This window comes from Euphorbia lathyris, chromosome 9, assembly GCF_963576675.1.
Source record: "Euphorbia lathyris chromosome 9, ddEupLath1.1, whole genome shotgun sequence".
Taxonomy (NCBI): Eukaryota; Viridiplantae; Streptophyta; class Magnoliopsida; order Malpighiales; family Euphorbiaceae; genus Euphorbia; species Euphorbia lathyris.
Window position 1 is genome coordinate 63,016,024 of NC_088918.1, and position 72,089 is coordinate 63,088,112.

Below are 72,089 nucleotides of genomic sequence, written 5' to 3' on the forward strand. Positions count from 1 at the left end.
AGATTTGTCCTAAACAACAATTGCTAGAACACCTTAGATGATTGAGGATCAATCACTCTAGACTTTTACACAAATGAATAAGCTTGTAGTGTAAGAATTTGCTTTGCTTTTGATGGAGAACTTTTATACACGTTTGGTCAGCGTAACGGATTTTGCTCAAAGTTCTCTATTGAATGTGGATTCTGAATGCTCTATTTATAGAGAGTTGTGAGAGCTTCTGGTTATTTCGAATTTCGAAATAACCGTTGGAGGGAAACGGCTACAGGTCGTTTTCACTCAGTCTGTCAGCAGTTCTCTTGGCCAATCAGATTCCAGCATCTTCTATTCTTCGGTCAGTGTGACAGTATGTTCCTCCATTTTAGGTAACGTCAACCAGACAGCTTGCTGCGTCTTCTGATCTTTACTAAAAGAGGAAATACTTTGTCTGGAAGCTGTCTTGTGGTCAGCGGCTGTCTTGTACGTTTTGTCGAGACAGCTCAGCAGCTTCTAGCCGAAGTTGTCTACGTGGATCTTCTGGATCCTTCTTTGCTCAGCATGCGTTTCATCACTTCAACGGCAACGTTTTGAAATACGCGGGCTGAGTGATCTTGGGCTTGTTTGACTTGGGCCTTGACTTCCATATAGGGCTTGAGCCTTATGATCTTTATGTCTTATAATAAATTATAAACTCAACATTGAACAAACACATTAGTAACAATAAATCAAAGCATTTAAACTTAGTGTGTTGTAGAATATTTAATTTCACTTAATTAATTTTGTCAAATCAAAATCCTGTGGAAAGGTGTTTCAACAGACGTATCCGCGAAAGTGACTAAGAAAATAAAAGCAAAATAAAAATAAAAAAACGACCAAAATCATTCCATATCTACGATATATGTCAATCCCGAGAGTAGTTAAAGAAGATAAACCAATATCGTTATATACGTGCCTCAAACTGGTATATACGCCGTTTAAAATCACAAAGCCGAATTAAGCTAAGAAACCGCATGATTGCACCATATGGACGAGACTGTGGGTTTGACTAATGGCTCGATCATTTCGACCGTTACCAAAATTACAAGAAATATGGCCCGACATGCGTGTTTGCTTAACTCGTGTCTAAATGAAAAGAACGGTAATATCCCTGCTTCAAATAAGCATGCAATTCAACGAAACGTTGATTTTCTATAACCACGCTAGGATGGTATATCCCGTAAATTGGAAGAAATAAAAATTTGTTGCTAGCTGAAAGATTACCGTGCGCTCAAATAAGACTCACCATCTTTTCACGTAGCCAAAAACGAGCAAACAGATTCTTGATGCTTAAAAACAAACACATTACGCGATGAGTTTGTTCCCTAAAATAAAGTGATATCATCACTAAACACACACGTGGTTACGTCTCTCGATAGATCCAAAAGATCCCGTCGTAATCCAAAAATCGAGACACGAACCCACGCGACTAAAGGGGAACGAGTCATTGTCAATAACGAACGATTGAACTGGAAAAAATAACTCGTACCACGTCTAAATCCGAGATACGCTCAAAAGGGAGTCAAAACCCGAACTAATGCATCTCGCGAAATAACAAAGGACGAGTTATTCGAAAGGACAATCCTATTTGGTCGATATCTTAGTCACTGAACGCTGATACATCAGAACGAACTGTATTCTCTGATGGATGATTTACTTTTTCCGTAATAATCGACGGCGTCACGCGCCCCCTGGACTGTAATGTGAGCCCCAAACCAAAATCTTAGGAAAGAGACTTGGACCATCGAGTGTGTGGAGGAATAAGGGTGGAAGAGAGATGTTTTGATACGTGTATTTAGACTAACGTTTGCTCGTCTTATCTTATATATCCGAAAATAATAAACGCACACACCACGACTCATTCATATAAATCATGCATACATACTGAAACGAGTGTTGCTTACGCAGACGTCACCATTAAGAGGTCTTGGTACCGCGAGGGTAACCAGCTAGTCAGGCAGTTTGATCAGCTACAGATTGTCAGTTCCGAATCAGCAGTTGTGGCTTCTGAATCATCTTCATCCGAGTCATCTCAGTCATCGATCAGTATGTCTATAACAGAGGAGAAAATAGCTAGTCTAGAGATATGGGTGGACAACATCAAGGGTGAACTAGCTGCAATTTCGGTCCAGCTGGCTGAGCTTACAATGAAGGGTAACAAAAGTGGCAGTGAACCAGCTGGGAACGTTGCGAACACCGGTCCCCGTTTTGGAGGTAACTATCAAGATTGCGTAACAAGCAGTTTGGGAAAGAGAAAGCAAAGGGAGGTGAATGGAAGTCACACACCTCACCGGAAGTGTGAAACCCACGTGGAGTTCAGACTCCCTGACATAAAGAAGTTTGATGGAACTGGGGATCCTACCGCCCATGTGAACTAATATGTGGCAGCAATGAAGCACATAATTCTGACTGAGGAACAGATCCTAGGGCTGTTTAGTGCCTATCTGGAAGGAGTTGCCCTTGTGTGGTTTCATGTATTGCCGCTGGGAACGAAGAGCGATTGGAAAGAACTGGCAAAGGCATTCATCACCCAATATAGCTTCAACACTATGTTTGAGGTTACTTTGAGGGAGCTAGAGAGCACCAAGCAGCAGGCTGGGGAATCTTTGTCCGACTTTGTGAGTAGGTGGAGAGCTAAGGCGGCAGTTATGAAACAGAAGCCATCAGAGCAGGATCAGATCCGGGTGGTAATCGGCAATACTTTGCCATATGTTAGGAATGAGCTGCGGTGTATGCCTTTCACCAATTTTAATCAGATGTATAGCTACGATTTGACAATTGAGGGGGATGGAGAGCCGAAAAGAGCTTATACTAAATGGACGAAGTCGGGGTATAGTGTCGGAAGGCCAAGTGCTAATGTAGAACCCGTCGCGGTAAAGGTACGTGAACTCAATACTATCAAGAAAAGGCAGTTCACCCAGTTTGATCAGACTTATGCAAAAGTTTTCAAACGATTACAGAAAAAGGAGTTGCTGAAAGCTCTTACTCCTAAGAATAAGACAGGACCCACACCACAGATGATAACCAAGGGGTATTGCAAGTTCCATAGTAACTACGGGCACACCATTGAAAATTGTGAGAGGCTAAAGCATGAGATCCAGGATCTGATTGATAAAAAGAAAATAGTCGACCCATCGTCAGCAAGCTCTCCCCCTAAGCGCAATCCATCGCCTAGTCATAGGGTGAGCGTAATTGGATCTGGGTTGGAGGAGAGCTTTGTGGTGGAATCATTCTGTGAATTTAAGGAAGAGCTTTTGAGTTCTGAAGACAAGTTAAACGTGGGAAATGGATTGCATGTATCCGTCTTAGGAGAAGGACTAATAGAGGAAGTCATAAATGACGAAGGAAAATCCGAAGAGGTGTCATCTCAGAGGGTTAGGCCCGTGTTGAGTTTGTTCAGTGGGGTAGAAGATCCCGAAGCCCATTTGTTCGGATATGTGTGCGCTATGTTTAGAGAGCCATATGAGGTGGAAGATGTCGCTCTGTGGTTCTATCTATCGCTAGTGGGCGAACCTTTGAGGTGGTTTCAGTTGCTACCTGAATCGACTAAGCATGATTGGTCACTGATGTCAAGCTTGTTTTTGATGAAGTATAGAAAAGCCAACGCACAGGTGGTGAAATATAGCGCGATGCAAATTGGGCCTATCAAACGCCCGTTGCCAACTGTCAGCAAGTATAATGAAGGTAAGGACCCCATGGAACACCTGCATTTTTATCTGTCCGCTATGGGTCCCCTCGGCTTTAAGAGGAAGAAATTATGAGTTTGTTTTGCAACTCGTTGGCAGGAGGGTCACTAGTATGGTACATGTCTCTTCCGATGTACGTAAAAGTGAATTGGGCAGAAATGACTAAGAGGTTCATCAAGAAATACACCGCATGTGGACATCCAGAGGAAATGCCTGAGTCACCCGAGGAGGAGACACCTGAGGCGGTATTAACCATGGCTAAGTACAAGGGAAATAAGAACCCCATTAATCACATAAACCGTTTCCGTGCTCATATGTATGATGCAGGACTCTATCGAAGTAAGTTGATTCAGCATTTCCCAAAGACACTCACGGGGGAAGCTTTGATGTGGCATCGAATGCTCTCGGGGAAGACAAAAGGGGATTGGGGATCCCTCATGGAAGCCTTTGTGCAGAAATATAAGACATACATTCCGTGGACAGGGTCGTTGGAAGATTTAAAAGGGATCAAGCAGTTTCCCGAGGAAGCATTCGTGGATTACGCAAGAAGGTGGAGGTTTAAGTATGCTTCATGTCAGGTCGCTCTGAGCAATCAAGAGCAACTTATATGCAATCGAAAGGGTGATATCCCACTTGTGGCAAAGAGGTTGAGCAGGGTGTTCTTGAAGGACTATGACGAGCTTGTAGGCTGGGCTCGGTATGGATCATCGGACCCTTCCTACGTAAATCTGAACGTCCCTCACATAATGGATCTGATGGTCGTGGACATTTGAGGAAGTTCCTCCGATGAGGAAGGTATCAACCAGAGAGTTCCGATCAACATCTGGGATGAGTCTGATGATGAGTTGGAAATGGCTGTAGGCATCGAAGGAAAAATTCTGCCCGGCTTTGAAATTTTCAACGATGTCACTAGCTGGGGCAAAGGAGAGGCAAGCTGCTTCGTCGAGGAAATCATGATGTTAGATCTGAATGCCGAGGAGCAGGTCGTCACAATGGAAGCCACTGTGGGAGCGGTGGACGAGCCCGGTACCTCCAAGGCCTATGAGAAACCCGAGAACCCCGATGATGATAATTGTATTACTGATTTATTCGAATATGATGATGTACTCGCCAATACTATCAATGAAATGAATTCTAATTTTGCTTACTTGTTTGATGTTGATTCTGATCATTCCATGCATTCTCATTCATATAACATGCCTACATTTGAAATCAATACAATAGAAATGTCAACTTTCAATCTTGGCACGGATGAAAATCCTAAACTTATACAAATTGCTCAAGAACTAACTACTGAAGAGAGGAAAGAATTTGAGAGAATAATTAAAAAATACGAAATAGTGTTTGCTTGGACATACGAAGACATGTCGGGAATCGACCAATCAATCGTAACTCATCGTATTCCGACATACTCCGATGTTAAGCCTGTGAAACAGAAACTCCGACGCATGAGGCCGGAATGGGCAGATAAGATCAGAGAAGAAGTGAAGAAACAGTTAGAAGAAGGTTTCATCGAAGTAATCGACTATCCCCCTTGGGTCGCAAATGTAGTGCCAATCGTGAAGAAGGACGGCAAAGTGAGAATGTGCGTCGATTATAGAGATCTCAACAAGGCGTGCCCCAAACATGAGTTTGCATTGCCTCACATCGATGTATTGATCGACAGTGCAGCATCGAGCGTCTTGCACACGAATGTGGATGGCTTCATGGGCTACATGCAAGTTCAGATGGCCGAAAAGCACAAAGCAAAGACCTCGTTCACAACTGAGTGGGGAACTTACTACTATAGAGTGATGCCGTTTGGATTGAAAAATGCCAGGGCAACTTATCAGCGAATGGCTATGGCACTGTTCCACGATATGATACACAAGGAAGTGGAAGTCTATGTGGACGACATGATGGTCAAGTCGGAGACAAGAGAGGGGCATTTCGCTGCACTTGAGAAGTTTTTGGCCCGAATTGCAGAATTCAAGCTAAGGTTGAACCCGAAGAAGTGCTTCATTGGCGTTTCATCGGGGAAAATCTTAGGCTACGTGATCAGTAACAAGGGGATCGAGGTGGATCCCGACAAGGTAAAGGCCATACAGGAAATACCGGCACCAAAAAATGAGAAAGAAGTGAGAGGATTTCTGGGGCAGGTTCAGTATATCAGTCGGTTCATAGCATGACTCACTGCGATCTGCGAGCCGATCTTTAAGCTGCTACGGAAAGATTAACCCACGGTTTGGAATGATAAGTGCCAGTAAGCATTGGAGAGTGTCCGGAACTATTTGTCTAATCCACCGGTTTTGAGACCGCCTAAACTTGGAAAACCACTTCTCCTATACGTAGCGATCGAGGAGCGATCAATTGGGGCAATGCTGGCCCAGGAAGGGGACACCGGTGTGGAGCATGCGGTGTATTATCTGAGTAAGAAGTTCCTGGAATACGAACTTAAGTATAACATGATCGAAAAGATATGCGTGGCAATGGTATGGCTAATAAAGAAGCTGCAGCACTATTTTCAATCTTACAAAGTAATCATTATTTCCCGGATGGATCCCGTGAAGTATCTGTACCGAACTCCATCTCTAACAGGGAAGCTAGCCCGATGGTTGTTGCTCTTGTACGAATTCGACATCGAATATGTAACGAAAAAGGTTATTAAGGGGAGAGCCGTAGCGGAATTTCTGGCCAATCAGCCTCTAAATATGGAAGAGGAGGAGATAAACTATGATTTCCCATATGAGCACTTGAACGCAATAGAAGTTATACCATGGAAAATGTTTTTCGATGGAGCAGTTAACTCGAATGGAGCCTGGGAAGGAGTGCTACTTATCTCACCGGAAGGAGAAAGGATCCCTATGGTGAAGAAGTTATCCTTCCCTCTCACCAATAATATGGCCGAGTACGAAGCGTGCATCTACGGGTTAGAGTCTTTAGCAGCGCTGGGAGCATCATATGTTGAAATCTGGGGCGACTCAAAACTGATTATCGAGTAGGCACAGGGAAACTGGGAAGTAAGGGAAGAAAGGTTGCGTCCATACCTAGACCAGCTGGAGGGGTTAGCGCAGAGATTAAGCGAGTGCTGCTTTTATCACATTCCTCGAGCACAGAACCAAGCAGCGGATGCTTTGGCCACGTTGGTGTCGGTGTGGGATAATCCGCGGAACCTTGCCTCGAAGCCTTTGGTGTTGAGGAGGTCCCACAAACTGTGCTATGAAGACATAATATTGTTGGGAGCGGATGAGAAACCTTGGTATTTCGATATGGTAAACTTCATGAAAAGTGGAACATACCCGGCAGAATCAGAACTTAGGGATCAGGTTGTGATCAGAAGGTTAGCTCAGTAGTTCGTCATCCACAATGACTTGCTTTACAAAAGACATGCCGATGGATTACAATTGAGGTGCCTGGATGAGGGAGAAGCCCGTGAGGCAATGGAGTCAGTACACTCGGGAATTTGTGGAGCCCATATGGGAGGAACAGCGCTAGCAAAGAAAATCGTAAGGCAAGACTTCTATTGGCTCACCATGGAAAGAGATTGTAACGAATATGCGAAGAAATGCCATGATTGTCAAATCCACAGAGATTATAATCACTTTCCAGCTATGGAACTGCATGTGTTAGCACCCATTTGGCTGTTTGCAGCTTGGGGCATTGATATCATCGGAGAAGTGAGACCTAATGCATCGAATGGGCACAAATTCACTGATGTTGCCATTGATTACGTCACCAAGTGGGTAGAGGCGGAGTCGTTTAGCAGGTTGGGATCTAAGCAGATGAGGAAGTTCATTGAAAAGCATCTAATCACCAGGTTCGGAGTGCCTCATCACATGATCACGGATAATGGGGTCCAGTTTCAGGGAGAGGTGAGAAGTCTCTTCCAGGAGTACAGAATTGAGCATCATAGGTCTTCTCCATATCGTCCGCAAGCTAACGGGGCAGTGGAGGCGGCTAATAAGAACCTTAAAAGGATTCTCGTTAAGACAGTGGAGTCGCACCGGAATTGGCACGAGCAGATTCCACTTGCTTTGTGGGCCTATCGCACGACTGTTAGAGCATCTACTGGGGTAACACTGTTCTCCTTAGTGTATGGGGAAGAAGTAGTTCTGCCAATCGAGATTGAAAAGCGATCGCTGAGAATCGCGGTAGAAGCAGAGATTCCCGAAGCGGAATGGGTGAAAAAGCGGTATGAGCAGTTGGCATTGGTCGACGAGAAAACGATGAATGCCCTCTACCATGTACAGTTATATCAGAGGAGGATGGCTCGAGCCTTCAACAAAGAGGTTAAGGTTAGTCCTATCAGAGAGGGAGACATGGTGCTGAAACAGATCCGGATGACGCACACTGACCCTAGGGGCAAGTTTAGGCCAAACTGGGAAGGGCTCTTTCTCGTGAAGAAGATTCTAAGCAAAGGAGCGGTTAAGCTTGTTGGAAATAGGGCTAAGGTATAGCAGCGGAAATATAAAAATTTTAGCCTACTTCCTTTTAACAATAGGATCCGTTAATCGTTATTTCATATAAAGAGGGATAAGAAGAAATACCTTTCGATTATCAATCTACCGTTGCAAACGAAGTGCCCACAACTTCAAAGGAGATGTAAACTGTTTACCAATCTGCCCCTATCCGAAACCGACCTTCCAGACCTCCGAACGACAATCCCTTCGGTGGAAACGTGGAAGAATATGTCTAGAAGCTACTGTCCAAAACTCGCCACGATCCGACGGTTAAATCTTCGGGAATCCTCGAAATAGTGAACTGACCTGATGTAGGCGAAGAAAAACGAATTTCTCCCTTTTGATTGTTTTTCCTTCTTTCGTGAACACGGTGAGATTAAGTTAGAATCAACCCTTATGAGATGCAACCAAAATAGATTGCCTCTAATAAATCAACACAAGATCAAAGAGAAAAGAGATGGAAGAGATTAATCGATTGACGGAAGCCGTATGAATTCTTGTCCACGAACTTGGGGATGGGAATTCACTTTCTCTCTCTAAATGCAATTTTCGAAAAACTCAAGTAGGGGAGGAAGAAGCATGGGACGAAATTCTAGTGAAGGAGGGGTATATATATTAGCTTGTCTCTAAACCCTAGTTAGATAGGAATAGGTTACTTAATAGGAATCCAATTCGGAATAGGATTTCTAATTGTTATCTTACTATATATCTAATATAATTAGGATAATAATAAATAATCTATTTAGATAATAATAGGAGTATATTAATCTAATTAAAACTCCTAACTTGATTATCTCTTAATTAATTTAATCTCACAATCCTAATCAAATTAGGATGAATGGAATAAATTAATTCCTTGCTTAATACATATAAATTTCGGCCCCCATCCCTCCATATGGGCCTTATTGGGCTCAATTGGGCTTCCATCTATTAATCATATCCATCTCTCTTTTGTTTCCAAGTCTTATGTGTGATCCATTAGGTTCTTACTACTTCTGGCCGTATGCAACTATTAAATTAATTTCTTCAAGAATTATATTTAATCCTTGCATAACGGAATGATGAACAGAGCATGTTATCGGCATGTCCGTAATCATTCCCCCAGAGTCCGTTAAGAAGACAGGTTGATTCTGCCGTTAACCCTTCCGTATTAGTTACAGTATAATTCGATCCTTTATCAACTACATCCTTGAACTGAATCTTATGACTATGGATGATGTCAAGTCACATATAGCGAGACGTTCGTTTTACTTGTACAGGCCGAGTCAACTCAAATAGATAGGTTAAGTGAAATCTGTATTTCTACTCTTAAGCTATCACCTTGCAAGGATTTAGAGTCGAGTCTTCCACAAGCGATCCTTGGACGTATCTCCCATTCGTCGGGAGTGATAAATGCTCAATCCAATGTATAACTACCCTGACATTACCTCCTGTGACACCCAACCTTTGCAGTTCACACCCCAGAGTCATCTCTGTTAAGGATCGTGGGACCACAGGATCAAAGTCTCACATTCAGTAATTCAGGATGACCAATTAACATTCCTTTGAGTCTGAGGATTATTTATACCTATTAATACCAATGAGATGAACAGGTGATAAGGACGAATCTACCCATCCTGTTATCTCAAGTCGGATCCCCAATCCTAATGAACGACGTTTCATCGGATCTATGTAACTGTCCAGATATCTATATATATGAAGCTTGTGAGATCAGCTTTCTGTCGGACAGAAGACATTGTTACATACAAGTCTCAATAGTGATATATCAATCCTAAACATATCACTTGACTTGGGGTGGTTTTAAGTTTATTAGTTTATTATAAAGTTTTGTCTCACTTCATGCTTGTATGAACACTTTATAATCACTTTAAACAAACTTACAGATTTCCTTTTATTAGACTTTATTTAGTGCTTTAAAAGGGATTGCCTTTATATAGTTATAAAACATATATCTTATTAAAACAAATGATATAAAGAACAATTCATTTACAATAAGTTTGTATCCTGCAACAATTGTCTATAGGACACTAAACCCCAACATACTCCCACTTGGACTAAAGCCAATTGTTTCTAAAACTTATCCCAGTAGAAGTTAAATGACGATCATGTACTTTCTGGGCTAATGGCTTTGCCAATGGATCTGCAACGTTGTCCTCGGTAGGTACTCTTTCTATTCTCACATCTCCTCTAGCCACAATCTCTCTAATGATGTGGTATCGCTTTAGGTAGTGCTTGGATGCATTATGAGACCGTGGTTCCTTTGCTTGCGCAATGGCTCCATTGTTATCACAGTACAGAGTAATGGGATTGACAATGTCAGGCACCACTCCTAGTTCTGTAATGAACTTTCTAATCCAAACTGCTTCCTTTGCTGCTTCCGCAGCAGCGATGTACTCTGACTCGGTCGTAGAGAAAGCTACGCTTCCCTGCTTGGAACTTTTCCAATTGACCGCGCCCCCATTCAAGATAAACAGGTATCCTGATTGGGATTTAAAATCATTCTCATCTATGAGATGACTAGCGTCTGAAAATCCTTCAATTTTCAGATCTCCTTCTCCGTACACTAGGAACATATCTTTAGTCCTTCTCAAGTACTTAAGAATGTTCTTGACGGCAATCCAATGCTCGTCTCCCAGATTCCCTTGGTAGCGACTCGTTACAGATAACGCGAACGCTACGTCAGGTCTAGTGCATAGCATAGCATACATAATCGAACCGATCACGCTGGCGTACGGGACAACAGCCATGCGTCGTTTGTCATCATCAGTTTTAGGACATTGATGATTGTTTAACTTTACTCCATGTACCATGGGTAAGTTACCTCATTTCGATTCAAGCATGCTAAACCGATTTAGCACCTTTTCAATGTATGTAGGCCTGTGAAAGACCAAGCAGTCTACGCGATCTATCTCTATAGATCTTTATAGCAAGTATATAGGCTGCTTCACCAAGGTCTTTCATTGAGAAGTTACCGGATAACCATACTTTCACCGATTGTAATAGAGCAATGTCATTTCCCATTAACAGTATATCGTCCACATATAGTATGAGAAATGCTATAGAGCTCCCACTTGCTTTCTTGTAAATGCAAGCTTCTTCGCAATTTTGTTCGAAACCAAATTGTTTTATGGTTTTGTCAAAACGCTTATTCCAGCTTCTAGATGCTTACTTGAGTCCATAAATGGATCTCTGAAGTTTGCAAACTTTATTTGCATCCTTTGATATGAAACCTTCAGGTTGCATCATGTATACATCCTCAAGCAGGTTTCCGTTTAGGAAAGCTGTTTTCACATCCATTTGCCAAATCTCATAATCAAAATGAGCGGCAATTGCAAGCATGATTCTGATTGATTTGGACATAGCAACGGGAGAGAAGGTTTCGTCATAATCAACGCCTTGTTTTTGACGATATCCTTTCGCTACCAACCTAGCCTTGTAGGTGCTAACCTTTCCATCCATGTCAGTCTTCTTTTTGAAGATCCACCTGCACCCAATGGGTTTTATCCCCTCGGGTGGATCAACCAAAGTCCACACTTGGTTAGTATACATGGAATCCATTTCAGAATCCATGGCCTCAAGCCATGCTTTAGAATCTGGACTAGTAAGAGCCTCTTCGTAGTTTTCGGGTTCGTCGTCTAACACGGGAACCTCGTCATCATCTCCCACTAGAAAACCATATCTAACTGGGAGTTCACGAACTCTTCGTGATCTACGAATAGGTGCCACTGGAGTCTCATCTAATGGGACTTCTTTGGGTACCTCAACCGCTTCTGTTGTTTCATCCGGTGTCTCTTCCCTTTGAACTTCGTCGAGTTCAATCACGCTTCCCTTTTGCGTTTCTTCGAGAAACTCTTTCTCTAAGAAGGTTGCGTATCTGGATACTATTACTTTCTGATCATCTGGATGATAGAAGTAATACCCTATGGTCTCTTTGGGATATCCAATGAAGAAACATTTATCAGATTTAGAATCCAATTTGTCGGACGCAATGTGTTTGACATATGCTGAACAACCCCATACTCTCATAAATGAGAATACAGGTTTCCTACCAACGAACAATTCATATGGTGTGGAACTGGCGGATTTAGTTGGTACTCGATTTAGGGTGAAGAGGGCAGTTTCTAAGGCATAGCCCTAGAACGTCTTTGGAAGTAAGGCCATGCTCATCATGGACCGTACCATATCTAATAGGGTATGGTTTCTCCTCTCGGATACACCATTATGTTGTGGTGTATAGGGAGGTGTCCATTGCGAGCATATCCCACATTCAGTTAGATAATTCAGAAAATCATCTGAAAGATATTCGCCACCTCGATCGGATCGAAGCGTCTTTATTTTCTTTCCTAATTGATTTTCCACTTCATTCTTGAAGCATTTGAACTTGTCAGAAGCTTCTGATTTGTGCTTCATCAAGTAGATGTAACCATATCGAGTATGGTCATCTATGAAGCTAATGAAGTATCTGAATCCTCCTCTTGCTTGGATTGACATAGGACCACATACATCTGAATGAATGAGTCCTAGAGTGTCTGATACACGCTCACCTTTATTGCTAAAGGGTGTCTTTGTCATTTTACCTTTTAAACATGATTCGCATGTTTCCAATGATTCCGAATCAATTGAATCTATAAGCCCATCTGAATGAAGCTTTAGCATGCGTCTCTTGTTTATATGGCCTAAACGACAATGCCACAAGTAGGTTGAATTATCTAGTTTATGTCTTTTGGTATCAATTGCAAAAACAGGAGTTTTATCATCTAACACATAAATCCCATTTTGTGATATTCCTGAAAAATAAAAGATCGAATCTTTATAAAAATTGCAACTATTGTTCTTTATTGAAATATGAAAACCGTCGTCAACAAGACGGCTAATAGAAATAATGTTACGAGACATCTCAGGAACGTATAAACAATTCCTTAATTCTATTACAAGCCCAGAGGGCAAAAGTAAAACATAATCTCCAATTGCGATGGCGGCAACTCTTGCTCCATTTCCCACTCGCAAGTTTATGCTTCCTTTCTTAAGTTCCCTAATCTGTTTTAGCTCCTGCATATTTGTACAAATATGAGATCCACATCCGGTATCAAGTACCCAAGATTCAGATTGCGAAACTGTATTTATTTCAATATAGAACATACCAGATGTAGAAGCATCGCCCTTTCCCTTCTTGAGGGTGGCTAGATACTCCTTGCAGTTTCTCTTCCAATGCCCATTTTTACCACAGAAGTGGCACTCTCCTTTGGGCTTCTTCACTTCCTTTCCCTTGGACACATCTTTCTTACCTTTCTTGGGATGTTTAGGATTGGGAAAATTCCCTTTCCTCTTCTTTGGTCCCTCAATTACAAGAGCCGGTATGGCCTTGTCTTTCTTCATATTAGGCTCAACTGACTTGAGCATGTTTGCAAGCTCTTCAAGAGAAGTTTGCAAGTCATTCAACTGATAGTTCATGATGAACTGTGAATAACTCTCTGGGAGGGATTGAAGAATCAAGTCTATACTTAATTCGTTGTCCATCACAAATCCAATACTAGAAAGTTTGGTAATGTAGCCAATCATCTTGACACAATGTGTCATGACTGATGTGCCCTCTTGCATCCGGCAACGATATAGCAATTTGGATATCTCGTAGCGTTCGCACCTGGTCTGTTTCCCAAACAGTTCCTTTAGGTGCATGATGACGGAATAGGCATCCATCTCCTCATGTTGCCTTTGTAATTACGACGTCATCGATGCAAGTATGATGCAACCGGCATGATCATCATCAGCCTTGTGCTTCTGGTAAGCATCAATTTCCTTGATGGGAGCATCATCTTCCGGGATAGGGGGTATCGGTGTAACAAGTACATACCCAATTTTCTCGAACTTCAAAACAATTTTGAGGTTACGAAACCAGTCGGTGAAGTTTGAACCATTCAACTTGTTATCGGTAAGAATGTTTTGCAGATTAGTTGTTTTGCAGATTAGTTTTAGTCATGATTTTAAAGAGTGAGTGTTTAAACAAAACCTGAGAGTGAGAAAGAGTAAACGTATGTTATTCATTTGTTTTAAAGTATAACAATCTAAAATTATAGGCCTTTTAATTTATTTCAGATTTCTCCCACTATTTTGCCAAATTAATAACCCTCCATATTAATTCGAAGAATTTCACAAATCCTTTAGTGAGCTAGGATCCTAACTCCTGAGATTTCGCCTTAACTTTAGCCAACAAACTAGTCTCATTCGTTAGGTAGATTCATTCAATCAATCACATCTCGAATGTGATTCCTAGGTTATTGGGTTACTAACCACATTAGTAACTAATATGTCATTCATATTAATCCCAACCATTTTGCCCATTAGTGTATGACAACATGAGTTTGCCCATCCAATTATCATACTCTAATTTAAGTATTACCCCATATTCATGAAAGAACGATTTTCGATAATCCAGGTGTTACCATAAGACCCCGAGCTTGACTTTGGCCAACAACCCAAAGGCCCCCAGTACTGCCGGCTGAATTATAATATTAGGGAGGGGCAACCGATTTTAATAACTTATTTATTTACTTAACTTTTTAATGAGGGATTTTTATTTAAGTCTCATAATCTAACTTAGTCTTGATTTGCTTTAGCATACATCAGACACACATTCACACATATATTGGCGTTATGGACATATCATCTAAACTATTCCGTCGAGCCAGAGACGGAATAAAAGGGCAAATCTAAGGAAATACTAACTATTACATATTTCTCTTTAGGTCCTCCGTCTTCTCCATGGCGCCTTGAAAATTACATATTAATTTTCTATACTACTAAAAGAAAACTTCAATTGAATTGAAGGGAATCAGATGAGAAGAGAAATTACAATAGATAGTAGAAAGGCAGGACGCGCAGGCCCTATTTCAAAAATACCAAAAGAATGAAAGAGGGTCCAAATATGTCCATAACTCCAAACATGCAAAGACTCAATTAAATAAATTTAATTGGTTGATTACATAACTGATTTATGTAATATTTATGTTAATCACATTAACTTATCAATTTCATCCAATTTTACTTCTAATCGTTTTGTATCTTTATATTAATTCTTAGATTAATATAACCATATAAAACGTTGATTATGCATGTCCCAATTATTTTTTATTTCAATTCATTTAACGCTTTGATTTACAACTTGGTAAAACAAACTTTTAAACGAATTTTCATTCGATAATCAAAAATAGAAAACTATTAATTTCCGAAACATGTATATATATATTTTATATTCAAAACTAATTTTAAAATACATATATATATATCAGATTTTCAAAACGGTTGAAAAGCGATTTTCAGAAATAGGAAAAACTACAATAGATTTCCGTTTTATCTTTAGAATCAATAAAACTAATTTTATTAATCTAACCATAAAACTAATAGATTTTGTTATAATGATTATCAACCGAAATAATTAGGAACATACGCATAATCTATTTCACTTATTTATCTTTAGAATTAATTAACCAAACAATTTGTTAATTAATCTTAACCATAAATATTCATTCAATCCTATTGAAAAGCTTCTAAATTTCATATATGAAATAACGGATTTAACGATGGCTTTGATACCACTGTTGGAAATAGGGCTAAGGTATAGCAGCGGAAATATAAAAATTTTAGCCTACTTCCTTTTAACCATAGGATCCGTTAATCGTTATTTCATATAAAGAGGGATAAGAAGAAATACCTTTCGATTATCAATCTACCGTTGCAAACGAAGTGCCCACAACTTCAAAGGAGATGTAAACTGTTTACCAATCTGCCCCTATCTGAAACCGACCTTCCAGACCTCCGAACGACAATCCCTTCAGTGGAAACGTGGAAGAATATGTCTAAAAGCTACTGTCCAAAAATCGCCACGATCCGACGGTTCAATCTCCGGGAATCCTCGAAATAGTGAACTGACCTGATGTAGGCGAAGAAAAACGAATTTCTCCCTTTTGATTGTTTTTCCTTCTTTCGTGAACACGGTGAGATTAAGTTAGAATCAACCCTTATGAGATGCAACCAAAATAGATTGCCTCTAATAAATCAACACAAGATCAAAGAGAAAAGAGATATAAGAGATTAATCGATTGACGGAAGCCGTATGAATTCTTGTCCACGAACTTGGGAATGAGAATTCACTTTCTCTCTCTAAATGCAATTTTCAAAAAACTCAAGTAGGGGAGGAAGAAGCATGGGACGAAATTCTAGTGAAGGAGGGGTATATATATTAGCTTGTCTCTAAACCCTAGTTAGATAGGAATAGGTTACTTAATAGGAATCCAATTCGGAATAGGATTTCTAATTATTATCTTACTATATATCTAATATAATTAGGATAATAATAAATAACCTATTTAGATAATAATAGGAGTATATTAATCTAATTAAAACTCCTAACTTGATTATCTCTTAATTAATTTAATCTCACAATCCTAATCAAATTAGGATGAATGGAATAAATTAATTCCTTGCTTAATACATATAAATTTCGGCCCCCATCCCTCCATATGGGCCTTATTGGGCTCAATTGGGCTTCCATCTATTAATCATATCCATCTCTCTTTTGTTTCCAAGTCTTATGTGTGATCCATTAGGTTCTTACTACTTCTGGCCGTATGCAACTATTAAATTAATTTCTTCAAGAATTATATTTAATCCTTGCATAACGGAATGATGAACAGAGCATGTTATCGGCATGTCCGTAATCATTCCCCCATAGTCCGTTAAGAAGACAGGTTGATTCTGCCGTTAACCCTTCCGTATTAGTTACAGTATAATTCGATCCTTTATCAACTACATCCTTGAACTGAATCTTATTACTATGGATGATGTCAAGTCACATATAGCGAGACGTTCGTTTTACTTGTACAGGCCGAGTCAACTCAAATAGATAGGTTAAGTGAAATCTGTATTTCTACTCTTAAGCTATCACCTTACAAGGATTTAGAGTCGAGTCTTCCACAAGCGATCCTTGGACGTATCTCCCATTCGTCGGGAGTGATAAATGCTCAATCCAATGTATAACTACCCTGACATTACCTCCTGTGACACCCAACCTTTGCAGTTCACACCCTAGAGTCATCTCTGTTAAGGATCGTGGGACCACGCGATCAAAGTCTCACATTCAGTAATTCAGGATGACCAATTAACATTCCTTTGAGGCTGAGGATTATTTATACCTATTAATACCAATGAGATGAACAGGTGACAAGGACGAATCTACCCATCCTGTTATCTCAAGTCGGATCCCCAATCCTAATGAACGACGTTTCATCGGATCTATGTAACTGTCCAGATATCTATATATATGAAGCTTGTGAGATCAGCTTTCTGTCGGACTGAAGACATTGTTACATACAAGTCTCAATAGTGATATATCAATCCTAAACATATCACTTGACTTGGGGTGGTTTTAAGTTTATTAGTTTATTATAAAGTTTTGTCTCACTTCATGCTTGTATGAACACTTTATAATCACTTTAAACAAACTTACGGATTTCCTTTTATTAGACTTTATTTAGTGCTTTAAAAGGGATTGCCTTTATATAGTTATAAAACATATATCTTATTAAAACAAATGATATAAAGAACAATTCATTTACAATAAGTTTGTATCCTGCAACAATTGTCTATAGGACACTAAACCCCAACAAAGCTAACCACTATGGACGGCATGGAGTTCTCCGAACCTACCAATCTGGATAGGCTTAAGAAATACTTTTCGTAAAATAATAAAAAAAAAGAAATAAAAATTCCCGATAGGTTGAAAACTCGCAAAGGGCAACCTATGCAACAATAAGGGACATCCCAATGAGTGAAAACCCAAGAAGGCGCTCATTTGAAAATTCCGGGATAATAAAAGGGGAGTTGAAAAATCGCTGGGATCTGAAAACCGAAAAAAGGTTGGTCCTGGTAGCAGTAGTTATGTCTTGAGCAATTGCAAAAATAATGTATAATTGGCTAAGTATTTCTGTTGTTTGTAAATGAATAAAGGCATGAATATATTTGAAGAGAATGATTGGAATTATTCTGATCGACTGAATGCATAGTATTGTAAGTCATGAGTTATACATTTCTATTCCCCACCACCAAATAAAAAGCCTACACAAATATCTTTTTCACATATACTCGCTATACATCACGGTAGTACTAATAAAGTTGTAAACCGAAACAATGATGGGACTATCAATGAGAAGGAATCCCAAGTCCCAAAAGCCCTCAAACGAATCAAAGCCTCCGAAGTAAGGTGCCCGCTCCTCAACCAAGGCCTCCTAGGCAACTCGAAGGGCAACCCTCATCCAAAACTCGGCGACTCTCCACCGCAATCCGCAAATTCTCTTCAGCAGCTCCCTGGGCCTCTATGTCCACACGGCTCCTCTCCTCGGCTGCTCAGCCCCGCTCCTCCCAACTGGAGCGCTCATCCTCCATATCCTGATAACGACGTTCGATCTGAGCATCATCATCCCGCAGTGACTCCTCTCACCCGGCCGCTATGCCCTCCGATACTCTTCGGTCAATAGAATGAAGATCTCCCTGCAAAGGAAAATAGGAGGGAAGCAATGTAAAAAAAAGAGAGAGAAAATATATATATATACATTCATTCATATGTGCATACATATCACTACACTATAACATAATAAAAACACTCGCCAAGTGATGAGCATGACTCAAATCAAGGCGCACGCAAAAATACTCGGATAGCTCCGTGAAATCCGTGCAAGTCTAGGTAGGCTTCGATAGGAAAATTAAAATTCGATCTATGGGCACAGGCTCCGCTACGGACTGCGGTCTACGGCCTTATCAATGGGCACAGGCCCCGAAACGGACTGCGGTCTATGGCATCATCAATGGGCACAGGCCCCGTTACAGACTGCGGTCTTCGGCATTATCAATGGGCACAGGCCCCGCTACGGACTCCGATCTACGACATCATCAACTCCGGTCAAACTCAAATGATCCTGGTAAAAAGAAGCGACTGCGGTCGAAACCTCTAGGACGAGGTCCCAAGTCCAAACTCTCGGACGAGTGATAAAGCCCAAATATCAAAGCGACTGCGGTCAAAAACTCTTGGACGAGTGATAAAGCCCAAATATCAAAGCGACTGCGGTAAAAAAAACTCTCGGACGAGTGATAAAGCCCAAATATCAAAGCGACTGCGGTCAAAAAAACTCTCAGACGAGTGATAAAGCCCAAATAACAAAGGACTGTGGTCAAAAACTCTCGGACGAGTGGTAAAGCCCAAATATCAAATCGACTACGGTCAAAAACTCTCGGACGAGTGATAAAGCCCAAATATCAAAGCGACTGCGGTCACAAACTCTCGGACGAGTGATAAAGCCCAGCTATCATCAACAAAGGACGCCTGCAATCGATGTAGAGATTAGGGTCGAACGGTTGATTTTGAGATATGCAAAACGAAAGGACACCTGCGATCGATGTATAGATTAGGGCCGAACGGTTGATTTGGAGATATGCAAACGAAAGGATGCCTGCGATCGATGTATAGATTAGGGTCGGATGTTCGATTTGGAGATCTACAATACAAGAAAACGCCTGCGATCGATGTAGAGATTATGGTCGAACGATGGATTTCGAGATATGCAACACGAAAGAGTACCTGCGGTCGAGATAAAGACTAGGGTCGCTAGAAAGAGCTACATACCTGCGGTCGATGTAAAGACTAGGGTCGCTAGAAAGAGCTACATACCTGCGGTCGAGATAAAGACTAGGGTCGCTAGAAAGAGCTACATACCTGCGGTCGAAGTAAAGACTAGGGTCGCTAGAAAGAGCTACATACCTGCGGTCGATTTTTAGACTAGGGTCGTTAGAAAGAGCTATATACATGCGGTCGATTTAGACTAGGGTCGCTAGAAAGAGCAATTTACCTGCGGTCGATTTTTTAGACTTGGGTCGCTAGAAAGAGCTATATACCTGCGGTCGATGTATAGGCTAGGGTTGGATGGTCGACTTGAAGACCGGGAACGAGGAACCGCGCTGGGAGATCTACGCTTGCAGTCGATGTGGAGGCATACAACGTGAAGATCAGGTATTCAGGGAGTCCTCCTCCACTCTATATGTGTCTTTTACTTTAATATATTTCGCATTGCATGTGTTGTATTCTAGAAAAAGTTTTTTTCAAAAAGCGCACACGTCACTGTCAAAAATAGAAAAGTAGGGGCAACTGTAGACACCGGGGTCGGAGGACCGATGAAGAAAAATTATAAAAAGGGATCCAAATCAGTCGATTGAAATAAATGATGAGTCAATAAAAATAATAAATAAAAAACGTTGTTCAAAGGAACCGTGGAGACCGGTTTGATCGAATTCGGAAATCGAATCGAGATGACGGGCGAATCGGCTCCGTGAATGAAATCTTAAATCATTTCGAACAATAAAAAATTAGTTTTGTAAAGAGATCGATTTTATAAAAGCTAATTTTATAAAATCGGTTTTGACGAAAACCATTTTTTGATAAAAATCATTTTTGGATTTTGGTTGATTTTTAGGTGTATTTTATTTATTTAAATATATATATATATATATATATATATATATATATATATATATATATATATATATATATATATACGCGACCCCGTTGGGAACCGCTATTAACGTCACGGGCATTCGGCCATAGCACTTGGCATTCGGCCAAGTGCACTTTGCTGCACTTGGCCAATGCCAAGTGCATTTCACATTTAGTTTTTTAAATAATAATAATAATAATAATAATAATAATAATAATAATAATAATAATAAAAAAGCTAATGATGATTAGGAAATTTCCATGAAATTTCCTAAGCTCATCTAGCTTACCTTTAGCTCCAAGTTGGCTTGGAGCCAAAAAGAAATTAAGTTGGGGCTCCATATGCCTATAAATAGGATGGAGTCCCAAGACAAAGAGGAGGAAGAAAATTGGACCCGAACCCTTGGAAAAATTCAACGAGACCCGAATTCTCCCAAAAACACAAAAAACCGACTCAAAACACAATCAATCGACTTGATTTGGCATTCCCATTACCGATTGAGAGGTAATAATCCGAGGAACTAGATCCGTTTAATCTTTATTTCATTTTTTGTTGTTTAGATCTATTTATTTATTTGTTTTTCCACTTTTATTGTTTAGATTTGTTAAATTAATTTTTCATTTTGCACTTGAATAAGTATTTGGTTTTGATTTTGAAATAAAACTTCGTTTCAAATCCCAATACGAACCGTGACCCGATTCAAGGGTAGTTCGGGATCCAAACGTCGTAGATTCGTGAGTTTATAAACGTTTTCTGAACCATTATTTTCAACAAAACGTTGTTTTAGAATCCTCTGTTACAAATCATGACCCGATTTGGGGTAGTTTGGGGGCTAAAATGATGAAATAGAGTAGATCTAATGTTTTTCATCAAATCTGGAAAATATAGGAGCTGTTCTGTAATTCTTCGGTTTCTGTCACTAAATGCAGTTTACCGACGGAGTTTCCGTCGGTAAATCTGCTAGAATTTTAAAAAATGCTCTTTTAAGCCCATTTTCTTAACTTTTGGATATTTGGTCCCTTATATATATATATATATATATATATATATATATATATAATTATGTAATTATTTTATTAAAATTATTTTGGGGGTATATAACTAATAATTATTTATTATATATTTACTTATTTTATGTTTGGGTATTATTTATGTTAATTTAACTTTGTAAAAATAAATATATGCACATATGGGTTTTTTTTAAGCTCATTTAAGTTATATCTAATTATTATTTTTGTGGATTATGTGCTTGGCCCTTTTGGGATAATTAATTAAGTGATGTTTTTGAGTTATCAAGTAGTATTTTCTATTATCCATATTTAATGTACATTTTAGGTGGGTTGTTTTCTATATATTTATTATGTAAGAAGAACTATTTTGGGTTAAATGTTATTTTTTTATTTATAAACCTTGTTCATTATCTTTACATGTTTTTTTTATTAGAATAAAAGGTGTACTATATTTAGTATTATTTTCCTTTTTATTAGTAAATGTCAAAAGCTATAATGTATATTATGTTTTTACCTCATTTTCAATCTATAGGTATAATTACCATTTTTACCAAAACATATATGTATATGTATATATACATATATTCATTCTTTTCTCTTTGGTATTTTTTGCATATATTTTAGATATATTGGATTGGTGTGGGTTTTTGGATTTAAATTGTTCATTGTTGTAATTATGTTCAAGTGAGGATTAATTTGAGTGAAAAGGGGAAAAATTAAATTACAAAAAAAAAAAGATTTCAATTTGGTTATTTAAATTAAGGGTTTTTAGATGTTCCAAAAATGTAAATAAAAGGTTGTTAATTCTTTATCTTTTTTAAGCCACTTCTTAAAAACATCACGTTTTAAAACCTTAATTCGTTCCAACGACGGGTTAAGCGAACCTTGTGATTAAAAACGCTTTTTCAATAAATAATAGAGTTTTGAATCGTTTTCCTAACTAAACGGCTTGGTACAAAAATAAATGGACTTGTATGCTTAATCACGCTTTTGGGTTAAAACTTGTTGCTCAACGTTTTCAAACGCTCTAGTCATTCCAACGGCGATTTGAGTGAACATCATGTAGATTAACGGGGTTTTGAAACGTACTTAAATCGTTCCAACGGCGATTGAGGTACGAACCATGTAAATAAACTCGTTTTTGGGAGTGAGATTAATTTAGATTTAATGAATAACTTAAGACACAATTCATGTTGTAAATAAATCAATTCGTTCTTCTATCTCCCTCTTTCCTCTCCTAAATACTTTAAATTCATGTAAATGGGTGATTCTTTACTAATACGGCTTTCAATAATATATGCTCAAAATGGTTTTCAAAACGAGAAAGAAAATGTTTCGAATGAATTTTAAACTTAAAGAAATATGCGATTAGTCCGATAGCGCCTAACATGCTAAGTAGCAGGTCGGTGGTTCATAACCGGGCGATGTCGGGGTGCCTAGTAGCCTTTCTCCGGAAAGGAGCTAGCCTTCTCGGCTCGTACCTAAGTTTCCCGAACCCTCACCGGTCTCCCGCAAGGGATCGGTGTTCATTTCCCATTCGTGGGTGGCGACTCTTCCATACTCCGAGCTCCGGCCCTGCCGAGCAGCTTGATTCCGCGATTGGTTGCTTTCGGCGCCAATCACAGCATCTGTCGTCAACGGTGTCCACCCTCCGGTCCGCCCGAGTGAGGCCGCGGCACCTACACTAACCCTGCAGGAAGAGACATGCAGCTGACTGAGGATAATCCACACTCAGCTCCCGCTGACCAAGAAACAGCCGCTGAGTCATTGCCTCAAGGGCTGACCAAAGGTAAAAGTGAAACTCAAATTACTTTCACTGACCAATCTACACCTGCAGAGATTGTTGAAACACAACCAGCACAAGACATCAATCTACCAAAGGAGATTATAATACCAAGAGGTCACTCAGAGAGTGCCATTCTTGATGCCGCCGAGAACACCCTGATGACGAGGAATCTACTCAGGAGATACCTCAGCAACGTAGCATTCGTCTCAATCCAGGAACCAAAGAATTTCGCTGAAGCTGAGTATGATGAATTCTGGATGAATGCAATGCAAAAAGAACTCGATCAGTTTAGAAGAAATGAAGTATGGGACTTAGTGCCAAAACCAAGAAGCCAGAAGACCATAGGAACAAGATGGGTCTTCCGCAACAAGCTGGATGAACAAGGGAACATGGTCAGAAACAAAGCAAGACTTGTAGCTCAGGGCTAGAGGCTATTAGAATTTTATGTGCATATGCAAGCTATATGAACTTTAAATTGTTTCAAATGGATGTTAAGAGTGCATTCCTTAATGGAGTTATAAACGAGGAAGTTTATGTTAATCAGCCTCCAGGGTTTGAGGATCCTAAATTCCCAAACCACGTTTATAAGCTCAAAAAGGCTATGTATGGTCTCAAGCAAGCACCACGTGCTTGGTATGAGAGGCTGACCAGTTTCCTGCTGACTAGAAATTATGTCAGAGGTAAAGCTGATACAACCTTATTCATTAAGAGAAAGGGTAAAGATACCCTACTGGCTCAAATATATGTTGATGACATCATTTTTGGTGCCACTAACGAGTCAATATGCAAGGAATTTAGTAAGCAGATGCAGACTGAGTTTGAAATGTCAATGATGGGAGAACTCAATTTCTTCCTTGGACTTCAAATCAAACAAGGGAAAAATGGCATCTTCATCAGTCAAACTAAGTATGCTAAGGAGATATTGAAGTATGAACTTGAGAACTATAAGTCAATATCTACCCTAATGGGCACTGACCTTGTCCTCTGCGCTGATGAGAATGGTAAGTCAGTAGACAGCAGATTGTACCGAGGTATGATTGGTTCTCTACTTTACTTAACTGCTAGTAGGCCGGACATTCAGTTTTCGGCATATTATTGTGCTAGATATCAATCCAACCCTAAGGAATCCCATTACATAGTTGTAAAAAGAATCCTTAGATATTTGTAAGGCTCAGTGAATGCAGGTTTATGGTATCCCAATACTCATGATTTCACACTCATTGGATACAATGACGCTGACTACGGACGAGACAAGCTTGAACGAAAAAGCACCTCAGGAGGATGCCACTTCCTTGGGAGCTGTCTTGTGTCCTAGTTCAGCAAGAAGCAGACGTCAGTAGCCCTGTCAACCACTGAAGCTGAGTACGTTGCTGCTGGAAGCTGTGTTGCTCAAGTCCTATGGATTAAGCAACAGCTTGAAGATTATGGCGTTCGGACTAAAACAATTGAAGTCAAATGTGACAACAAAAGTGCCATTGACTTATCAAAGAACCCAATCCAGCACAGCATGATGAAGCATGTCAGTATAAGACATCACTTCATTAGAGATTGTTGGTCCCTTATAACGTAACAAGTTAGTTCCAAGGGGGGGGGGATAGGAACTACTTTAAATTTTAATACGTTAAGGCTGACTTCTGTTTCTTTGAAAAAGGATTACACAGCGCGCTGAGTAAATTAAGACACTAGCTTAGTCAACTGGTGACTAAGTCAGCTTCTTTCTTTGAGTCAGGTGATAGCACTTAAGTCTATTCCTGAACTCAGATACTCAATTCAACACAGCTCAGCGTGACCTCTTTACTTGGTCAGTTTTGGTTAAGCTAGCAATATATATATTAAGGAGTTTAAGGTTAGAAAGATGTTACTCAGCAGATTTATCCAGGTTCGGCCTCTAAGCCTACGTCCTGTCCCCGGAACACGTTTCGAGCTTTCGAATTCTCTACCGAGCTCTTTAACGGTAGAGCATCAAACCTTTTACAACTTAGAAGCTGAGTATAACAAGAGTACCTTCCTCTATACCTCTACTCACTCCTAATCTCTCGTTGAGTACTATAACCGAGTACTCAGCCTCTCCTTTCTAATCTCTAGAAATGATAAAGATTTATCCTAGACAATAATTTCTAAGACACCTTAGATGATTGAATAATCACTCTAGACTTTTACACGAAAGATATAGAATTTGGTGTAAGTATTTTCTTTGTTTTTTCTCACATAACTTTGAGTAGATTTTTGGCCAGCGTAATGGCTTGATCAAATTCTATGTGTTAATGAAGCAACTGAAGGGCTCTATTTATAGAGACGTCTGGGACATCAGTCATTTCGAATTTCGAAATAACCGTTAGAGGGAAACGGCTTCCTGTCGTTGTCACTCAGTCTTGCTTAGAGCTCTCGGCCAATCAGATTTGAGTATCTTCTGTCCTCAGTCAGCTTTTAGTCAGTTCGGCAGAATGTCTCTCCATTTATGGTAAGGTCAACTAGACAGCGTCCTGTGTCTTATGAACTTTACCCAAAGTGGAAACACTTTGTCTGGAAGTTGTTCTTGCTCAACTGCTGTCTTGTACTCTTTGTCGATTCAACACAGCAGCTTCATTCCAAAGTTGTTCAACGAAGGTCTTCTAGATCCTTCTCTTCGCTGAGCTGCATTTTGTTCATAACGACAGCGTTTTGCACACGCGGGCCGAGTGGTCTTGATCTGTTTGACTTGGGCTTTGACTTCCGTATGGGCTTTAAGCCTTTTAGTCTTTATGTCTTATAAACAATTTAACTCAACATTGAACAAACACATTAGTGTAATAAATCAAAGCATTTAAACTTAGTGTGTTTAGAATATATTTAATTTTACTTAAATAATTTTGTCAAATCAAAATCATGTGGAAAGGTGTTTCAACAAACTCCCCCATTTTGATGTTGGCAAAACTATTCAGCGAGGAACTCAGTGTTGAGCTCCCCCATGATAGTTGACCTATTATTACTTAGCAAACTCCCCCGTCAGGGTTGAGCTACTGACTTAGTTTTACTCTAAACATTTTAATGTTTAATTGAGTGAGTCTAAGGTCAGTTTTCAGAAATAGGTCAGCTCATGGAACATATTCTATTTTACTCAGTATTAAGCGGAAGGTTTAACATTCAGAGTGCACTGAGTAATCATTTTGTTCAATGGGTCTTATGAGACAGTGTTTTATAAACATACAAGACAATGTCAAACATTTAATCAGCATAAGATACAATCAACAAGTATTATAAGCATTAAACATAGTTGATGTAGTTGAAGATACATAATAAGATAATACTCAGCATCGTATGAAATAACTCAAGTTAGGATAAAAGATGCAAGTATTGTATTGAAGTAAAGTAGTCAGCATACATAGCAAAAGATGAGCATAAAAAAACATAGAGACTACAGACTAAGTACAAAAACTAAGCTAGCCCATTTCTACTTCTTTTTCTTTTGCTTAGACTGACTGCTTCTAGGAGCTTCCTGCTGAGTCCTAGATTGTTCTTTCTCCCTCGTTTTGTCAGCATCGGGTGGAGGAGGAATCCTAAAGGAGTCGGTTAAGACTGCGGTGGTCAGTACGCCGGACAGCTCCTTAAGTTTATCGGCACTTTCATTGATGTCGTCGAAAACAATAATGCCTTCATCCAAGACATCTTTAGGTATACCTAGTTCAGCGACGCTGAGTAAGCTCAGGATGTAGGCTTGAGACTTACCTACCTAAGTAATTGTATCTGACAGCGCATCAAACACTTGATGAAACGTCTTCAGCAGGGCTGAGTCATAGTATTGGCGCTGGATATTATTATGACCAGAATCTCATTCTACTTCATCTGATCAGTGTCCATCTCTTGTTTATTTAAGTTCAGCAGACGAACTGCTTCGCTAATTTGCTCCACCGAGCATTGAGAGTAGGAGGCCAGCTGATTGTTGGTCTTGATTTGCTCAGTGTGAAGCTGGGCAAAGAGCATCTTAACTTCATCAGAAGTTGCATACTGAGTATTCGCAGCTGACAAGGTCTGGAATTGGCCTTGAAGAGTGTTAAGATGTTGAACAGTTGTCAGTTGGAGCTCAGCCAGCTTAGTTATTGAGTCCTGCTTGGGCTGATGTGATTGAATTGAGATCATATCACTTAGCAGATCCTTCAGTCCTTTAACCTCATTTAAGAGCTGAGTGACTTGGGACAGCTGAGTTGATGCATTGCCACTAGACCCAGCAGTAGGTTCAGTAGTTTGATGAATGTCCTTAATTAATGACTGCACCGAGTTGATGAGTTTTCTACCAGACTCAGTGGCATGCAGATAGCTTAGTGATCCTTCATCATGTTGTCTAGTTTCCTCAGTATGACCAGTTTGTGGAGGAGTCGGAGTTATGACGTGGTCAGTGACTGGAATGGAGTTTTCAGTCTGCACTTGGTGTTCTGGAAGAGATGGTTCATCGACAGGAATTATGGTTGGTGAAGTAGTAACCCTAATAGATTCAGTGCTGACGGGGGCAGGAATGTTCTGAGTCAGCACAGTGCTTGGAGCAGCAATATTGACGAGAACTTGCTCGATTTGGCTTGTGGAGTTAGCGGAAGCATTTAAGTCGGCTTGTTCCTTTTGTGAAGAAACAGAGGCTTGCTTTTCAAGAGAAGTTTGTTGAGAAGAAGGGGTTTGCTTACTGAAAAACTTCAGCTTAAGAGAAGAAGGATCTTTAGTCGGCTTTTGAACAGGGAGGTCAATAACCGTTTTCTGAGTTGCCTTTACTAATCTTCTTCTGCGAGGAGGAGTGGGATCAGCTTGGACAGATTCTCCTGAGTGAGAAGGAGAAGTCTCTTCTTGATCAGCATTGGGCTGATTAGCTTGTACTTGTACTTTATCTGCAGCCAACTCAGTGTTAGTTGGGTCAGCAGCTTCCTCTTCACTCGTTGTTTCCTCAGCGTCATCCTGATCACTGTCTTCTTCTTCTTCTTCTTCCTCATCATCCTGATCTTCGTTATCTAATTCTTCTTCCACCTGAGTGATGAAGTGATCATCCAGTTCCACATCATCTTCTTGATGCTCAGCTTCAGTTCCTTGACACTGTGTGAAGTGAGAATCACCAGGAACAATGATGTCAGTGGGAATAGCATCAATTGGGGTCAGCCCTGAAGACTTCGTCTTCTTCAGAGGTTGCTCATCTTCCACTCTTTCCTCAGTATCAGGCCCATCTTGCCTGCTTCTCTTCTCAGCTGACTTAGGTCTCTCCTGACCTTTTTTAGCAGCTGACTTTAGCTTCTTGGCCTGAGGCTCAACCTTCTTTGAAGGAGTCCCAACAGCTTTCCTTTTTCGGGCAGCTGGAGCCTTTGTCCTTTTCCCCTTCTTTGAGACAGTTGTCTCCTCATTAGCCTCATCAGCATTTTTGCCTTTCTTAATCGGTTGGTCATACTTCAAGGCACGCAGTACAGCAGCTGTGATCTCAGAGCCTTGGGCCTCAGTTTCCTCGAAGAGATCAATTTGATGGTCTTTGAGGATTCTGGTTATGAGTGAGCCCAGCCTTAAAGTTCCAGTGCTCCTCTGGAAGCCGGCTATTAAGAAAACTGGCATGTTGATGGGCTTGTAGGTCAGCATATGCCATATGAAGCATTGCTCGAAATTTGTCGCTGAGCTGGTGCAATTAATCTTGGGGTAGATGTAATTGGTCAGCAGATAGTGTGCCATCTTTTGGTGCTGGCCCATTGATGAACTTGAGATTTCTCCAGAATGGCCAGCGGGCTTGCAGAAGGTGGCTACGTACCCAATTCCTTCATGATCACCCTTCCTTCTCAGCTTTGTTCCCTCATTCTTCAATTTCAGCAAATTGGCAAGGTAGGTAGGGTTGATAAAGATGGTTTTCTCCTTTACCACGGTTACCAGATAGTCCTGGTTGTCGTCAGCAACCCGCAGATTGTGATAAAATTCCCTTACTAGGTCAAGGTAAGTGGAATCTCTAATTGAAAATAGCTCGGTCCAGCCATTCTTCGATATCCATTCACAGAATGGTTGCTCGATTGTTACGAATGCCTCAGAGAACCATCTTGAGAAGTCTATCTTCCACTCTCTGACGTCCTCAAAAACCTTAGTATAGGTTCTTACTTTGGTCGGCTTTCCTTTGGAGGAAGTGGTTTGGCCAGCTTTGCCTTTGCTCGGTGTGGTGGCTTTAGTCGTTTTAGGCGAAGTAGTTTGCCTGGATGGTTCATCGGAACTGGTCTTAGGGTGACCGGCACCGGAGATATTCACGGAAACCTTAGTCATAGTTTCAGAGAGAGATTTGGAAGTCTTGAGAGTTTTTAGAGAGAGAATGCTTATGCCTGAGAATTCGGTAAGTGTAAAGAGATAAAAATGGGGATTTACCCATTATTTATAGCGGTGAAAAGTGGATCTTATCGAATCCATGTGTCAGTTTTGCCTTGGGATTGTCAACCGACAATGATCCTGGCTTTTATGACACATTCGGCGCATACGTTATCCTAGGTGGCTATTCGCGTGCTCTAGCATTAAATGCAACAGATCTTATACTCAACGTTTAGAATACTAAGCGTTTTATATTCTGAGTGATCAGTTTTATGCAAACGGATGATTTCTCAGTTTGAGATAACTACTCGGTGCCAATGTTTGCTCAGTATGTGATATTCATTTATTTAGCATTAATCACTCAGTATACATCTATTCACTCAGCAAATAATAGATCATTCAGCATGTTAATTCACTCAGCATGAATCTATATTAAGAGCTGGAATTTACTGAAGAGGATTAAACATACCAATGGCTTCTCTCAGTATGCTGAACTGCTCACGAGCCAGTGGCTTTGTGAAGATATCAGTAAGCTGCTCGTCCGTTGGGACATAGGTCAGCTTTATCTCACCCTTAAGTATATGGTCTCTAATGAAGTGATGTCTTATGTTGACATGCTTCATCCTGCTGTGTTGAATTGGGTTCTTTGATAGATCAATTGCACTTTTGTTGTCACATTTGACCTCAATTGTCTTTGTTTGAACACCATAGTCTTCAAGTTGTTGCTTAATCCATAGGACTTGAGCAACACAGTGTCCAGCAGCAATGTACTCAGCTTCAGTGGTAGATAAGGCTACTGACGCCTGCTTCTTGCTGAACCAGGATACAAGACAGCTTCCTAAAAAGTGACATCCTCCAGAGGTGCTTTTTCGTTCAAGCTTGTCTCGTCCGTAGTCAGCGTCAGTGTATCCAACGAGTGTAAAACCATGAGTGTTGGGATACCATAAACCTGCGTTCACCGAGCTTTGCAAATATCTAAGGATTCTTTTGTAACACCCTGGTCCAATACCATGTAGATATTGTCCGCTCTGGCCCAATTCCAACACATTGGGCCTCACGGCTTTTAAAACGCGTCTACATGTATTGGATTCACATCTTACTAATAAGCCCCAATCACTCCCTCTCCATTTCCGATGTGGGATTCAGTTCATTCCTGCCCCCATCGCCATCCCTTAGGGCCGCTCCTTGCTTAGGCCTTCTTACCCCAGCGCCACCCACTCCGGACCGGGTTGTTACAGGCCCACCAGCTTCCGCCTGGTTCGTCCCCGAACCACACATCGTACGTGGAGAGTCGGCTCTGATACCACCTTTGTCACGACCCAACCCAGGCCATGACCGGCACATAAATTAAATTAACTTTAATCTATGCTAGCCTTAATTCTGAACTAATAGAAATTTCAAAATTTACTAACAGAATATCAAACTCGTCTCAATTACATGAATAAACCTTAAAAGAATCAAATGTGCAAGTCTAAACCTCAATAATCAAAATTCTCCAAAGATAATTTGAAGCTAATTTATTAGGCAATCTCCTTCAACATCAATCCAAGGGTTACCTCACGAACAGGGACCTTAATCTAAAAAAGAAAGATTCAACGTGGTATGAGATTTTCGTCTATACGAGCGAAAACCTCAGTGAGTAGTAGCTACAGCACACAACAGAAAGGAAACAGGCAGGCAAGCTGATACTTTTAAATCATGACGAATATAGTTCAAAATATAGTATTTCAAAATCAGTTAAACTAAAGGGGCAATATAAGATAATCAATTTCAAATGCTGACAATCAATTGTCAAACATAACCCTGAAACCTTTCAAAATAGCAAATATTAGTATAATCAGGAAATAAGACAAAAGCTTTAAAACACATGGTACAGTGTAACAGAGTGGTGATACTGCACACCACCAGGGCCAGATAAATGGTAAGCGCTACCAATAACAGATACAGATAACAGACAATCGCCTTCATCGATCTTATGCATGTTTCTAATGATGACACAACTGACGACAAACTGACAACTGACACCTGACTCAAAGACAAATGCAAGGACCTAATGTTATGAAGATCGGTGAGAGGCCAGATAACAGATACAGATATACTGAGCACTTGTACCAGTTTGAAAACATATAGTATACATATATAATTTAGAAAATCATAACTGATTGAACGAATTATCAGATTTCTAAACAAAGGTAATAATTGCGATAAATCGCGTATCAAAAACTACAAAATCATATCAAATCAAATTTTTAATAAATCCATTGTACCTGATAATAAAACAAATCAATATAAAGGCCTGTTCCCAGAATATACGCTCTAATACTAAGGATATTTAGTAAACACAAGGTTTAAGCTATACGTTTTTAGGAACGAAAATATACTGTCAAACGCTAATTTTTGATAAACAGTTTTTCAATCTAATATTTCAATCAAATAGGATCATGTACTATAATTACCACTCACCTGGAATTTAAACGGAAGCAAGCACCGAAAAGCTCGTCTCTCAATCGACTGAAGGGATATCAGAATTTCCTATTGGTTCAATAAAAGGGAAAAATGAATTAACTAAGCTTAATCATATCTAAACTAATGGGGACAATTAATATATTAGGGGAGCAAGCAATAAACCTTCAGAAATCAATTAAACTAAACCATTTTTAAAACTACTTATGTGAAGATATTGCTAAAATTATTAAACCTTTGTTTGTGGAAAGAAAAAAAAAAGAGAAAACGGATTTACTGTGCCTTAATCCAAAGCTTTTATTTCCATGTAAAAAAAAGAGATTAAATGGGTCAAAGGTTTGGAAAAGTTTTTATTATATAATAATATATTATAATAGCAAAGGTAGAAAGGTAGGTAGATAGGATGGGATAGTCTTATCAATTCATGGACAAAAGAATGAAGTTCCAGAGGAAGGTAAGTTGTACTATTATATAATAATAAATTGGTAATTGAAATCATGGACAAAAAAAAATGAAGTTCCAGAGAAAGTTAAATCAATAGATCGTGCTATGCTCACTTTTCCAAGATGAAATTAACAATAGTATATTTTATTTGTAAAACACAATGAATTCGAATAGGACTACGATTTGGAAAGACAGAGAACAAGTTTTTTTTATAAAAATATATATATAAAGTTACCTGACAATGATGGAACAACCTTGAGAAGAGGAAATTATTATAAAAGTTTGATGGTTCCAAAACTAATTGGAGGAGAGACACAGAAAATTTGATAGAGCAGCTTTAGAGAACCTTGAAGAAAGCCATTGGCGGCTGTTTGAAACAATTAGGAGAAGAAACCCTTTTTTTTCACTTTGCCTTTTAGCAAGGGTTTATTTGGTAAAAGTAAAACCCTTAGCTGTAAAACATAAAATTTAGTATTTTAGGTTCTTATAGACTTACTGTGTAGGATTCACGTGTTCTGTTCATATGCCTTATCTTGCATATCTATCTGGGTCTTCTTATTTACTCATTTTCAATACCTCATTTGCTAAAGTGTCTAACTCTGCTGCATGGATAGGTAATCATGCCTCCTAAAGGAAGAAAAAGAGGCAAGAATACGGTTAATGTTAGTACTAGGAGTAGGGTGACCGTTGAGAATTCATCCCAACTTGATGGGGGAGCTTCACACCCTATTGGAGGACCAGCTCCAGCATCTGAACCAATTTTGCAACCAGTTGGAGGGTCATCTCAGCCCACGCGTACAGCTTCAACCTCTCAGCCTACTCAAATATCTAACACTGATTTGGCTGCTGGATTGCAAGGGGTCTTTCAAGCAGTTGAAAGGCTAACAAATGTGGTAGGTGAAAACAGACAACCAAGAACTACAGGATCTGCTATACCTAATGATAGAGCTCAATTACAGGATCTCAGTGACTTCTTGATGTTACAACCTCCAAAGTTTTCTGGTGAGGATTCTGTAACAGATCATATGGATTTTCTAGATGCTATGGACAGATGTTATGAGGTCTTGGGATGCACCAGTGCTAGGATGGTATTGTTAGCAGGGAATCAGTTACAAGGAGTGGCGCGTAGTTGGTATCTTTCCAAGAGAGGGAATGGACTTGATAACACTTTCCTTTGGCCACAGTTCCGTGATTCTTTCTTAGAGAGGTTCCTTCCTCCCAGTGTTAAGGAAGCTACAGCTTTAGAGTTTGAAGTGCTGAAACAGGGTGGTATGACTGTGAGTGAATATGAAATGAAATTCACTCGACTTGCTCATTTCGGTGAGCATCTTATTCCAACTGAGGAGAGGAAGGCAAGGAGGTTTGAGAGGGGACTTCGGGACAGACTGTTAGACCGAATTGCTCCTTTACGATTGTCTAGCTTTGAGGAAGTGGTGGATCGATCCAGGCAGATGGAGATGTTTGATGATCAGCGTAGGGCTCGTGATCAGAACAAACGTGCTCGATATGACAACCAGAGTGGCCAGCATAGTAGGGGAAGTAACTATTCAGTATCTCATGGGTCCCATTCCTTACCTGGTCAAGGAGGGCAATACTCCAAGAATAATCAGAGATATGGTCAGAGAGCTCAGCCCATTGGTACTCAGAATAGTCAAAGTTCCTCTAGATCGTCATTCCCTACTTGTCAGCTTTGCGGTAAATTCCATGGTAACTCTCCATGCCATCGAGCAACTGGGGCTTGTTTTGGTTGTTGTCAGGTGGGACATAGAAAAAAAGATTGCCCAGGCAGTAACACAACACTAGCTGTGGGTCAGGATACAGTTTCTACTCCTTTTGTTGGTACTCAGCCCTCTTCTCAGTATGGTGGTAGAGGCCAGAGTTCAGGAGGTCGAAGGCAGGGTGGTCGAGGTCCCAACTCAGCTCCTAATCATGCAACAGCAGGTCGAGGTCAGTCTAGAGCCTTTGCTCTGACACAGCAGGATGCTCAGGCATCTAATGCAGTGGTGACAGGTACCATTTCTGTATGTTCATTTGATGCTAGAGTTTTGATTGATCCTGGTGCTACACATTCCTTTGTTTCTCCTTGTTTTTCTATGAAATTTGGTGTACCGCCCACTATGTTAGATTGTCCTTTATCTGTGGCAACACCTATAGGAGATGTCCTTGACATAAATCTAGCTTTTAAGAATTGCTTAGTAAAAGTAGGGGAAAGGGAACTCTTAGCTGATCTTGTATTACTTGAAATGTTAGATTTTGATGTGCTTTTGGGAATGGATTGGTTAGCCTCATATCATCCCTCTTTAAACTGTTATAGCAAATTAGTAACCTTTAAAATTCCTGGGGAGATAGAATTCCAATTTCAAGGAGATCGTAGCATGGCTCCTCATAGTCTTATTTCTGCTATTGCTGCAAGAAGATTGTTGTATAAGAACTGTGAAGGGTTTCTAGCTTATGTTAAGGATACTCAAACAAAAGGTGTTGATTTGGAGAATGTTGATGTGGTGAATGAGTTTGCTGATGTTTTTCCTGAAGATTTGGCAGGTTTGCCACCTGAGAGAGTAATCGATTTCTGTGTTGACTTAGCACCCGAAACAAGACCCATATCTATGCCTCCTTACCGAATGGCTCCCGCTGAACTAAAGGAGTTGAAAGAACAACTGCAAGACTTGCTTGACAAAGGGTTCATCCGCCCTAGTGTCTCTCCTTGGGGTGCTCCTGTGTTGTTTATGAAGAAGAAGGATGGATCAATGAGGTTGTGCATTGATTATCGACAGTTGAACAAGGTCACAATACGTAACAAATACCCTCTTCCTCGAATCGATGATCTATTTGATCAGCTCCAGGGTGCAAAGTACTTCTCTAAGATCGATCTGAGGTCCGGCTATCATCAGTTGAGGGTTAAAAATGTTGACATACCTAAGACAGCTTTCAGGACTAGGTATGGTCACTATGAATTTTTGGTGATGCCTTTTGGTCTCACTAATGCTCCTGCAGCTTTTATGGATCTAATGAATAGGGTGTTTAAGCCCTTCCTTGATCGTTTTGTGATAGTATTCATAGATGACATTCTGGTGTATTCTAAAAGTAAAGAAGAACATGAGCAGCATCTGAGGCTTGTTCTTCAGGCCCTAAGAGAGAACCAGTTGTATGCCAAATTCTCAAAATGTGAATTCTGGTTGGATAGTGTCGCATTTTTAGGGCATGTGGTATCCAAAGATGGGGTGAGCGTTGATCCGAAGAAGGTTGATGTTATTCTTCATTGGCCAAGGCCTAGTTCAGTGTCGGAGATTCGGAGTTTTCTTGGGTTAGCGGGTTACTATCGACGTTTTGTGCAAGACTTTTCTCGAATAGCTTCTCCTTTAACCAAGTTAACCCAAAAGAATGTGAAGTTTCAGTGGTCAGAAGCGTGTGAGAAGAGCTTTGAAGAATTGAAAGTTCGTTTGACTTCAGCACCAGTGTTAGCTCTTCCATCTGGATCGGGGGGCTACACAGTATTTTGTGATGCTTCAAGGGTTGGTCTGGGTTGTGTATTGATGCAACATGGTCATGTGATTGCATATGCTTCTCGCCAATTAAAGCAGCACGAAAAGAATTATCCAACTCATGATTTAGAAATGGCAGCAGTGATCTTTGCCCTAAAGATATGGAGACATTACTTGTATGGGGAGACATGTGAGATTTTCACTGACCATAAAAGTCTCAAATACATCTTTGATCAGCGTGATTTGAATTTGAGGCAGAGAAGATGGGTGGAGTTTCTCAAGGATTATGATTGCACAATTCAATACCATCCAGGGAAAGCAAACGTTGTAGCAGATGCTTTAAGTAGGAAATCTCTAGGTAGCTTAGCTCATCTTTCCGTAGTGAGCAGACCTTTGATTAGTGACATTCATGAATTGATTGATCAAGGAGTAAAAATTGAGGCAACTTCTGAAGCGTTAGTAGCTCATTTTCGTGTTAGACCTATTCTATTAGATAGAATCAAGGTAGCCCAACAAGAAGATCCTCAATTGTGTAAAGTTAGGGATGGTGTTTGTCAGGGTAAGGTTCAGGAATTCGTGATTGGTGATGATGGAGTTCTTCGTTACGGGACTAGACTGTGTGTTCCTGATGTTGATGATTTAAAAAGGGAAATTTTGGAGGAAGCACACTGTTCAGCTTATACAGTTCATCCTGGTTCCACTAAGATGTATAGAGATTTAAGGGAGTTATACTGGTGGAGTGGAATAAAGAGAGATGTTGCAGACTTTGTTGCTAAATGCCTTACTTGTCAACAAGTCAAGGCAGAACATCAGAGACCGTCTGGGTTGCTCCAACCACTACCCATTCCTGAGTGGAAGTGGGAGAATATTGCTATGGACTTCGTGGTAGGATTGCCTCGCACTAGAGGAGGGTACGATTCCATTTGGGTGATAGTCGACCGTTTAACTAAGTCTGCTCATTTTCTTCATGTGAAGATAACTTATGATTTCTCTAAGCTTGCTCAGTTATACATTGATGCGATTGTTAGACTTCATGGAGTCCCATTCTCTATTGTCTCGGATCGTGGTGCTCAATTCACTTCTCGATTCTGGAAGAAATTTCAAGAAGCACTTGGTACAAAACTTCAGTTTAGCACTGCTTTTCATCCTCAGACGGACGGTCAGTCAGAGAGGACTATTCAGACTTTAGAGGATATGCTTCGAGCTTGTATTTTTGATTTTGGCCAAAATTGGGATCATCATTTGCCTATGGTAGTGTTTGCTTATAACAACAGCTATCAAGCTAGCATAGAGATGGCACCTTATGAAGCTTTGTATGGTCGTAAGTGTCGGTCGCCGATTTGTTGGGATGAGGTTGGAGAAAGGAGACTCACTAGACCCGAGTTGATACAGTTGACTTTAGACAAAGTTCGTATTATCCGTGAGAGACTCTTGACAGCTCAAAGTAGGCAAAAGAGTTATGTTGATCCGAGGCGCAAGAATGTAGAATTTCAGATCGGTGATCATGTGTTTCTGAAGGTCTCTCCGATGAAAGGAATCATGCGTTTTGGCAAGAAAGGAAAATTAAGTCCGCGTTATGTAGGCCCGTTTGAGATTCTAGAAAGGATTGGTGCAGTTGCATATCGATTAGCTCTCCCACCTGATTTCTCTAAGGTTCATCCGGTATTCCATATATCGATGCTTAGGAAATACATTCATGATGCTTCCCATGTCTTGCAACCTCAAACTATACAAGTTAGAGATGATCTGACCTATGAAGAGCAACCCATTGGCATTTTAGACAACCAAGTTCGGAAGCTGCGTTCTAAAGAAATTCCTTTAGTTAAAGTTCTTTGGCAAAATCACTCAAGTAGTGAGGCCACTTGGGAGACTGAATCCGAGATGCGAGTTAGATACCCTCATTTATTCAATATGTCAGGTTAGTGTCCTTATAATTTAAATTCGGGGACCGAATTTTTCTTAGGGGGGAAGAATGTAATAACCCTATTTTGAGAAAATTATATATTTAATTTAATTATTTTTATCATATTAAAAATACTAAATTTTATGTTTTACAGCTAAGGGTTTTACTTTTACCAAATAAACCCTTGCTAAAAGGCAAAGTGAAAAAAAAAGGGTTTCTTCTCCTAATTGTTTCAAACAGCCGCCAATGGCTTTCTTCAAGGTTCTCTAAAGCTGCTCTATCAAATTTTCTGTGTCTCTCCTCCAATTAGTTTTGGAACCATCAAACTTTTATAATAATTTCCTCTTCTCAAGGTTGTTCCATCATTGTCAGGTAACTTTATATATATATTTTTATAAAAAAAACTTGTTCTCTGTCTTTCCAAATCGTAGTCCTATTCGAATTCGGGTTAATCCCTTAGTTGGGACAATTTAAAAAAAAAATTATCCTCATAGGTCTGGTTGGGAAATATTCCCCTAGAAGGGGCTATTTCCCAACCATGGTAAAAAAAAGATATTTTTTTAATATACTTTTGGCGCCGTAATGGATATCTTGACAGGAATCCCTCAAAGGGATTCCTGTCAACACCACTACCCAATATTTATATTATAAATTTTAAATTTATTTTTATATAATAATTTTTTTAAAATTAATATAATAAAAATTTTTGATTAAAAAAAATATAATAAAATTTTTAAAATTTATTATATTCTAAAAATAAAATTATAACTGTAACGTTAGGGTTAAATTTGTATATTTTCATACGTTAGAATTAAATCTATACTTCATTTGAAATGTTACGGTTAAATATTTGGTGCATTACTAACGTATGAATTGTGTAAATTTAATCCTAACGTTTCAAGAGAAGTGCAGATTTAGCCCTAACGTATGAAATTGTATAAATTTAACCTTAACGTTTTAAGCGAAGTGTAGATTTAGCCCTAACGTATGAAATTGTGCAAATTTAACCGTAACGTTTTCAAGCAAAATCAATTTTTTTACCACGCGCTACCGAAAATTTGAATAGACCTGTTTGACTGTTATTTAGCTACATCGGATCTTCTAAATCAGTTTGTCGATAAATTGAAGCAGTTTCATACATTTTTTAACTATATTAATAACACAGTAAAATATTTTAGACAGTTTAAAAAAACTAAACCTGCTACATATAAATGAACCACAATTTTTTTTTTGAAATTGTCGAAAATATTTTACTGTGTTATTAATGCAGTAAATATTTTTTTTAGGAATACACTAAATATTAACTTTAACGTTTCAAGCGAAGTGCAAATTTAGCCGCAACGTATGAAATTGTACAAATTTATAGAGTTAATCCATTGTTTAACTGTTATTTAGCCACATCGGATCTTCTAAACCAGTTTTTCTATAAATAACAATCAAACAAATATTTTCAAATTTTCGGTAGCATATGGTTAAAATTGATCTTGCTTGTAAACGTTAAGGTTAAATATTTAGTGCATTACTAATAAAAAAAAATGTTTAATGAATTATTAACACAGTAAAATATTTTAGACAATTTCAAAAAAAATGCGATTAATTTATATGTAGCAGGTTTAGTTTTTTTAAACTGTCTAAAATATTTTACTGTGTTATTAATATAGTTACAAAAAAAAATGAAACTGCTTCAATTTATCGACAAACTGGTTTAGAAGGTCTGATGTAGCTAAATAACAGTCAAACAAGTCTTTTCAAATTTTTGGTAGCATGTGGTTAAAATTGATTTTGCTTGGAAACGTTAGGGTTAAATTTGCACAATTTCATACGTTATAACTAAATCTGCAATTTGCTAAAAACGTTAGGGTTAAATTTATATAATTTCATACGTTAGCGCTACATCTGCACTTCCCTTGAGATGTTAGGGTTAAATTTGTATAATTTCATACGTTAGTATTAAATTATACAAATTTAACCTAATATTAAACTTATAATTTTATTTTTATTTTTATAATGTAATAAAATTTAAACATTTTATTATATAAATTTTAAAAAAAAATTATTATATAAATAAGTTTTTAAAATTTATTTATATAAATTTTGGGCAGTGGCATAGCCACTGCCCAATTGTCGACAGGAATCATAGGGATTCCTGTCAACATACCCATTACGGTGGCATTGGCGCCGTAATGGGTAATTTTATAATAAAAAAATTATTTCATATGACTATGGTTGGGAATAGCCCATTCTAGGGGAATATTTCCCAACCAGGTCTATTAAAGTAATTTTTTTTAAAAATTCTCCCAAACAAGGGATTAATTCTTCCAATTCATTGTGTTTTACAAATAAAATATACTATTGTTAATTTCATCTTGGAAAAGTGAGCATAGCACAATCTATTGATTTAACTTTCTCTGGAACTTCATTTTTTTTTGTCCATGATTTCAATTACCAATTTATTATTATATAATAGTACAACTTACCTTCCTCTGGAACTTCATTTTTTTGTGACTATCCCATCCTATCTACCTACCTTTCTACCTTTGCTATTATAATATATTATTATATAATAAAAACTTTTCCAAACCTTTACCCATTTAATCTCTTTTTTTTACATGGAAATAAAAGCTTTGGATTAAGGCACAGTAAATCCGTTTTCTCTTTTTTTTTTTCTTTCCACAAACAAAGGTTTAATAATTTTAGCAATATCTTCACATAAGTAGTTTTAAAAATGGTTTAGTTTAATTGATTTCTGAAGGTTTATTGCTTGCTCCCCTAATATATTAATTGTCCCCATTAGTTTAGATATGATTAAGCTTAGTTAATTCATTTTTCCCTTTTATTGAACCAATAGGAAATTCTGATATCCCTTCAGTCGATTGAGAGACGAGCTTTTCGGTGCTTGCTTCCGTTTAAATTCCAGGTGAGTGGTAATTATAGTACATGATCCTATTTGATTGAAATATTAGATTGAAAAACTGTTTATCAAAAATTAGCGTTTGACAGTATATTTTCGTTCCTAAAAACGTATAGCTTAAACCTTGTGTTTACTAAATATCCTTAGTATTAGAGCGTATATTCTGGGAACAGGCCTTTATATTGATTTGTTTTATTATCAGGTACAATGGATTTATTAAAAATTTGATTTGATATGATTTGTAGTTTCTGATACGCGATTTATCGCAGTTATTACCTTTGTTTAGAAATCTGATAATTCGTTCAATCAGTTATGATTTTCTAAATTATATATGTATACTATATGTTTTCAAACTGGTACAAGTGCTCAGTATATCTGTATTTGTTATCTGGCCTCTCACCGATCTTCATAACATTAGGTCCTTGCATTTGTCTTTGAGTCAGGTGTCAGTTGTCAGTTTGTCGTTAGTTGTGTCATCATTAGAAACATGCATAAGATCGGTGAAGGCGATTGTCTGTTATCTGTATCTGTTATTGGTAGCGCTTACCATTTATCTGGCCCTGGTGGTGTGCAGTATCACCACTCTGTTACACTGTACCATGTGTTTTAAAGCTTTTGTCTTATTTCCTGATTATACTAATATTTGCTATTTTGAAAGGTTTCAGGGTTATGTTTGACAATTGATTGCAGCATTTGAAATTGATTATCTTATATTGCCCCTTTAGTTTAACTGATTTTGAAATACTATATTCGTCATGATTTAAAAGTATCAGCTTGCCTGCCTGTTCCCTTTCTGTTGTGTGCTGTAGCTACTACTCACTGAGGTTTTCGCTCGTATAGACGAAAATCTCATACCACGTTGAATCTTTCTTTTTCAGATTAAGGTCCCTGTTCGTGAGGTAACCCTTGGATTGATGTTGAAGGAGATTGCCTAATAAATTAGCTTTATATTATCTTTGGAGAATTTTGATTATTGAGGTTTAGACTTGCATATTTGATTCTTTTAAGGTTTATTCATGTAATTGAGATGAGTTTGATATTCTGTTAGTAAATTTTGGAATTTCTATTAGTTCAGAATTAAGGCTAGCATAGATTAAAGTTAATTTAATTTATGTGCCGGTCATGGCCTGGGTTGGGTCGTGACATCTTTTTACAGCTATGTAATGAGATTCCTTAGGGTTAGATTGATATCTAGCACAGTAGCATACTGAGAACTGAATGTTCGGTCTACTTGCTGTTAAGTAAAGTAGAGAGCCTATCATACCTCGATACAATTTGCTGTCCACCGACTTACCATTCTCGTCAGCGCAGAGGACAGTGTCAGTGCCCATAGGAGTAGATATTGGCTTGCAATTTTCAAGATCATATTTCTTTAATATCTCCTTGGCATATTTGGCTTGACTGATGAAGATGCCATTTTTCCCTTGTTTGATTTGAAGTCCAAGGAAGAAGTTGAGTTCTCCCATCATTGACATTTCAAACTCAGACTGCATTTGCTTGCTAAATTCCTTGCATATTGACTCATTAGTAGCACCGAAAATAATATCATCCACATATATTTGAGCCAGCAGGGTATCTTTACCCTTTCTCTTAATGAATAAAGTTGTATCAGCTTTGCCTCTGACATAGTTTCTAGTCAGCAGGAAACTGGTCAGCCTCTCATACCAAGCACGTGGTGCTTGCTTGAGGCCGTACAAAGCCTTTCTGAGTTTATAAACGTGGTTTGGGAACTTAGGATCCTCAAACCCTAGAGGTTGATTAACATAAACTTCCTCGTTTATAACTCCATTAAGAAATGCACTCTTAACATCCATTTGAAACTGTTTAAAGTTCATATAACTTGCATAAGCGCATAAAATTCTAATAGCCTCTAGCCTTGCCACTGGGGCAAAGGTCTCACCGTAGTCAATACCTTCTTGCTGACTGTAGCCCTGAGCTACAAGTCTTGCTTTGGTCCTGACTACATTTCCTTGTTCATCCAGCTTGTTGCGGAAGACCCATCTTGTTCCAATGGTCTTCTGACTCCTCGGATGTGGCACTAGCTCCCATACATCGTTTCTTCTGAATTGATCAAGTTCCTCTTGCATTGCGCTCATCCAAAATTCATCTTCCTCAGCATCAGCGAAGTTCTTTAGTTCCTGAACTGAGACAAAGGCTACGTTGCTGAGGTATCTCCTGAGTTGGTTTCTTGTCATCAGGGTATTCTCAGCGGCATCAAGAATAGCACTCTTTGAGTGTCCTCTTGGTATCCTTATCTCCTTTGGTAGATTTATGTCTTGTGTTGTTTGTGTTTCAACAATCTCTGCAGGTGTAGACTGGTCAGTGAAAACAATTTGAGGTTCACTTTTACCTTGGGTCAGCCCTTGAGGGAATGACTCAGCGGCTATATCTTGATCAGCAGGTACTGAGTGTGGATCATCCTCGGTCAGCGGCCGATATCTTCCTGTAGGGTTAGTTTCGTCGAACTCAACATGTACTGACTCTTCTAAAACTTGAGTTCGTTTATTGAAAACTCTGTATGCTTTGCTGTTTGTTGAGTAGCCTAAAAAGATAGCTTCATCAGCTTTTGAGTCAAACTTAGCTAGGCTATCTTTGGTGTTTAAAATAAAACATCTACAGCCAAAGGCACGAAAGTATCCAATGTTGGGCTTTCATCCTTTCCAAAGTTCGTAGGGGGTTTTCTTTAGTATAGGTCTAACAAGAGCCCTATTAAGAATATAGCACGTTGTGTTAACAGCTTCTCCCTAAAAATACTTTGGAAGCCTATGCTCACTCAGCATTGTCCTGGCAATTTCAACCAAGGTTCTACAACCCCATTTTGTTGAGGCGTCCTAGGTGCAGAAAAATTATGGTCAATGCCGCTGGCTTCACAAAATTCAACAAACTGTTGGTTTTTGAATTCTTCACCATTATCACTTCGGATGTGAGCCAGTTTTAGGTCTTTATCATTTTCAAGTTTTCTAACCAAATTTGAAAATGTCTTACAGGTCTCATCCTTGCTACTCAGCAAGATGATCCACGTGTACCGAGAGAAGTCATCTACAATGACCAAGGAAAATCTTCTTCCACCCAGACTCAGCGGCTGGACTGGATCGAAGAGATCCAAGTGTAGTAACTCTAACGGACGCTTAGTTGAGACAACATTTTTACTATGAAAAGATTGTTTGGTTTGTTGTCCCGCTTGGCAAGCGTGGCATAGTTGATCTTTTTCAAATTTGAGTTCTGGCAATCCCTCAACCAATTGCTTTCTTGCTAATTTGGCCAGGAGGTCCATGCTTACATGACCAAGTCTCATGTGCCATAGCCAGGAATTTTCTTCCTTTGAAACTAAGCATACAGTTTTTGAAAACTTTTTCTCCAAGTTCAGCATGAAGACATTATCAATGCGAGGGGCAGTTAAAATTAACTCATTAGTTTTACCCTCGTATATTTTACATCTAGTGTCATCAAATATAACTTTTCTCCCATTGTCACATAGCTGAGCTACGCTGAGTAAGTTATATTTGAGTCTGCTGACTAGGGAGACTGACTCAATAGTAGGATTACCTCCAACGGTTCCTGCCCCTACTATCTTACCCTTTTTGTTGTCTCCAAAACTTACGCTTCCTCCTCGTTTACGCTCAAATTTGATGAACTGAGTTTCATCACCAGTCATATGCCTCGAGCATGCGCTGTCAATATACCACATTTTTTACTTCTCAGCACATCTCAGGCTTACCTGCAATGTAACTAGTTACTCTTAGGTACCCAATTCTTTTTGGGTCCTTGCTTGTTAGGTTCAACAGGTAAAGCATCATTTTTTATTTTATGGCGACATACTTGAGCAGTATGGCCATTCTTTCCACAGAAGTCACAGCTGACCTTCCGTTTAGGATTTCTCACTGACTGGTCAGCACCCTAGTGCTGAGCATGCCAGCACACCTTTGTGGTGTGTCCTTTCTTCCTACAGAAGTCACACTGGACTTTCCACTGAGGATTCCATCTCTGCTGACCAGTACCTCGGTACTGAGTGTTCAGAGGAATATTTCTTTTGTTTGGAACCTTTAGTTGGTTCTGGATAGTTGTGACATCCTTTCTCAGTTTCTTAGAATCTGATTGGACTTCAGAGACACACTTATGTATGATCTCCATGTTATCATGCAAAGTTGAGTTGTCCTGAAGAAGGAATCTGAGGTCACTCAGCTTGACCTCCTCAACCTCGTCACAGCGCCTGCTGAGTGCTCTAACTTTCTTATTACACTTTTTGACAAGTGTGTAGAGATCACTCAGGGCATTAACCATTTCATTTCTAAGCTGGGGTAGTGATATTACCTCATTTGATTGCTCCTCGTCATCAGATGCAATGGAGGGGTCAGCATGCTCAGAGATGCACGGCTCAGCAAGTTCATCAGCCATAAAACAGATCTTTGCTGACTCAGTGGCATCAGCTTCTGATGATGAAGACTCATCACTGTCGCTCCATGTTGCCACTATTGCATTTTTTCCGTTCTTCTTTTCTTTCCTCAGCGAGGGGCAGTTTGACTTGATATGGCCAGTTTGATGACATTCAAAGCATGTAATGGGCTTTGAGTTGTCCTTCTTGTATTTGCTGTCGCTAGACTCAGCTTTATACTTATCAAACTTTCTGTAAGGCTTCTTAGAATATTCGTCATTCTTTCTGAACAGCCTCTTCATCTTCCTGGTGAACATAGCCATCTCCTCATCATCTGTTGAGCTCCCATCAGTGGAGTCAGCTTTCATGACAAGATATTTTTGCTTCTTGTCTTCAGACTTTTCCTTCACCTCGAAATTCTTCATTGAGATCTCATGGGTCAGCAGTGAGCCGATGAGTTCATCATATTTGTAGGTGGTTAAGTCTTGAGCTTCCTCAACAGCAGTCTTCTTTGCTTGCCAGTTTTTAGGAAGACTCTTGAGAATCTTCTTGACTTGTTTTTCCTCAGTGAAGATCTTCCAAGTCTCTTGAGCTCGTTGATGATGTTTGTAAACCTTGCATTCATGTCAGAGATTCCCTCATCATCGTTCATCTCAAACAGCTCGTATAGTCTCATCTGCTAGTTCACCTTGGACTCCTTTACTTTGTTGGTTCCTTCGTAGGTGACCTCCAGCTTCTTCCAGATCTCTTGCGCTGACTCACTACCTGATATCTTATTATACTCTGCAGCATCAAGCGCACAGTGAAGCATATTTATAGCCAAAGCGTGATTTTGTAGCTTCTTGAGATCATCCTCTGTCCATTTGGCCTCAGCTTTGACAACTGTTTGGCCAGCCACAACTTCAACAGGAACAAACGGGCCTTGGACTATTGAAAGCCATGCACTCATGTTTGTTGCCTGAATAAAGTTTTTCATCCTATTCTTCCAGAAGGTGTAGTTAGACCCGAAGAATAGGGGAGGCCGAGTAATGGACAGCCCCTCAGGTAAGATCTGAGTTGTCTGGTTTTCTGGGAGAAACCGAGTGCTGTTTTCAGCCATAGTAGGGATCAGCTCAAGGTAGTTAAACCTTTAACAGTGAGCTTTTAAGCTCTGATACCACTTGTTGGTCCCTTATAACATAACAAGTTAGTTCCAAGGGGGGGATAGGAACTACTTTAAATTTTAATACGTTAAGGCTGACTTCTTTTTCTTTGAAAAAGGATTACACAGCGCGCTGAGTAAATTAAGACACTAGCTTAGTCAACTGGTGACTAAGTCAGCTTCTTTCTTTGAGTCAGGTGATAGCACTTAAGTCTATTCCTGAACTCAGATACTCAATTCAACACAACTCAGCGTGACCTCTTTACTTGGTCAGTTTTGGTTAAGCTAGCAATATATATATTAAGGAGTTTAAGGTTAGAAAGATGTTACTCAGCAGATTTATCCAGGTTCGGCCTTTAAGCCTACGTCCTGTCCCCGGAACATGTTCCGAGCTTTCGAATTCTCTACTGAGCTCTTTAACGATAGAGCATCAAACCTTTTACAACTTAGAAGCTGAGTATAACAAGAGTACCTTCCTCTATACCTCTACTTACTCCTAATCTCTCCTTGAGTACTATAACCGAGTACTCAGCCTCTCCTTTCTAATCTCTAGAAATGATAAAGATTTGTCCTAGACAACAATTGCTAAGACACATTAGATGATTGAATAATCACTCTAGACTTTTACATGAAAGATATAGAATTTGGTGTAAGTATTTGCTTTGCTTTTTCTCACATAACTTTGAGTAGATTTTTGGCCAGCGTAATGGCTTGATCAAGTTCTATGTGTTAATGAAGCAACTGAAGGGCTCTATTTATAGAGACGTCTGGGACATCAGTCATTTCGAATTTCGAAATAACCGTTAGAGGGAAACGGCTTCCTGTCATTGTCACTCAGTCTTGCTTAGAGCTCTCGGCCAATCAGATTTGAGTATCTTCTGTCCTCGGTCAGCTTTTAGTCAGTTCGGCAGAATGTCTCTCCATTTATGGTAAGGTCAACTAGACAGCGTCCTGTGTCTTCTGAACTTTACCCAAAGTGGAAACACTTTGTCTGGAAGTTGTTCTTGCTCAGCTGCTGTCTTGTACTCTTTGTCGATTCAACTCAACAACTTCATTCCGAAGTTGTTCAACGAAGGTCTTCTAGATCCTTCTCTTCGCTGAGCTGCGTTTTGTTCATAACGACAGCGTTTTGCACACGCGGGCCGAGTGGTCTTGATCTGTTTGACTTGGGCTTTGACTTCCATATGGGCTTTAAGCCTTTAAGTCTTTATGTCTTATAAACAATTTAACTCAACATTGAACAAACACATTAGTGTAATAAATCAAAGCATTTAAACTTAGTGTGTTTAGAATATATTTAACTTTACTTAAATAATTTTGTCAAATCAAATTATGTGGAAAGGTGTTTCAACAAAGATCACGTACTCAAGGGAGAGATCAAGCTGACCTATGTCCCAACGGATGAGCAGCTTGCTGATATCTTCATAAAGCCACTGGCTCGTGAGCAATTCAACATACTTAGAGAAGCCATTGGTATGTTTAATCCTCTTCAATAAATTCCAAGTATAGTATGCATGCTGAGGGAATTACCATGCTGAATGATTTATGCTATTACTTGCTGAGTAGATATATATATGCTGAGTGTTTATCTTAAGCTAAGCTACTAAGCATAAGAACTGATTCTTTGCATAACACTGACTACTCAGAAGCTTAAACGCTTGAAATTCTTAACACTGAGTAAGGATCTGTTGCAAAATTTAATGCAAGCACGCGAATTAAATAGCCACCTAGTATGATGTATGTGCTATAATTAGAAAACACACGCGCCGTATGTCTCATAAATGCCAGAATCTTTGTCGATTGAGAATCTCGAGGTCAAATTGACAACCCAACGCTTTAGATCAACTCAATACCTCTATAAATAGTGGACGAATTCCCACTTTTATCTCTTTACACTTAGAAAACTTTGGCATTCCAATTACTCTCTCTAAAAATTCCCAAACTTCCCAAAACTTCTCTGAGAATATGACGAACGTTTCTCTGAATATCTCTGGTGCTGGTTTATCTGACAACCGCTCCGATGAAAATCCCAAATCTTCTACCCAGCGTGACCACGCGAAGGTCACAACGCCGAGCAAGAAAGCTCAAGCTGTCCAAGCCACCTCTTCGAAGGGAAAACAACAGCAAAAGGACAAGGGCAAGAAAGTAGTGGAGCGCACCTACTCTCAGGTTTTCGAGAGTGTGAAGGGATGTAAGATTGATCACTCGCGATGGTTTTCAAGGGGATTCGTAGACGCCGAGCAACCCTTTTGTGAGTGGATCAAGAATAATGGTTGGACCGAGCTGTTCTCAGTTCGTGATGCTACTTACCCTGAGCTGGTAAGAGAATTCTACGCCAACCTAAAGGTCGCCGATGATAACAGGAACTACCTAGCTTCTTATGTTCGAGGGAAGAACATCTTCATCAACCCTGCGTATCTTGCCTCACTGTTCAAACTGAAAAATGAAGGAGCTATACTTCGTAAATCAGGTGACCAAGATAAAACCAACTACGTTCACAATTTCTGTAAACCTGCTGGACATGTAGGTGAAATCTCGAGTACCTCCATGGGTCAGTAGCAAAAGATGGCCCATTACATTCTGACGAATTTCCTTTTCCCCAAAATCAACTGCACCAACTCAGCAACCAATTTTGAGCAGTGTTTTATATGGCACATGCTGACCTACACGCCGATAAACATGCCCGTCTTCATAATCGGTGGGTTTCTATGAAGTACAGGAACCCTTAGGCTAGGCTCCTTTATCACCCGAATCCTCAAGGATCACAATGTGGACATGGTTGCGGAAATCCACACTTGGGGAACCGAGATTACAGCTGCTGCCCTATTCGGTTTGGCATATGACCAACCAATTGTGCCGAAGAAAGGAAAAGGGGAAGCTGTCCAGAATGCTGAGGGGGAGGTGACTCGAAAGGGAAGAACTCAAAGAAAGAGGAAGGCTGTCCAGAGCACCTCTAAAGTTGTTGCTTCTACACCAAAGAAGCTTAAATTGGTATGCGGAGGAACTAAACCTCAAATTCAGCAAAGTCAGGGTGGATCTAGGTCAGCTAAGAAAAGACCTAGGCAAGCTGAGCCTGAGGCAAAAGAAAGAGAGGTTGATGAGCAACCATTAAGGAAAAAGAAGAAGCTCAATTTTGAGTTAAGACCTATCGATGCACTTCCAACTGATGTCGTCGTTCCTCCTAACTCACATTATGCACAGAGTCAAGGCATTGACGCTGAGCAACAGTTAGATGACCAGGAAGAACAAGACCAATTAGGTGGTCAATTTGTCGAGGAAGAAGAACTGGATGAACAGTTTGAGGAAGAAGAACTGGATGATGAGTCTGATGAAGAAGAAAGTGGTCAGGATGACCTAAGGAAACAGCTGATGATGAGCACCTTGAACCAATCAACACTGAGTTGGTTGATGAAGATGAAACTGAGCAAACAGCAAATGCTCCCGCTGTTCAAAGGGAAGCTTCACCTACTGACTCTATTGAGTCTATTCCTTGTGACCCTACTCCTCCAAAGCTAAAGAGACTGAGGAAGAAGAAGGCATTTCGAGCACCCGTCATTGACCTAATGGGTGACTCACCGTTGAGGGATGAGATCTCTGACCTTACAGATGTACATCTTAGGTTCTTCTCCAACCCTCTTGAGTCTCAACCAGAGCAATAAGAAAATCAAGCCTCTATTTCTCAGCCGAAGGAACATGCCGACTTAACCGCATCCACAAACCAAAGTAATGCCGAGCAAGTGCTCGAAGATTCCGCTCCTCAACACGTTGAGCAAGCCAAGGAATTACCTGCTCAGGTGAACACTGAACTTACTCAGCTTCCATAATCTAGTCAGCTTCAGCCTGACCCTGAGCAAGTAACACATTCTACTGATCCTCCACTTCCACAACTCCAAGTGCAGAATCCAATCCAGTCAGTTTCTACTGGAGATCCTAATTCAAGACCAGCCGCTGATAATGCTGGCACTTCAAATGTTGAGCAGAACCAAACAACGCCTCTATTCGGTTCTACTCCTCCTCCGGCATCTGGGCAACACATGATGGATCCTTTAGCTATCTAAATGCCTCTGAGTCTGGTCAAAGAATCATTGACTCAGCTCAAGCTCTTATCCAGGATATCCACCAAACAAGTACCAATTCCGCTGGGTCAGGTACTGTTGAGCCAACTCGGCTTTTGTCTGTCACTCAGCTTATTACTGAGATCAAAGGTCTGAAGGATCTTCTGAGTGTCATGACTTCATTACAATCTCAACAGCCCAGGCAGGACTCAATAACGAAGCTGGCCGAACTCCAGCTGACCATGGTAAATCATATAAACACTCTACAGGGTGAAATTCATCAATTGTCAGCTGCGAACTCAATGTATGCAACTTCTGCTGAAGTTCATCATCTATTCAACCAGCTTCATACTGAGCAAGAGAAAACCAATCACCAACTCTCTTCCTCCTCACAATGCTCCATTGAGCAAATTAGCGAGGTTGTGCGTCTGCTAAACTTAAGCAAGGAATAGATGGAAACTGACCAGCTCAAAACAAACGAGATCCTTAAGTACTCTCGAGTAACTTTCAACCACGTGCGCCATACCAACGCTCAACGTGAGTATTTTGATTCATCTCTGCTAAGATGTTTCATCAAGCTTTTGCAATGCTCACGGACAGCATACACTGGGTTGCAAAGGCTCAAGCATATGTTCTAAGCATGTTGAGTGCTGCTGATGTCAGGATTCCTCGCGCTATTTTGGATGATGGTGTTCCCATCTTTGATGGCATAAATACAAGCACACGCAAGCTGAAGGCATTCTCTAAACGCCTAACTAAAGCTGCCATTGAAGACACTTTCATTGCTCCTCCTGCTAATGGTGGCAAAACGGGGGAGAAAGTACAAGCTCAAGGAACCCAGCATTCAGAAGAAGCTTCAGGTAGTCAGCAAAGACAAAAGGGAAAGGATAAAGCTAAAGAGCATGAAGCACAACTCAACTACAAGAAGAAATAGCTTTAGCTTTACTAGGACTGACTAGATGTCATTGTGTTAAAACTTGTAGTCTTTCCTTTGTGTACTTTTGTTGTGCTGACCCTGAATACAAAACTTTGATGTATCTATCCTTTTAAATTAACCAATCTTATGTGATGCTTACTTACGTTTTGTATTGAATAGTTAATCGCATCTTCACTAAATCAACTGTGCTACTTGTCTACATTGCTTTATGATTGCATGCTGTGTTGATCAAAATGTTGACCGCTTTTACATGTCTTCTTAAACACATTGAACAAAGAAATACTCAGCGCTCTCTGATATATAAATCTTCCGCATAAACTGAGTTAAATAGAATATGTTCCATGAGCTGACCTAATTCTAAAAAACTGACCTTAGACTTACTTGAAATGTTTAAAGTAAATCTAAGTCAGCCACTCAACCCTTACGGGGGAGTTATTTGATAAAATAAGGTCAACAATCATGGGGGAGCTCAACACTGAGTTCTTGACTGAATATTTTTGCCAACATCAAAATGGGGGAGTTTGTTGAAACACCTTTCCACATGATTTTGATTTGACAAAATTATTTAAATAATGATAAAAATATTCTAACACATTAAATTTAAATGCTTTGATTTATTACACTAATGTGTTTGTTCAATATTGAGTTTAATTGTTTACAAGACATTAAGATTAAAAAGCCCAAAGGCCCTTAAAGTGAAAGTCAAGCCCAAGTCAACACATCAAGACCATTCGGCCCAAGACTTCAAAACGAAGCCGTATCAAGTAAAACGACGACTCAGCGAAAGAAGGATCGAGAAGCCTTCGAAGCAAAAGCTTCAAGTGGAAGCTGCTGAGTTGGACGACAATGCAGTCTGGACAGCGGCAGACAATGATCAACTTCCAGACAAAGTAATTCTACTTTGGGTAAAGTTCAGAAGGCGCAGGAAGCTGTCTCGTGGACTTTGCCTTAAATGTCGAAACATTCTGTTTCAAAGACGAAAAGCTGCCGTGGACAGAAGATGTGTGAATCCTATTGGCCAACGACGCTGAGCACGCCCAGAGTGACAACGACAGGAAGCCGTTTCCCTCCAACGGTTATTTCGAAATTCGAAATGACCATGTGCCTCAAATGTCACTATATAAAGGCCATCCATTTGCTTCAATCGATGCAGATCTTCAATTAGTCGAAACGCTGACCAAATTCATACTTGAAGTTTCTATGAGAAAAGCAAAGCAAATACCTTACACCAATTTCTATATTATTGTGTAAAAGTCTAGAGTGATTTTCAATCATCTAAAGTGTCTTAGCAATTGTTGTTTAGGGCAAACACTTTATCATTTCTAAAAGAATAGAAAGGAGAGGCTGAGTACTCGGTTATAGTACTCAACGGTAGATATAGGAGTGAGTAGAGGTATAGAGGAAGGTACTCTTGTTATACTCAGCTTCTATCTGTAAAAGGTTTCGTGCTCTATCTTTAAAGAGCTCAGTAGAGAATTCCAAAAGCTCGGAACGAGTTCCGAGGACTGGACGTAGGCGGAGAGGCCGAACCAGGATAAGTCTGCTGAGTAATATCTTTCTAACCCTTAAACTCCTTTAATATATATTGCTTGCTATAAAACTGACTAAGTAAAGAACTCACGCTGAGTTAAGTCTACTAAGAAGCTGAGTTCAGGAATAGACTCTAAGTGCTAATTCCTGACTCAAGTAAAGAAGAAGACTTAGTCACAAGTTGACTAAGCTTGTGTCTTGAATCTACTTAGTGACGCTGTGTAAACCTTTTCATTAGAAAAGAAGTCAGCCTTAACGGGCAAAATTTTAAATAGTTCTTATCCCCCCCCCTTGGAACTAACTTGTCACGTTATAAGGGACCAACAAACTGTTCATCTCATTGGTATTAGTAGGTATAACTAATCCTCAGACTCAAACATTCGTTAATTAGTGATTCTGGATTATGGAGTCTGATACTTTGATTCTGTGCGAGCACGATCCAACAGGTGAGAGCCTGGGGTGTGTGAGAGCAGGGTTGGGTATCACACAAAGTAATTGCAGAATAGTTAATGTCAGATTGAGCATTCGTCACTCCCGATAAGTAGGAGATATATCCAAATGGCCGTTTGTGGTGAATTGACTGAAATCCTTGCAAGGTGATAGAGTTAAGAGTAGAAATGAACATTTCACTTAACTTATCTTTTCAAAGTGAATTCAACCTGTACAAGTAAAACCGGACTCTTCGTTATATGTAACCTTGACACGTTCCATGGTTATAAGGAATTGACCGACATGATATAGTTGATGAAGGATCGTATTATACTATACCTAATGCAGAAAGGTTAACGTCAGTTATCAACCTGACTTCTTAATTGCTCCGGGGGAATATCATAGGTTCTGCTGGTAACAGCTTGCGACGGTATTCCGTTATATATATGTTGGAATTAATCGTGATGAATAATTTCAAAGGATATATACGGCTAGTGGCAATAAAGAACCTAATGGGTCGCATATGGGACTTGGAATCGGAGGACGAAAATGTAATTAGTGGGACATACATGTATGGGCCAAAATTTGTATTAATTTGGGGATAAATTAATTTGATTAATAATTATAATTTGATTATGGTTATGAATTAAATTAAAGGATTATCGGATAATATTAATTAGAAGTTTTTATGTGATTGAAACTCTAATTAATTATCTCTAACATTAATTAATTATTAATTTGATTAATAATAATTATCTAGATATAATTAGTTATTATTTAGATAGTTGTCAATTGTTCCTTCCTTTGGAAAGGGCTCAATGCTGTGTTTGCAGAGTTCTGTACTGGAGTAGGTCTGGAGGTTGGAAATGGTCAGTCTATCAGTTTCTGGTATGATTCTTGGATTGGTAACAAGCCGCTTATAGAAGTGTGCATTTTCCCCCCTCCTAGTGGCACCCTTTGCTGGAAAATTGCCGATGTGGTAAACTCTGAAGGTGACTAGATCTGGTCGAAGTTTGAGCCCTTCTTTAATCTGGACACTCTCCTGAAAATTAGAGGTATCAAAGTCAGCAATCAAGTGGAAGATAAGGATAAACACTGCTGGGCCCTGACTAACAATGGAGTATATTCTTGCAAATCAGCCTATGATGCCTTTTCTCCTAACATGGATGAGCCTCCCTTAGAAATCTGGAAGTCTATCTGGGCCCTTAAAATCCCTTATCGTATGAGAAGTTTTCTGTGGCTGGGAGTCAAGAACAGGTTGCTCACTAACGCTGAAAGACACAGAAGGCACTTGACGGATTCAGGAGCCTGTAGTAGATGCAGTGGGCAGGTTGAAACCTTGTGTCATGTTCTTAGGGACTGCCCTAAAAGTAGAGAGGTTTGGAGTAAGGTTCTGCCTACCCACCTTCTCCATTCCTTTTTGACTCATTCTGAGGTTGACTGGTTCTTAGAGGGAGCTAGGGGTAAGTTATTAGCTAATATGGATCATGGTGACATTTTCTTTGCTATTATTTGTCACCAAATTTGGAAATGGAGGAATGATGAGTTATTTGCTGAGAAGACTATCTTTATCCCTGACTTACTTGATTTCTTCTCGAAAAAACTCTCTGTTAATTTATCTAGCTTTAGAGGGGAGCCCCTTGTTTGCCCTTCCCAGGATAAAGTGGTCCAGTTAGTTGGTTGGAGTAAACCTAGAGAAGGGGTTGTGAAGCTTAATACGGATGGCTCCTGCCTTAATAATGGCAGAATTGCTGCTGGAGGAGTTCTCAGGGATGCTGATGGCGCTTGGCTGGCTGGGTTTACTCATAACTTGGGGATTGGCGCATCCTTCTCTGCTGAGCTCCTGCCTTAAACTGGCTATTCGCTTGGGTATCAAGAGTCTTTCGGTGGAATCGGACAACTTGGTGGCTATTAACAGGATTTCTGATGGCCAGGCTTTCTGTCTGAGTAGCCAGAATCTTATCAAAGCTATTTTGAGGCTTCGTCCTGCCTTTGAGGCTCTTAGCTTCTCCCATATTTTCAGGGAGCAAAACCGCATCGCGGACCGCTTGGCAGCTGCTGGGCATGGGGGGATGTTAGGTGTATCTACCCTTTCTACTCCTCCTTCTTTTCTTTTGTCTACTCTTTTTGAGGATAGGATTGGGATCAGCCTTCCTAGACTGATTCCGGGTTAGCTTTGCTTGTTTTTTTTGTTTTTCTTTCCCTTCCTACCAAAAAAAAATTAGTTATTATTTAGATAATAGTAAAGTGTTTATTTAATTATCTAATTAGGAATCATATTCAGAATAAGATTCCAATTATTTAATTTCCTAACACAACTGGGATTAGGGTTTTTGAGAAGTCTATAAATAGACTCCCTAACCCCAGATTTCGGCCAGCACAACATAAACAGGGCAGGAATCGTTCCGTCATCGTCTCGGCTAATTTACTTTTTTTCTTACTCCCTCTTTGATCTCGTATCGATTTCTGTTAGAGGCAATCATTGTGATTGCTATACTTTAAAGGTTGATTACTGATTAGTTTTGTTTTTCTGTGTTGAACAAAAACATTCGTTGCTCACGGATTGATAATAAGAAGTTGTGGGCACTTCGTTTGCAACCGTAGATAGTTCTTCACTAAAGGTATTACTTTATATCCCTCTTTATATGAAATAACATTTAATAGATCTTGGAAAATGGAAATAGATAAAATAGATAAAATTTTATTATTCCGCTACGCCTAGGCTTGTCTATTTTCCTTCAGTTCTCTTAACTTATTGAGACGTTTTAACTTATTAACACGTTGATTGACACGCTAATAATTTAATTGTATATATTTCACTTTGTTACTATATAATTTATATATATATATAAATCGTTTTATCAAAACGAATCAAATTAAATAACCATTTTATCAAACGAACCCATGAACGAATAAACGTTTTATCAAACCGATTTGTAATCAAATAAACGTTTTATCAAACCAATTCGTAATCAAATAAACATTTATCAAACCAACTCGTAATCAAACGAACTCGTAATCAAATAAATTCCTTTAACAAACCAACTCGTAATCAATCAAACGTAAAATATTATAATTCAAATCATCAAGCATTTTCAAAACGTAATACAAAATTTGTGTGTGTCCATCCTCGAATTCCACCCGTGTAGCTTATCATAACATCAATCATATCAATAATCGAGATATCTCATTCATATCTCATTCCTTGCCTAACGTTAGGACTACCAGCCGTGCACTCTGGCCGTACCGCCCTTAGCTATGGTCTTACAACTTACAACTCCTACCCCGGGCAATCCTAGATGGAAAAAACCATATTATCTTTCTTTCAAAATATCACAACATAAAAGTCATATTTGGACTTCATTCCAAATCACATAAATAATAACAATAATCGAATCAGCTTTCTCAATCCAAAAACCAATTCGCATAAAATAGTCAAATTTATTTTCTCAACCCAGTTTTCAAAATATCACAATAATAAATAATTATTCTTCAAATAATCAAAATCAAAAGTATATAAATATTTTAAGTAACAATTAAAACCAAAAGTATCACTGAAATACTTTAAAACTAATTTTAAACCAAATACTTTTATGAAACTTAGTTTTATTTGTCACCGGAATAGTTACGTTTAACACTAGACCAATATAATTAATTTAGACCGAATATATCATTACACTCGTGACAATAACTATAAAGGGTTAAATGTACTGTTGGTCACTGAACTTATAGTTGTCTCAACTTTAAGTTTATTCTCAATTAGATCACTTCGGCGATTTCAATGGTTAAAATGCATCGGAATGATGTCATGGTTGACACGTTAACTGAGATGTCTAACCGAAACAACACGTCACAGTCACATGTCTGTTATTTTTATGGAAAAGACTAAATTTTGCTTTTTTCTTTGTAAAAATAACCGACAAGTGTGGCTCATAAATAGATGTCATGTGTCATTTCGATTAAATATCTGAGTTAACTCATGCTGATATGTCACTCATGTCATCGTTCCGATATTTTTAATCACTAAAATCACCGGAGTGACCTAATTGAGACAAAAATCAAAGTTGAGTGATTTTATTGAACAAAATTGAAATTGAATGACCATTTTGAGATATGTAAATTCAGTGACCAACGACGCATTTACCCCGTAAACTTAAGGATTAATTAAAAACAAGTGATGTGTATGTTTTTTTTTTTTTTTTTGCAATTATTTACTAAATAATGTTCTACATCGTATTGAACTGCATTAATAAGTTAAGGTTAGGTTTACCCACTCCAAATTAATATCTTATTTTTTTTTCGAAAAGCCAAATTAATATCTTATTAATTCTTAATAATTTGTCTGAATTTTAATATATAGTTGTTTGACCCAATTAATGTATGTCTAGCTAGGATAGGATCTTCCCTTAGGCCCTGTTCTTTATTACTTAATTTCAGTAACAATCAGTTCAGTTCAGTTCAGTTCAGTTCAGTAGTAATCAGTTCAGTTCAGTTCAGTTCAGTTCAGTTCAGTATTCAGTTTCAGTATTCAATAATTTATCATTATTTATTATAATTATTATATATTATTATTATTTATATATAATTTATTATTATTATCATTATTTATTTATAATTTCAGCACTTTATTATAATTATTATAATTTATTATATATTAATTTATCTATTTTCATTATAATTATATTTATATATAATTTATGCTTTGTCATTATATATATTATCATTATTTATTATAATTATAATTATTTGGTGCAACTTATTTGCAAATTTTGCGAAAAGTAAATAAATATTATATTAATACGTTTACATTACAATGCTCTAAAAAATTAACTGGCTCAACTACCTTAATATCTCAAATAGTGCAATTTTATCCCTAATATTAGAAGCCAATAGCAATTTTACCCTTAACATTGATAAATTGAGTCAAGATTTTGTATTCATATGAAAATTCATATTTAGACGTTAGGAGTAAAATAACCCCGGACCCAAAACGTTAAAGGTATTTTTGTACCTTAATACTTAATTGTAATAAAAAGTTAAGAGTGTGTATTCATATAAAAATTTGTATTTAATTTCATAGGCTTTAAATTATATATAAATTTGTGTTTGTATGTAATTTATATTTTTAATTTAAATTAGACTCATTTTTATTTAATGTCATAGGATTTTATCGAGCCTAGATTTTATTTGATATTTAATTTAGTTTAATCTTTAATAATATGTTTATTTATTATTGATATTATTTTTTTGGGTAGAAATATTATTATTATTATAGCTTATTAATGTCCAATATTATCATTAAATTATTTTAAAGTCTAATATCATCATTATTGTTACGTTCGATTAAATTCGGTTAAGTTCGGTATCATTCAGTTAAGTTCAGTAGCATTCAGTTAAATTCAGTTAAATTCAGTTCAGTTCAGTTCAGTAGCATTCAGTTCAGTTCAGTTCAGTTCAGTTCAATTCAGTTCAGTTTTTTTCAGTAATAAAGAACAGAGCCTTAGTCTACTGGCATTACCTTGAAGTTTATCTTAATTTAAAAATTGGTGCATTCGTTATCTTGGGACATATTATTTTACCCTTTTTCATTTGAATTATATTGGATGAAATGTCAGAAATCGGGGTAAAATAGTATACGCAGTTGTTTATTCAAAGCCCCAGGTCAGCCACAAACCTATATTTAAGTCGATCTCATTCTGGATAGTAAAAATCCTGGATTTGGATCCTCTCATGTAATGCTAAAACAGGAGAGGATCTGTTGCTCTAATCTCAGCCCTTGGTTATAACTGAAGGGCTGAGATTTAAAATTAATTAGTTAACTTTTAATTTTAAGTTAAAAACAAAATTATAGAACTCACAGTAAAGCAAATACCACCTATACGACTCTTTCACCTCCGGCTAATGTTCCCGGCTACAATATCAACACTATTGAGCTTTCAGCGCTAGTAGCCATCCAATGCAACCTCAGTGAAATTCATGGAATTAGTTCCTTCTCCAATTGAGACTTATCTTACCTAGATTCCTGCTTTTCTTTCTCTGATCTCATCTTGACTTTCCAATTGATTTCTGAATCTTTCTTCTGGATTTCTAGTCTTTTCTTTCTCTGAGGTTTTTGTTATAATTTTTTATTATCAAAATTCGAATACGAACGAATTATTAATGATGAAAAGAAGACAAGTTAATCAGAAAATTTTGTGATTGAGAATGAATCTTCAAGAGCAATGAAGAAATCTGATGGATTAGTTCGTAATTAATGACCGAAACCAGATATATCCATCACATCAGCTTCTCCCACCATTGCAGCAACCACAACTAAGTCGCCCTTCTACTTCTTGGTGCCAGTTCCCATCGAGCATTTCACTGCCTCCGCTGCTTCTTCTTCTTCCAAATTTTTTTTACTGAGAGCTGTAATTTTGTTTTTAATTCTTAAAATTAAAGGTTAACTAATTAATTTTAAATCTCAGCCCTTCAATTATAACCAAGGGCTGGGACTAGAGCAACTGATCCTCTCCTGTTTTAGTATTACAGGAGAGGATCCGAATCCAAAAATCCTTTAAATATGTTAGTAATCCAATTATATATATATATATATATATATATATATATATATAAACTGTTAAAATATCAACTAAATCTGTCACATTTAAGTTAATTATCATTTTTGTTTATTAAATTGTCTAAAATATTTACAATACTACTTTTTTTTTTTGGTAGGAAAGGAAAGATCTACAATACTACTAATATAGTTAAAAATAATAAAAAAATGTGCAAAACTGATTTAGTTAATCTACAAATTTATTTGAACGATATGATATTGCAATTAAATAACTGTGACACAATTGTTTCAAATTTTTAATTAGATACCATAAAAAATTAGTCATATAAATGTTAAAATTTTATCTTACTATAAAATTTATAGCCTTAAAGCAATATTTGGTCCATGATCTATCTAAATTTTATCGTTTGATCCTGATTTATTATTTGGTTGCATTTGACCCCTATCTATCCCAATTGGTGAAATTTCATTTAATTTGTATTAAAACTTAACGGAGTCGTTTTTTTAATAGAAATTGGGACGAGACAGAACAAGGACGGGGTGAGCACCCATGGCCCATGAACCGTCAAACCCGCAATATATTAATAAAAGGAAAAAGTGAGTGTTTGAACGAGATGAGATGGAGGAGAACAAACAAAAAGAAGGGGGGAGGAGAAAAGTTTAGAGAAATCAAGAAAAACGCAATTGTGAAATATTACAAATGTCATCATTGATAAACCTATGGCAAAAAGCAGGAGCGGAAGGCTACCAATTGATCACTGAAGAAGAGACTCCAAACTTTACTAGAGTATCAGCAACTCTATTTCCTTCCCTAAAGATGTGAGAAAAAAGAATGTTCATCCTAGAGCAAATACTAACACAGTGCAACCATTCTTGTCGAATACTCTAAGGAACATCCATGGAACGATGTCTAAGCAGATTAACTACGTATATTAAGTCTGACTCAACCCAAAGTTGATGCCAATTTTTCTCCCAAGTAAGTTCAGTTGTGAAAATAGCGGCTCTCAATTCAGCCATATAAGCAAAAGAAGGAGGGGTAGAAAAAGCAAAACAACCTTTGGGAAAACATCGATAGTTGCGAAAAATACCTCCCGCTCCAGCCTCGCCAAGAGTGCCAAAAGCAGAGCCGTCTACCCAGCCCGAAGGAGGTTTAAGCCAATGGACCGGAATAATATTGGGAGCAGGAGGCGGCCTAGGAGAAGCCAGAATACGGGATAAGATAACAGCATCTCTCCGCGAAGAGCAAAAACCTTTAGAAGAGGCAAAAGATTCGCGAATCATTCGAAATACGTTGATCTTCGAGTGCTGAATAGAAGGAGAAATATCCTTAAAGATTGCTTCATTCCGACAATGCCAGATTTCCCAGATTCAAGTGACCGCGGCAATACGCCAGATTATCGACACCTAGGAGCAAAAAAGAATGCTACGAAGAGTGCTAAAGAAATGGATGAATTGGGAATGTCGAGATAAAGAGCAGTCAAAATGAATCTCTAGGACCGTACAAAGAGAATCTGCAAAAGAATAGCTAATGAATAAATGGTTAATGGACTCAGCATCCCTGCCAAAAAGAGCACAACAAGAGGCAATGGAGATTCCAAGGCGCTGCAGGAGGTCGTGAGTCGGAACCCAGCCATGCAAACCCCTCCAGAAAGTAAATGAACGAGAAGGGGGAGTGTGAGCATTCCAAACAAATTTATACCAGTCCACTGAGGAGGAACTAAGACTGATAACCGAATAGCATTCTTTGGTAGAGAAAGTACCCTTCGTAGAGGGTTGCCAAGCGCAGAAATCAATAACATCTCTACCCCGATGAATAGATCGAATACTATCTTGAACAACCGAAGGTAGAGTACCTAAGTCAAGCCACTTCGAATTTACCAAAAAGTCATCAATAGAATTATAGCGCGAACGTTTTTGTTGATGCTCAAGACCCAATCTGTTCGCCACTGATGGAATTATCCACCGATCAGTCCAGAAATTGAGCTTAGAAGACTGGCCAATCCACCAAAAGGTCTGGTCCAAATGGAAGAATAAACAAACTTACAAGAAGACCAAATCGAGGAAGGAGCAATGGTAGCTTTAGGCAAACCAGAGCCAGCCATAAATCTAGATTTCATCAGAGAAATAGCAAAATTGGTGCCTTGAATTAGATTCCAACACATCTTACCTAAAAGAGTCGGGTTAAAGATTCTAAAATCCTTAATGCCCAATCCTCCACCCTCCAAGCTTTTACAACAAGTTTGTTAGGGAACTGTGATTAGCTTCCTCTGATCAATATAACCCGTCCAAAGGAAGTTCCTGACACTTCTATTAAGTTTATTCAACAATCCCAGTGGCCACTTATAGATCAAGAATGAATGAACCAAAGATCTAGTAATAGCAGATTTAATTAGAGTTAAACGCCATGCAAAGCTCATTGATAAATAATAATATTTTAACATTTAAACTTAATAGATTTTAGTTTAGAATTTTTTTTTTAATCTAGTTAATTATTTTCACATAATGTGATAATTTTTTTTTTTAAGAAATGTCATGTATTAAGTTTAAATGTTAAAATATTATTATTTATCGATAAGATAAATTTCATCAATTATAATAGTAAGGGCTAAATATGATCAAATGAAAGCTTATGGACAAATGATAAAATTTTGATCAAATAATACTTTAAATCCAAATTTATAATATCTTATTAAACATTAAAGCTAAAATTTACTTACATACGGCGTGAAATTTATCATTATCACCAAAGGTAAGCAATGAACAATGTTGTGAATAGCAGGTAACACGTTGTCCAATCCATTACCTCCGACACATTTTTTAACAAATGTATGTGGTCTGGGCTCAGTTTTTCCTATATTTGAGTTTAGCAGTGACGTGTAACATTATTATTGGATCACGTAGCGGTAGTTGATCCATACGGTAGTTAACCGTTTCAACGGTCAAAACCATAAAACAGAAATGGTGACTCCTAACCTTATCTATTTTGTAAAAAATAAAATTGTCGGTGCATTTGGAGCATCGAATTTTCCAGCACGCTATGATTCTTTTTTATATATTACTTTTATATTATTTTATATTACTTTTTTTTATGCACCTTTTATATTACATTTTTTTTGTTGTGAATTATTATACCCAGCCATGAATTTCCACTCATAGCCTCGTGAAAAGATCGAACTACTCTTTACCCAAAATTTGAAAAAACACAAAACCTCTCAAATATCCTATACATTCTTTGATCAAATCCGGACTAATTTGTGAACCAAAACATGGAGCGTAACAACAACCGTAAAGGGAAAGCGAAAATAAATATGATTTACCGTTTTTGTTTTTTGATTTAAGCTTAAAAGTGGAATCTGTTGGCGATTTTTCAAAAACGCCGAAATCGCAGTCGGACGTATGAACATCACGCCCGACCTACGGTTCCGGCGTATGAATATCACGCCCGACCTGTGGTTCGGGCGTGATAGCCTCATGCCCGCACCATAGGTCGGGCGTGATATTCATGCGCCCGACCTATGGTGCGGGCGTGATGTTCATACGCCCGACCTATGGTTCGGGCGTGATGTTCATATGCTCGAGGGGTTTTTGATTTTTTTTTTAAAATTATATTTACATGTTAAATTTTTAGATTAATTTAGTTGTTGTAAATTTTATTTTGTTTAATTTAGTTTAACTAAATTTTTATTTTGTTAATTTTAGTTAAATTTTTATTTTGTTAATTCATGTATTTACGGGTTGAATTCAATAGCGGACTAATTTTTTTACGGATTTAAATCAACAGCGGACTAATTTTTTTTACGTAACATGTATTTACGGGTTTAATTCAATAGCAGACTAGCTTTTTTTTCCTCCCGACACGCGGGCGTGTGGCTATCACACCCCACCGTGAGGTCGGGCGTGTGGCTATCACGCCTCACCGTGTGGTCGGGCGTGATAGTCCCACGCCTCACCTTGTGGTCGGGCGTGTAGCTATCACGCCCGACCACAAGGTGAGGCGTGGGACTATCACGCCTGACCACACGGTGAGGCGTGATAGCCACACGCCCGAGTGTCGAGAGAGCCCGACCACACGGTGAGGCGTGGGGCTATCACGCCTGACCACACGGTGAGGCGTGATAGCCACACGCCCGAGTGTCGAGAGAGCAAAAAATAAAAAAGCTTTTTATCACCCTTAACTCATGAAAGGGCATTTTCGTCATTTCACGGGGCTAGGGGTGGAAATTTGAGGCTAAGTATAACAACACCCTTTTTCTTTCTCAAAAATCACTCGTAACCACATGTTTCTGATTTTTTTTTTTTTTTTTTGTGAATTCTTATTTTTTTTTTCAAGTTCCTAAAATTTTGTTTGGTTTCATTAAACTCTTCATGATAATTAGAAAATTCGATTTTAATTTTAAATTTCAATTAATTACCGTTATTTATTTTATCTCTATTTTAAATTTATAGTTGTAACTGTTAAAAAATAATTTTTCCCATATATTTAATATGACTTGTAAATTTTTTATTCTGAATAGTAAAAATACAAATGGCAAACTCAAATAAAATAAGTATCATTCTTTTAAGGCTTAATACATCATTTGCCTCTTGAACTTGTCGAAAAAGCTTGATTGGCCCCTAAACTTTTAAAGCGTCCCGATAACCTCCTGAATTTGCATAAAATGTTCAGTTAGCCCCCTGAACTTGCGTAAAATATAATCAATTGATCACTCGGTTGTAAAAAAGTAAGTTAAATGCGAAAGATATATTCCACGCATCTTAGAATGTTTTTTTTCGAAAAGAATGCAATTAATAAACCTCCACTGGACAATCAAAGTTAAGTACAGATTGTAAAAAAGACGGAACAAAACATCAAAAAACATGGGACAAGAATAAGAACGAGAGGACTTCGCTAAAGAGTGAGCCACCTCATTCGCTTGTCGCCTTACAAAACAAACAGAATAATTGTTGTTAAGAAGAATAGAGCGACAACAAGACACCAACGAGCCAAACTCCGATACATCGTCAGTTCTGGAATTAATAGCATCAACCACAGATTTCGCATCTGACTCAAAAACCACCTGACTATGTCCCTCATCCGTCACCCATTTCAGCGCCGAAAAGAGTACCAAAGCCTTAGAATGTTATTACATAATTAAAAAATAAATTAAAAATGAATTTATTACTTGCTCAACTATACAACTTGTCTTCTCTAATATTAGAACTGCATACTCCGATTTTGGCCGTTTTACTTTTTTTAAGACTCGTACAATACATCTTCCACATTTAACTTATTTTTTTTTTGCGGCCGAGTGATCAATTGATTACATTTTACACAAGTTCAAGGGGGCTAACTGAATATTTTATGCAAGTTCAGGGGGCTATCGGGACACTTTGAAAGTTCAGGGGGCCAATCAAACTTTTTGGACAAGTTCAGGGGGCAAATGATGTATTAAGTCTTTTTTTAGTTGAATTTTACGTTTAAGATTAACTATTTAGCCAAATTTAAAATATAGATTAATACGGTTAGAAGTACTTTTTCTATTCCTTTATCAGTAATATTTATATGAAATGATCAAAATTGAATTTGGTTATTCACCGTTACCGTTAGATATAGACTGATTAAAATCTTTGAATACTCTGCTAAAATGACTTTATAATAGAATGGATTGGGACGATAATTAAAAATCTAGTGTGTTAAAATAAAATATCAAAATTTCAGTTAACCAAAATTGAAACTATTAGGTGTCAAATCTTTTTTTTCTTCAATTATTCTCTTTTTTCTTTTTCTTTTGAAAGGTTCTTTAATTATTCTTTTCAAAATCCATTAAATTGTTATTCTTGTTGGATTTTCTATAGGGAAAATTACACAGAAATTCATATTTTAAAAACTATTTACAACAATGTCAAATTATCATTTTGTATTATATTAAATTAGTAAAATCAATACTTTTAATCTATTTTAAGGATTATAATTTATAAATTAAAAGTCTAGAATATATTTTATAGGGTTTATGATTTATAAATTAGAATGTTGTAACTCGAACTCAGAAAACAGGAACAGACCGAACAAAAATAAATGGGCAGAGTCGCGGACAATGTCGCTTTCTTTAAGACGTTCGCGGAACTGTCGGAAATTAGCAAACAGTATGAACTCCGGTCGCCTCTAGGATAAAACAGCCCTCTGTAAATACGATTTTGTATTGCACCGTACAAAAATCGTTTCTGTGTACACTCTCAATTTCTTTTGCTCAGTTTCGAAATACAGAAAGAATGAAATTAAAATTGTGTCTAATGGCAGTCTCACACCACCTATTTATACAGAAAAAATAGAGTTGTTGAGCTCTGATTTACAGAAGAAGAAGGTGGGAGGAAAATCAGAAAGGTAGGAAAAGACTGGGTTTGGAGAAGACACGTTCAGAATAAAAGAGACGTTATGAATAACGTTCACAAAGACTAAATCAGAGGCAATTAAATTAATAACAAATAAAAAACGAATTTAATAAAATAATAATAAAAATATTATTATTAATTTTTCAATAAAAAATTATATTGTTTACACCACACCACACCAACCCAACCTGGCCCGGTTCGGTCGGACGGACGGTGCGCGTGTGGTGGTCAACCAAGGAGGTAGGTCCTCACCTTTTCACAAAAGTGGGTACCCCTAGGGGCACACCCCAAGCATGTGAGGACATTCTTTATAAATATCTCCACCAAGTGCTTTGAAAGCAATGTGGGATACTTTTCACTTTGAAAAACCTTAAAGACACATGGGCTTATTTCATAAATTATAATTGGGCCAAGCCCAACAATCCCCCATTAGAATTTTTGAAATCGTTTTACTGAGCAGTTACATAAGGTCAGACATAAACAGAGGTATCTTTCGATTTGAACCTTTGCGTAGTGAGTATAGTTCAGATTTTACTAGAGTGACTCGTAGTCTTGAACTCTATCTCTGATCTATATCACGCCATAACCTTTTCAGAGTGTAGTTCTAGTAGCCCGTGCGTTTATGGCCATGCACGTCTATCCCGGTTTAATGAATGCTCTAGAGTTTTGCCCTAAACTCATAGGAAGCGGCCTCACTTCCACATTGATATATGCGAGTCTATCAAAAGTACTTATGTAGCTATGTACTTCACTCCAAATGGAGTATAGACTTCATTAAGAGTTTCTATTATCTCAACCTCAAATTGCTTCAAGATATTCATGCTTCAAATTGCATGATCTGACACATATTACAACACAACTTGTTAATACCCATTGAACCTATTTCTTGGGATCTCCAGTCTATAGGTTGGGTTACCATTGTGTGTAACTCATCACTGTAGGGGCATAAGTCCCATACTCTTTGCCGTATTCTGGACTTTCTTTCTAGCTAATCCTTTCGTCAAAGGATCGGCTAAATTCTCTTCTGAGCGTATGTGATCCACTCTAATAGCTCCTTTAGTGAGTAGCTCTCTCACAGTGCTGTGCTTACGACGTATCTGTCATTTCTTATCGTTGTAATAACGATTCTGAATCTTAGCAATAGCGGCGGTACTATCGCAGTGGATCAATACAGCTAGAATCGGTTTTTCCCATAGGGGAATCTCAGCTAACAAACTTCTCAACCAACCTGCTTCTTCACTAGCCACAGCTAGTGCAATCAGTTCTGATTCCATGGTTGATTGAGCTAGGATAGTCTGTTTCTTAGACTTCCATGAAACAGCACCACCAGCTATATTGAAAATATAGCCACTAGTAGCCTTGGAATCATCTGATAAGGTATTCCAGTCAGCATCACTATATCCTTCAAGGACTGCTGGAAACCTTTGATAATGTAATCCAAGTTTCATGGTTCTTTTAAGGTATCTCATGACCCTTTCTATAGCATTCCAATGCTCCACACTAGGTCTACTAGTAAATCTGCATAGCAATTCTACGACATACGCGATGTCGGGTCTAGTACAATCAGTGGCATAACGAAGACTGCCAATTATGCTAACATACTCTGATTGTCTTACACTGTCTCTAGTGTTCTTAAAAAGTTTTATACTCGGGTTGTAAGGTGTACATGCAGGTTTACAATCAAAGTAGTTATATTTCTTTAGAATCTTCTCAATGTAGTGAGATTGATCTAAAGAAATTCCAGTTTCAGACCTAGTTATCTTTATGCCAAGAATGACGTTCGATTCTCCTAGATCTTTCATATCAAAGTGTTTACACAATATAGACTTAACAGCATTCACAACATGAATATTAGATCCAAAAATAAGCAAGTCATCAACATATAAGCATATAATGGTGCAGAGACCATTTTCATATTTGTAGTAGATACACTTATCACTTTCATTCACCTTAAAGCCATTTGAAATAATCAAGTTATCAAATTTTGCATGCCATTGCTTAGGAGCTTGTTTTAGCCCATATAAAGACTTATCTAACTTACATACCTTATGGGCTTGATCAAAGACTACAAAGCCCTCGGGTTGATCCATATAAACCTCTTCTTCTAGTTCACCATTCAGAAACACAGTTTTAACATCCATTTGGTGCACCACTAGATTGTGCACAGAAGCAATAGCAATCAAAACACGTATAGACGTAATCCTAGTGACATGTGAATAAGTATCAAAGAAATCAACATTTTCTCTTTGTCTAAAGCCTTTAGCTACAAGGCGAGCCTTAAACTTATCTACTGAACCATCAGGTTTCAGTTTCTTTTTAAGGATCCATTTACAACCTATTGGTTTACAACCTGGTGGTAAGTCTACTAAGTGCCAAGTTTGGTTTGACTCAAGTGAGTCCATTTCATCATTAATGGCTTCTTGCCATAAATTAGCATCTAATGAGGTTAAGGCTTCTTGTGTAGTAAGTGGATCATCTTCTACTGTGAAAGCATAAAAGTCAGAACCAAAGTCTTTAGATACTCTAGGTCTCTTACTTCTCCTAGGTTCAGATTCCTCAATCTCTTTTTGCATTATAGGTCTACTAGCAGGTATGCTACTAGATGATGCACCCCCACTATTTCTCAATATAAAAGGAAATCTATCTTCATAAAAGTCAGCATCATTTGACTCCAAGATGACTTTTGCATTCAAATCATAGAACCTATATGCTTTGCTATTCACAGCATATCCAATAAACACACATTCATAAGCCCTACTAGCAAGTTTGACTCTCTTTGGGTCAGGAATCCTAACATAAGCCAAACAACCCCAAGTTCTAAAATATGATAGGCTAGGTGTTTTATTTTTCAAGATCTCATAAGGAGAGATTTTGCTTCTTGATTTAGGGACCCTATTTAGCACATAGCAAACAGTTAAAAGGATTTCTCCCCACCAATGTGAGGCAGCACCTGAACTGAGCATAATAGCTACTACAGATTCAGTAAGTGTCCTATTTTTCCTTTCAGCCTTTCCGTTCATTTCTGGTGAATAAGGTGTTGTGGTTTCATGTATAATGCCATGTGTTTTATAGAAATCAATAAACAGGCTAGAACCATATTTTGTGCCTCTATCGCTACGAAGTCTCTTGACTTTCCTATTGTATTGATTTTCTATTTCAACTATGAACAACTTAAACATGTCAAACACTTCACTTTTATTTTTCATCAAATAAACAAAAGTAAAGTCAGAACAGTCATCAATAAAGGTTATAAAATACCATTTGTCATTTCTAGTCAACTTTCCATCTAATTCACATATATCTGAATGAATTAAATCTAGAGGTTCAGAATCCCTAACAACAGATTTATGAGGTGTTTTTATGATTTTTTCCTGACTACAATAATCACATTTAAGAAACTCATTTAAATTCAATTTTGGAATTAAACCTAAGTTACTCATGTTCTTAATGATACACTTATTAACATGACAAAAACGAGCATGCCAAACATTAAAAGTACACAAGGAGTAAACAGAAGCATTCACTTTATTAATCTCAACATTCAACTTAAACATGCCTTCAGTAGCATAGCCTTTTCCTACAAACACATTGTTCTTAGTCAAAGTAAATAAATCTGCTCCTATAGTCTGAGTGAAACCAGCTTTGTTGAGAAGATAGCCTGGAACCAAATTTTTCCTCATTTCTGGAGTATGCATCACATCCTTCAAAGTTAAGGTTTTTCCAGATGTGAAGTTCAATTCCACATTACCAATCCCAGCAACAATAGTGGTATGGGAATCACCCAATAACACTTTCTTATCTTCGGTCACAGCAGTGTATGTTTTGAACATACTTCTATCATAGCAAACATGGCGGGAAGCACCAGTGTCTACCCACCACCCATTTGACCCACCTATGAGGTTGATCTCAGAAATCATAGCAACAAAATTATATTGCTCTTCAGTCAGGTTAACACTAGGAGTAGTGTTTGGGCTGTTCCTGCACTTACGTGCCATATGACCTGGTTTCCCATAATTAAAGCATAGGAAAGCAGCATCATTTCTAGGTGGTTGTTGCTGTGGCCTATCTTGGTTCCTTTGAAGGTTCCAATTCAAATTAACTCGGGTGTTGCGGTTTTGGATTGGTTTGCGGTTCTGATTCTTAAAATTCTTTTGAGTGGGTTTCAGAACCGCAGTGGACCTTTTAGTGCTATTAGAAACAATAAGCACTTCTTCTTTTAAATCTTGTTTTCGAGCTTCTTCCTCAATTCGGAGGCATGTAATCAGACTTTCCATCGAAAATTCTTTTGTTTTGTGCCTCAAAACATTTTTAAAATCTTTCCACGAAGGAGGCAATTTGTCAATAATGACAGCAGCTTGAAATTGATCATTTAGAGGCATACCTTCTGAAATGATTGCATGTGCTATCTTTTGCAATTCATGAGATTGAATTTCCACTGATTTGTCATCCGTCATTTGAAATTTGAGGTAGTGGCTGACAACATATTTTTTCGATCCAGCCTCCTTAGTGTCATACTTCCTTTGCAGAGCTTCCCAAATTTCTTTGGCAGTTTTTTCTTCAGCAGTGTAATAATCATATAGGTCATCTGTCAACCCATTGAGAATATAGTTTTTGCACAGAAAATCATTTTCTGTCCATCTTTCAGCAGCACGAACACCAGCACAAACATCTGCCTCATCACCATCTTCAGGAACAATTGGCTTTTCAGAAGTTAGAACAGAAGCTACCTTCTTTGTTGTGAGGTAGAACAACATCTTCTGTCTCCATCTTCGGAAGTGAGCTCCTTCAAACCGGAATGGTTTGTTGATCTCAGCAATCCCATTTGATTGTTCGGTAGCCATCATCAGTAATTGAACCGTCTTAAAATTGTTGTAACTCAAACTCAGAAAACAGGAACAGACCGAACAAAAATAAATGGGCAGAGTCGCGGACAATGTCGCTTTCTTTAAGACGTTCGCGGAACTGCCGGAATTAGCAAACAGTATGAACTCCGGTCGCCTCCAGGATAAAACAGCCCTCTGTAAATACGATTTTGTATTGCACCGTACAAAAATCGTTTCTGTCTACACTCTCAATTTCTTTTGCTCAGTTTCGAAATACAGAAAGAATGAAATTAAAATTGTGTCTAATGGCAGTCTCACACCACCTATTTATACAGAAAAAATAGAGCTGTTGAGCTCTGATTTACAGAAGAAGAAGGTGGGAGGAAAATCAGGAAGGTGGGGAAAGATTGGGTTTGGAGAAGACACGTTCAGATTAAAAGAGACGTTATGAATAACGTTCACAAAGACTAAATCAGAGGCAATTAAATTAATAACAAATAAAAAACGAATTTAATAAAATAATAATAAAAATATTATTATTAATTTTTCAATAAAAAATTATATTGTTTACACCACACCACACCACACCAACCCAACCCGGTTCGGTCGGACGGCGCGTGCGCGCGTGGTGGTCAACCAAGGAGGTAGGTCCTCACCCTTTCACAAAAGTGGGTACCCCTTGGAGCACACCCCAAACATGTGAGGACCTTCTTTATAAATATCTCCACCAAGTGCTTTGAAAGCAATGCGAGATACTTTTCACTTTGAAAAAACGTAAAGACACATGGACTTATTTCATAAATTATAGAATTTTTAAATGATAGTGTAAAATCATAATATATAGAGAATAATGATATATTAAGAATTAAATTTGATGATATGATTTAATTATAATTTTGTATTTAATTATAATATGCATGTAT

The 72,089-nt window shown here is 38.4% G+C and overlaps 1 protein-coding gene across 1 annotated transcript; it reads left to right on the forward strand.

The window, feature by feature from the left end:
• Positions 1-2,660: 2,660 nt before the first annotated feature.
• Positions 2,661-38,063, forward strand: LOC136207391 (uncharacterized). Its single transcript, XM_065998656.1, has 7 exons — positions 2,661-3,696; positions 3,798-4,395; positions 4,477-4,772; positions 7,329-7,556; positions 7,770-7,972; positions 33,273-35,729; positions 35,784-38,063. Exons 1-7 carry the CDS (start codon positions 2,661-2,663, stop codon positions 38,061-38,063), a joined length of 7,098 nt encoding a protein of 2,365 aa, XP_065854728.1.
• Positions 38,064-72,089: the final 34,026 nt, after the last annotated feature.

What these genes read in the sequence shown, in the direction of transcription:
- LOC136207391 (XM_065998656.1), top strand. Translation starts at nt 2,661, where the DNA reads ATGAAACAGAAGCCATCAGAGCAGGATCAGATCCGGGTGGTAATCGGC. An exon ending in TGTCAGCAAGTATAATGAAG is followed by an intron (nt 3,697 to 3,797) that starts GTAAGGACCCCA and finishes ACTCGTTGGCAG; the next exon opens with GAGGGTCACTAGTATGGTAC. An exon ending in CCTTCAACAAAGAGGTTAAG is followed by an intron (nt 7,973 to 33,272) that starts GTTAGTCCTATC and finishes CTGCATGGATAG; the next exon opens with GTAATCATGCCTCCTAAAGG.